The 72089-nt window shown below is 36.4% G+C and overlaps 1 protein-coding gene across 3 annotated transcripts; it reads left to right on the forward strand.

Moving 5' to 3' along the window:
* Positions 1 to 1979: 1979 nt before the first annotated feature.
* On the forward strand, positions 1980 to 27301 carry LOC117085087 (deleted in azoospermia protein 3-like). Of its 3 annotated transcripts, XM_033213630.1 has the most exons (12): positions 1980 to 2960; positions 3719 to 3769; positions 5569 to 5601; positions 8329 to 8367; positions 9115 to 9165; positions 10946 to 11017; positions 11765 to 11815; positions 13376 to 13447; positions 16679 to 16713; positions 18267 to 18338; positions 21416 to 21514; positions 25324 to 27301. In XM_033213630.1, exons 1-11 carry the CDS (start codon positions 2853 to 2855, stop codon positions 21477 to 21479), a joined length of 648 nt encoding a protein of 215 aa, XP_033069521.1. In that variant the 5' UTR covers positions 1980 to 2852; the 3' UTR covers positions 21480 to 21514; positions 25324 to 27301. The 3 variants fall into 3 exon arrangements, with proteins under 3 accessions (XP_033069521.1, XP_033069510.1, XP_033069533.1); XM_033213619.1 differs by lacking the exon at positions 8329 to 8367 and having other exon boundaries at positions 5569 to 5640; XM_033213642.1 differs by lacking the exons at positions 1980 to 2960; positions 3719 to 3769 and having other exon boundaries at positions 5408 to 6436; positions 8296 to 8367.
* The last annotated feature ends 44788 nt before the right edge of the window (positions 27302 to 72089 follow it).

Raw genomic sequence — 72089 nt, forward strand, 5'->3', positions numbered from 1 at the left:
CTCCCCTCCGAAAGGGTAGCAATTGACAGGGAACGTGTCTTTCTTCTTAAAGACATTCATTTAGAACCCTTCATTGTTGTATATCGAAAAATAATTAATATTGTAAAGTTTTTCATATTTTTGTTATATTGGGAATGACATTTCTTTCTAATTAAAAGAATGTTTTACCATGTTCATTCATTCTTTCTGTGAAATGTATTTTCAGGCATATCCTACTTACCGAAATTCACCATATCGGGTCATTACTGGATATCAGTTGCCTGTATATAATTATCAGGTAATTGAAGAGGGAGCAAAATGTTTTACTTTCCGATACTGTGTAGGCCTTTAAATTGTTTGTACAAATTGCCTGAATATTTTGTCAGTTTAAAGTAGTGAAATGTACGTAAAATTTAAGAAAACACTTAGAATTGGTCTAGAATGGAGACCTCTGTATGATTTTGAAGCAATGGAATAAATTTTGACTGGAATGTACGAAGCAATATCATTTCTGTAGAACAGTTTTCGGAGATTTGGTGTCCGCTTCTCTATGGCAGCATGTGTGTGTGTGTGTGTTTTTTTTTTTTTTTTTTTTTTCCTTTATCCTTGCCGTCAAAGAACCGTAACATCCAGACTGACTTCCAAGAATTTTGTAGAGGTATAGAGTGAAATAAAATTATTACCCTATTCTTAGATCACAGAATTCCAATTATATTTTAATTTTAGTTGGCTGTTTCATGATAGTAATTATTTAGGTGTCTTTTCATAGATATAACTGTATCTATATTCCATTACCATACCTATCATACTAAATTTAAGGAACTAGTATCTTTGAGATTTCCACCTCCAGAAAATTTGAGTAAAAGTTGACGTGTTATATGTAGAAAGAACAACAGGAATTTCGGGGATTGGAAACCTAAAGTACTTCTTTTGTCTATTGTGTTTCTTTTATTATAATAACAAAGGAGCCAGCATAAGTACCTCAATGTTGTGTGTACCATTGTTTTTCCAAATGTAGGGGAATATTTGAATAATTTTGTTTTCCTTTCTTTTTTTTCAAGATGCCACCACAGTGGCCTGTTCGGGAGCCCGGGAGTTATGCTGTACCTCTGGTAAAGTGAATGAGCCAAAGATACACTTCTTGTCCTTTCTTGATTTTTTCCATGTCATATATGCCCTGCAAATATTTTTAAATCATTCTTTAGGTGGGCAAATCACAAGGTCAGGAGATCGAGACCTTCCTGGCTAACACGATGAAATCCCGTCTCTACTAAAAATGTGAACACAAATTTAGCTGGGCGTTGTGGTGGGCACCTGTTAGTCCCAGCTACTAAGGAGGTTGAGGCCGGAGAATGGTGTGAACCCAGGAGGCACAGCTTGCAGTGAGCCAAGATGGCATGACTGCACTGCAGTCTGGGTGACAGAGTGAGACTCTGTCTCAAGAAACAACAACAACAACAAAAATCCTTCATTATGTTACTATATTATGTTTTGTTACTTTGTTTATAACCCAATTATAAACTCCCATGGGAGCAACAGTGCCTTTTCCTCTCTCTGGTTTTTGGGTGCTTCAGCAATGGTTGGTCCACATAATGATCAGTGTTGAGTTACTTGTTGATAGACTATATAATCCAGGAAAGGGAGTATTACTGTGGCTTTAGAATGACCATGTAGATCTGCCTGGAATCTGCCTCTGACTTTACCAGCCGTAAAAGAAATTTCTTGAAGAGAAACAGAAAAGTTTTGTGGTTAATTACTCTAAAAAAAGAATAGGAACAAAAAAGGGTATTACTTCTAATACATCTGAACTGCTTTTCCTCCATGTAGCTAGTTGTAAAAATATTTGAAGGCACTTGTCCTTATGTGTCTGCCTAGTTTATTCTCTGAGGTTAGCAATTCACCTAGCTATTCTTTACTTGAGATGATTTCCAGATGCCTCCTCATGTAGGTTGCTGAATTCTGGATATATTGTGGTTCTGGAATGGGTGGATTTCCGATGTGTTTTACTATATCTATAAATCCCATGAGTTTCTGGCATCTAATTTCACTCATCCTGGCACTTTGATATTTAAAGAAGGATTTGCCATACTCTATCACTTACTGGTGATAGATAACATTTATTTTCATCTTAGTACATTTTATCATGTCTTAGTTTAAAAGACATTTTCTTTGATGGACAATAAATAAAAAAATAGTAGTGAAATAGTTCCTCAGTGTCTCATTTGTTGACATTTTCCATGTGCTTGAAAAATGTAGGGGTATACCTCTGCTTTTCTTGCCTGCTCTGAACGATGACTAGTAGATGGCCCTAGTTGTTGCTAACATTCCGTGTGAACAATTACTGAATCTGGGTGTATTCAAGTATGCTGCTACCTATATGTTTTCAATCATGAAGTATTTATTGAAACATAGAAGGCATTATACTGTCTCTTTTCCAGTTTTGGATTATACACTGCCCTTAGTTTTTCAAAATGAAGTACAGAAAAAGCCATAACGTCTGTAGGAGAACTTCGTATTACCCTATAATATAAACTGTCTAGAAGTATTGTTGACAAAGAACTAGCAAATGTATTAATTTAACTTACACTGAAATCTGTCTTAATAGAGCCCTTTCAGCAGTATAAGAAATAACTCCTGGGTGGGCAGTATGTATAAGTTAAACTTTGCCTGGTGTAGTAGTCATCTCTTATGTCATTTGTTCTCCCTCCCCTCCGAAAGGGTAGCAATTGACAGGGAACGTGTCTTTCTTCTTAAAGACATTCATTTAGAACCCTTCATTGTTGTATATCGAAAAATAATTAATATTGTAAAGTTTTTCATATTTTTGTTATATTGGGAATGACATTTCTTTCTAATTAAAAGAATGTTTTACCATGTTCATTCATTCTTTCTGTGAAATGTATTTTCAGGCATATCCTACTTACCGAAATTCACCATATCGGGTCATCACTGGATATCAGTTGCCTGTATATAATTATCAGGTAATTGAAGAGGGAGCAAAATGTTTTACTTTCCGATACTATGTAGGCCTTTAAATTGTTTGTACAAATTGCCTGAATATTTTGTCAGTTTAAAGCAGTGAAATGTACGTAAAATTTAAGAAAATACTTAGAATTGGTCTAGAATGAAGACCTCTGTATGATTTTGAAGCAATGGAATAAATTTTGACTGGAATGTACGAAGCAATATCATTTCTGTAGAACAGTTTTCGGAGATTTGGTGTCCGCTTCTCTATGGCAGAATGTGTTTTATTTTTTATTTTTTATTTTTATTTTTCCTTTATCCTTGCCGTCAAAGAACCGTAACATCCAGACTGACTTCCAAGAATTTTGTAGAGGTATAGAGTGAAATAAAATTATTACCCTATTCTTAGATCACAGAATTCCAATTATATTTTAATTTTAGTTGGCTGTTTTATGATAGTAATTATTTAGTTGTCTTTTCATAGATATAACTGTATCTATGTTCCATTACCATACCTATCATAGTAAATTTAAGGAACTAGTATCTTTGAGATTTCCACCTCCAGAAAATTTGCTAAAAGGAGATGTATTATAGGTAGAAATAACAACAAGAACTTTGGGGATTGGAAACCTAAAGTCCTTCTTTTGTTTATTGTATTTCTTTTATTATAATAAGAAAGGAGCCGGCATGAGTACCTCAATATTGTGTATATCATCCGTTGTTGCCAGTGTATTGGAGTATTTGAATAATTTTGGTTTCCTTTCTGTTTTTCAAGATGCCACCACAGTGGCCTGTTGGGGAGCCCAGGAGTTATGCTGTACCTCTGGTAAAGTGAATGAGCCAAACATATACTCCCTGTTCTTTCTTGATTTTTCCCATGTCATATATGCCTACAAATATTTTAAAATCATTTTTTAGGTGGGCAGATCACAAGGTCAGGAGATTGAGACCTTCCTGGCTAATACTGTGAATCCCCATCTCTACTAAAAATATGAACACAAATTTAGCTGGGCTTTGAGGTGCGCACCTGTAGTCCCAGCTGCTCGGGAGGCTGAGACCGGAGAATGGTGTGAACCCAGGAGGCACAGCTTACAGTGAGCAAGATGGCACCACTGCACTCCAGCCTGGGTTGCAGAGTGAGACTGTCTCAAAAAAAAGAAAAAAAAACATCCTTCGTTATTTTAATGTGTTACGCTCTGTTATTTTGTTTTTAACCCAATTATAAACTCCCACGGGAACAACAGTGCCTTTTTGTCTCTCTGGCTTTTGGGTGCTTCAGGAATGGGTGGTCCACATAATGATCAGTGTTCATTTACTTGTTGATAGACTATATCATCCAAGAAAGGTAATACTAATCTGTCTTTAGAATGAGCATGTATCTGCCTGAACTCTGCCTCTGCCTTTACCAGCTGTAAAAAAAATTTCTTGAAGAGAATCGGAAATGTTTTGTTGTTAATTACTCTTAAATAAGAATAGGAACAATAAAAAGAGTATTACTTCTAAATATCTGTACTGCTTTGCGCCCATGTAGCTAGTTCCAAAAATATTTGAAAGCAGTTGTCCTTCTGTATGTGCCTAGTTTATTCTTCTGTGAGGTTAGCAATTCACCTAGCTGTTTTTTACTTGAGATGATTTCCAGATGCCTCCTCATATAGGTTGCTGAATTATGGATATATTCTGGTTCTGGAATGGGTAAATTTCTGATGTGTTTTACTGTATCTATAAATCCCATGAGTTTTTGGCATCTAATTTCTCTCATCCTGGCTACTTTGATATTTAAAGAAGGATTTGACATACTCTATCACTTACTGGTGGTAAATAACATATATTTTCTTCTTAGTTCATTTTATTTATGTCTTAGTTTAAAAGACATTTTCTTTGATGGAAAGTAAGTAACAAAATAGTAGTGAAATAATTCTTCAGTGTCTCATTGGTTGACATTTTCCATGTACTTGAATAATGTAGTGGTATACCTCTGCTTTTGTTGCCTTCTCTGAATAATGACTAGAAAAACAGCCCTACTTGTTGCTCACATTCCGTGTGAGCCATTAATGAATGTGGGTGTATTCAAGTATTCTGCTACCTGTATGTTTTCAATAATTAAATGTTTATTGAAGCACAGAGGACATGACACTGTCTCTTTGCAGTTTTGGATTATACACTACCCTTAGTTTTTCCAAATGAAGTACAGAAAGCACCATTACATCTGTAGAAGAACTTCATATTACCCTGCAATATTGTCAAATACAAAACAGTCTAGAAGTATTATGACAAAGAAATAGGAAATGTATTACTTTAACTTGCATTGAAATTGTCTTAATAAAGCCTTATCACCAGTGTAAGAAATAACTTCTGAGTGGGCAATGGTACACTGTATGAATAAGGTAAACTTTGCCTGGCATAGTAGTCACTTCTTATGTCAGTTGTCTCCCTCGTAATTGACAGAGAACGTTTCTTTCTTCTTTAAGACAGTCATTCATTTAGAATTCTTCATAGTTGTGTGTAGAAAAATAATTAAATATTTTAAAATTGTTCGTATTTTTGTTATAAGGGAATGATATTTCTTTGTAATTAAAAGAATGTTTTACCATATTCATTCATTCTTTCTGTGAAATTTATTTTCAGGCATATCCTACTTACCGAAATTCACCATATCAGGTCATCACTGGATATCACTTTCCTGTATATTATTATCCGGTAATTGAAGAGAGAGTCAAATCTTTTACTTTCAGATACTATGTAGGCCTTTAAATTGTTTATACAAATTGCCTGAATATTTTGTCATTTTAAACTAGTGAAATGTACATACATTTAAGAAAACACTTAGTATTGCTCTAGGATGAAGAGCTCTGCATTATTTTGAAGCAATGAAATGTATTTTGACAGGAATATACAAAGCAATATCGTTTCTGTAGAACAGTTTTTGGAGATTTGGTGCCCACTTCTGTACTGCAGCATGTATTTTTTTTTTATCGTTGCCATCAGAGAGCTGAAATATCCAGAGTGACTTCCATGAATTTTGTAGAGGTATAGCGTGAAATAAAATTATTACCCAATTCTTAGATCACAGAATTCCAATTATGTTTTTATTTTAGCTTGCTGCTTCATGATAGTATTTCTCTGAGTCTCTTTTCATAGATATGACTATATCTGTGACCCATTACCATATGTATTGTAATAAATTGAAATAACTAGTGTCTTTGAGATTTACACAATGCCATCTCCAGAAAATTTAGGTAAAATGTGAGGTATTAGATGTAGAAATAACAACAAGAACTTCGGGGATTTGAAACCTAAAGTACTTCTTTTTTCTATTGTGTTCCTTTTATTATGATAACAAACGATCTGGCATGATAAGTACCTCAATATTTTGTATCTCTTGTGTATTTAAAAATGTATAGGAATATTTGAATAACTTTGGTTTCCTTTTTATTTTTTCAAGATGCGACCACAGTGGCCTGTTGGGGAGCCCAGGAATTATGCTGTACCTCTGGTAAAGTGAATTAGCCAGAGATATTCTCCCTGTTCTTACTTGATTTTTTTTCTGTGTCATATATGCCTTACATATGTTTTAAAATCGTTAGGTGGGCAGATTACAAGGTCGGGAGATCGAGACCTTTGTGGCTAACACTGTGAATCCCCATCTCTACTAAAAATACAAACACCAATTAAGTGCTTGCGGTGGTGGGCTCCTGTAGTCCCAGCTACTCCAGAGGCTGAGGTGGGAGAATGGTATGAACCCAGGAGGCACAGCTTACAGTGAGCCAAGATGGCACCACTGCACTGCAGTCTGGGTTGCAGAGTGAGACTCTGTCTCAAAAAAAAAAAAAAAAAAAAAAAAAAACCTTCTTTATATTACTGTGTTATGTTTTGTTACTTTGTTTTTAACCCAGTTATAAACTCCCATGGGAGCGACAGTGCCTTTTTGTCTCTCTGGCTTTTGGGTGCTTCAGCAATGGCTGGTCCACATAATGATCAGTGTTGAGTTACTTGTTGATAGACTGTATAATCCAGGGAAGGCAGTATTAATGTGGCTTTAGAATGAATATGTATCTGCCTGGAATCTGTCTCTGACTTTACCAGCCTTAAAAAAAAATTTCTTGAAGAGAAACAGAAATGTTTTGTTAGTTACTCTTAAAGAATAGGAACAACAACAAAAAAAGGTACTACCTCTGGTACATCTGTACTGCTTTTCCCCCATGTAGCTAGTTTCAAAAATATTTTAAAGCAGCTGTCCTTATTCATCTGCCTAGTTTATTCTTTTCTGAGGTTACATGTTCATCTGGGTATTCTTTACTTGAAATGATGTCCAGATGCCTCCTCATATAGATTGCTGAATTCTGGATATATTCTGATTCTGGAATGGGTAGATTTCTGATGTGTTTTACTGTATCTATAAATCCCATGAATTTCTGGCATCTAATTTCTCTCATCCTGGCTACTTTGATATTTAAAGAAGGATTTGCCTTCCTTATATAGTTGATGGACTATATAATCCAAGAAAGTATCTATCACTTACGGGTGATAAATAACATTTATTTTCTTCTTAGTTCATTTTATTTATGTCTTAGTTTAAAAGACATTTTCTGTAATGGAAAATAAGTAACAAAATAGTAGTGAAATAGTTCCTCAGTATCTCATTTGTTGACATTGTCCATGTACTTGAATAATGCAGGGGTATACCTCTGCTTTTGTTGCCTTCTCTGAACGATGACTAGAAAAAAAGCCCTGCTTGTTGTTCACATTCCATGTGAGTCATTACTGATTCTGAGTGTATTCATGTATGCTGCTACCTATATGATAGCAATCAATAAGTAGTTATTGAAATGTAGAAGACATTGTACTGTCTCTTTTCAGTTTTGGATTACATATTGCCGTTAGTTTTTCAAAATGAATTACAGAAAATGCCGTAACATCTGTAGGAGAACTTCATATTACCCTATAATATTGTCAAATACAAAACAGTCTAGAAGTATTTTGACAAAGAAATAGCAAATGTATTAATGTAACTTACATTGAAATCTGTCTTAATAGAGCCTTATCACCAGTATAAGAAATAACTTCTGGGTGGGCAGAGGTACACAGTATGAATAAGGTAAACTCTGCCTGGTGTAGTAGTCACTTCTTTTTTCATTTGTTCTCCCTCTCTTCCCAAAGGATAGCAATTGAAAGAGAACGTTTCTTTCTTCTTAACCACAGTCATTCTTTTAGAATTCTTCATAGTTGTGTATAGAGAAATAATTAATATTTTAAAGTTGTTCATATTTTTGTTGTATTGGGAATGATATTTCTTTCTAATTATAAGAATGTTTTACCATGTTCATTCATTCTTTCTGTGAAATTTATTTTCAGACGTATCCTACTTACCAAAATTCACCATGGCAGGTCATCACTGGATATCAGTTGCCTGTATATAATTATCAGGTAATTGAAGAGGGAGCAAAATGTTTTACTTTCTGATACTATGTAGGCCTTTAACTTGTTTATACAAATTGCCTGAATATTTTGTCATTTTAAACTAGTGAAATGTACATAAATTTAAGAAAACGCTTAGAATTGGTCTTCAATGAAAACTTCTGTATTGTTTGAAGCAATGGAATGAATTTTGACATAAATACATGAAGCAGTATCATTTCTGTAGAACATTTTTTGGAAATTTAATGTCCGCTTCTGTACTACAGCATGTGTATTTCTTTTTCGTCTTTGCCGTCAAAGAGCTGAAACATCCAGAGTGACTTCAATGAATTTTGTGTAGATATAGAGTGAAATAAAATTATTACCCAATTCTTAGATCATAGAATTCCAATTATGTTTTTATTTTAGCTTGCTGCTTCGTGATAGTAGTTCCCTGAGTCTCTTTTCGTAGATATGACTATATCTGTGTCCCATTTCCATATCTATTATAATAAATTCAAAGAACTAGTATCCTTGAGATTTCCACAATGACATCTCCAGAAAATTTAGTTCAAAGGTGAAGTAGTGTATGTAGAAATAACAACAAGAACTTCGGGGATTCGAAACCCTAAAGTACTTCTTTTTTCTATTGTGTTCCTTTTATTATGATAACAAACGATCTAGCATGATAAGTACCTCAATATTGTGTATCTCGTGTGTTTTTGAAAATGTATAGAAATATTTGAATAATTTTGGTTTCTTTTTTGTTTTATCAAGATGCCACCACAGTGGCCTGTTGGGGAGCCCAGGAGTTACACTGTACCTCTGGTAAGGTGAATTAGCCAGACATATATCCCTATTTCTTCTTGATTTTTTTCCACATCATATATGCCCTACCAATGTTTATAAATCATTAGTTGGGTAGATCACAAGTTCAGAAAATCAAGACCTTCCTGGCTAACCCTGTGAATCCCTATCTGTACTAAGTGGGTGTGGTGGTGGGCACCTGTAGTCCCAGCTACTCCAGAAGCTGAAGTGGGAGTATGGTGTGAACCCAGGAGGCACAGCTTACAGTGAGCGGAGATGGCACCACTCCACTCCAGTCTGGGTGATAGAGTGAGAATCTGTCCAAAAAAAAAAAAAAAAAATCCTTCTTTATATTAATGTGTTATGTTTTGTTACTTTGTTTTTAACCCAATTATAAACTCCCATGGGAGCAACAGTGCCTTTTTCTCTCTCTGGCTTTGGGGTGCTTCAGCAATGGCTAGTCCGCATAATGATCAGTGTTCAGTTACTTGTTGATGGATTATATAATCCAAGAAAGATAGTATTAATGTGGCTTTAGAATGAGCACGTATCTGCCTGGGATCTCCCTCTGACTTTACGAGCTGTAAAAAAAATTTGTTGAAGTGAAACAGAAATGTTTGGTTGTTAATTACTCTTAAATAAGAATAAGAACAAAAAATAAGAGTATTACCGCTGAAACATCTGAACTGCTTTCCTTCCATGTAGCTAATTCCAAAAGTATTAGAAAGCAGCTGTCCTTATGCGTCTGCCTAGTTTATTCTTCTCTGAGGTTACAGTTCACCTAGCTATTCTTTACTTGAGATGATTTCCAGATGCCTCCTCATATAGGTTGCTGAATTCTGGATATATTCTGGTTCTGGAATGGGTAGATTTCTGATTTACTGTATCTATAAATCCCATGAATTTCTGGCATCTAATTTCTCTCATCCTGGCTACTTTGATACTTAAAGAAGGATTTGACATACTCTATCACTTACTGGTGGTAAATAACGTTTATTTTCTTCTTTATTTTATTATGTCTTAGTTTAAAAGACATTTTCTTTGATGGAAAATAAGTAACAAAATAGTAGTGAAATAGTTCTTCAGTGTCTTATTTGTTGACATTTTCCATGTACTTGAATAACGTAGGGGTATACCTCTGCTTTTCTTGCCTTCTCGGAACAGTGACTAGAAAAAAAGCCCTAATTGTTTCTCACATTCCACGTGAACGATTAATGAATCTGGGTGTATTCGTGTATGGTGCTACCTATATGTTTTCAATCAATAAGTATTTATTGAAACATAGGAGCCATTATACTGTCTCTTTTCAGTTTTGGATTATATACTGCCTTTAGTTTTTCAAAATGAAATACAGAAAACGCTGTAACATCTGTAGGAGAACTTCATATTACCCTATAATATTGTCAAATAGAAAACAGTCTAGAAGTATTTTGACAAAGAAGTAGCAAATGTATTAATGTAACTTACATTGAAATTGTGTTAATAGGGCCTTATCACCAGTATAAGAAATAACTTCTGAGTGGGCTGAGGTACACAGTATGAATAAGGTAAACTTTGCCTGGTGTAGTAGTCACTTCTGTATCATTTGTTCCACCTCGCCTCCCAAAGGGTAGCAATTGAGAGAGAGTGTTTCTTTCTTCTTAATGACATTCATTCATTTAGAATTCTTCGTAGTTGATAATAGAAAAATTAATTAATATTTTAAAGTTCATATTTTTGTTATATTGGGAATGATATATCTTTCTAATTAAAAGAATGTTTTACCATATTCATTCATTCTTTCTGTGAAATTTATTTTCAGGCATATCCTATTTACCGAAATTCATCATGGCAGGTCATCACTGGATATCAGTTGCCTGTATATAATTATCAGGTAATTGAAGAGGGTGCAAAATGTTTTACTTTAGATACTGTGTAGGCCTTCAAATTGTTTATACAAATTGCCTGAATATTTTGTCATTTTAAACTAGTGAAATGTACTTGAAATTTAAGAAAACACTTTTAATAAATGTAATGAAGACCTCTGTATTATTTAGAAGTAAAGAAATAATATTTTGACAGGAATATACTTGGCAATAACTTCTCCATAGAACAGTTTTCTGAGATTTGGTATTCCACTCTTTATTTCAGCATGTATTTTTTCATCTTTTCTGTCAAAGGGCTGAAACATTCAGACTGATTTTCTTCAGTTTTTTAGGGAGATACAGTGAAATCAAGTTTATTACCTAATTCTTATAGCACATAATTCTAATCATATTTTTATTTTAACTTACTGCTTCATGATAGTAGTTCTCTGGGTCTCTTTTCAATGGTAAAAATATATCTATGACGTACACTCATATATGTGGTAATAAATTCACAGAACTCATATCTTTGAGAGTTCCATAGTGTCGTCTCCAGAAAATTTGGAAAAACAGCGAGGTTTTATTTATAGAAGTGACAAGGATGTCAGGGTTAGAAACCTAAAGTACTTCTTTTTTCCATTCTATTTATTTTCTTTTAATAACAAAGGAGCCATCATGATAAGTACTTGAATATTATGTATCTCATGTGTTTTTGAAAATGTGTAGGAATATTTGAATAACTTTGGTTTCCTTTTTTTGTTTTTTTTTTTTTTGAGATTCCACTACATTGGCCTGTTGGGGAGCAAAGGAGTTACGTTGTACCTCTGGTAAAGCAAATTAGTGAAATGTATACTTCCTCTTCTTTTTTGATATTTTTTCCATATTATTTATGCCTATTAATTTTTTAAAATAGTTCTTTATATTAATGTGTTACAATTGTAACCCAACTGTAAACTCCCATGGGAGCAACAATGCCTTATTCTTTCTCAGGATTTTGGTGTGCTTAAGCAATGGCTTATCCGCATAATGATAAGTGTTCAGTTACTTGTTGATAGACTATATAATCAAAGAAAGGTAGACCTCATGTGGCTTTATCGAAGAAAGGTAGTATTAATTGGGCTTTAGAATAACATGTATCTGATTAGAATCTGCATCTGGATTTACCAGCCATAAAAAATTTGATAAAGAGAAACAGCAATGTTTTTCTGTTAATTACTCTTAAATAAGGATTAAAAAGTGTATTACATACTCTGTAACACCGGCGTTGCTTTCCCCCATATAACTAGTTCCTAAAGTATTTGAAAGCAGCTCTCCTTATGGTCTGCCTATCTTATTCTTCTCTAAGTTTAGCAGTTCATCTAGCTATTCTTTATGTGAAATGGTTTCCAGATGCTTCCTAATATAAATTGCTGACTTCTGGATATATTCTGATTCTGGAATGGGTAGATTTCTGATACGGTTTAATGTATCTATAAATTCCATGAGTTTCTGGCATCTAATTTCTCTGATTCCTATTACTTTGCTATTTAAAGAAGGATTTAACATATTCTTATCACTTACTGGTGATAAAGTTTATTTTCTTCTTAGTTCATTTTATTTATGTCCTAGTTTAGAAGACATTCTCTGTGATGGAAAATAAAGTAACACAATAGTAGTGAAACAGTTCTTTAGTGTGTCTCACTTGTTGACAGTTCATGTACTTGAAACGTGTAGGGTATACCTCTTCTTCTTTTTCTTTCTCTGAACAATGGATAGAAAAGAAGCCCTACTTGTTTCTGACATTTACTATGAGTCATTTTTGAATCTGGGTGTATTCATGTGTGCTGCTACCTATATGTTTTCAAACAGTAAGTATTTATTGAAACATAGAGGACATTATGCTGTCTCTTTTCCAGTATTAGATTGTATACTGCGCTTAGTTTTTCGAAATGAAGTACAGAAAAAGCTGTAACATCTCTAGAACTACATATTACCCTATAATATTTGTTAAATACAAAACAGTCTAGAAGTATTTTTACAGGCAAATAGCTAATGTATTAATTTAACTTAAACTGAAATCTGTCTTATTGCAGCCTCATCATCAGTGTAAGAAATAATTTCTGAGTAGACATAAGTACACAGCATAAGTAAAGTAAATTTACTCTGGTGAAATACTCAATTCTTTTGTCATTTGTCTGTTCTCCCTCCACATCCAAGGGTAGGACTTGACAGAAAATATTTCCTTCTTCATCAGTCAGTCATTTACCATTCTGCATTGTTGTACATAGGAAAATAATTAGTATTTCAAATTTTTCATATTTTTGTTATATTGGGATTGATATTTCTTTCTAATTTTTAAAAAATGGTTTACCATGTTAGTTCATTCTTTCTGTGTAATTTATTTTCAGGCATATTCTACTTATCCAGATTCACCAGTTCAGGTCATCACTGGACATCAGTTGCCTGTATATAATTTTCAGGTAATGTAAGAGGGAGTAAAATGATTTGCTTTCAGATATTATTGAGGCCTTTAACTTGTTTATACAAATTGCCTGAATAGTTGGTCATTTTAAACTAGTGAAGTGTGCATAAAATTTAAGAAACACTTGGAATTAGTCTGGAATGAAGACCGCTGTATTATTTAGAAGTGATGGAGTAATATTTTGACAGGAATATACTTGGCAATAACTTTTCTGTAGAACAGTTTTCTGAGATTTGGTGTCCCCTTCTTTATATCAGAATGTAGTTTTCAGCATTACTGTCAAATAGCTGGATGAAATATCCATACTGACTTTCATGAATTTTTTAGGGAGATAGAATGAAATGAAGTTACCACCCACTTTTTGGAGCACAGCATTCTAATTATATTTTTATTTTAGTTGGCTGTTTCATGACAGTAGTTCTCTGGATCTCTTTTCATAGATATGACTATCTATGACCCATAATTATATCTATGGTAATTAAGTGAAAGAACTAGTATCTTTGAGATTTCTACAACGCCAACTCCAGAAAATTGGGAAAAATGGGAGGTTTCATATATGTGAGTTACAAGAACGTCAGGGACTAGAAACATAAAGTACTTACGTTTTTCAATTCTGTTACTTTTTTAGAAAAAAGAGATAGCAGAATAAGTACTTCAATATTGTATGTCTCATGTGTTTTTGAAAATGTGTAGGAATACTTTAATAGTTTTGATTTCCCTTTTTTTTTAAAAAAAAAAATGCCACCACAGTGGCCTGTTGGGGAGCAAAGGGGTTACGTTGTACTTGAGGTTAAGTGAATTAGCCAAACACACTCCCTGTTCATTCTTGCTTTTTTTCCGTGTCATATATGCCTATAAATATTCTTAAGTGGTTCTTCCTATTATTGTTTTATTTTGTTTTATTTTTTTACTTTCTTGTTAACCCAATTATAAACTCTAGAGGGAGCAACGGTGCCTTTTTCTCTCTCAGGTTTTTGTGTAGTTAAGCAATGGCTGGTCCACATAATGATAGACTATGTAATCTAAGAAAGGTAGTATTAATGTGGCTTGAGAATTAGTATGTATCCCTCTAGAATCTCCCTCTGGCTTTACCAGCAATAGAAAATTTCTTGAAGAGAAACAGAAATGTTTTGCTGTTAACTACTTTTTTTATGTACAATAATATTTATTTATATTATCAAAACCTTTCAAATATCTAAAAGAATATCAATAAATGACTAGTTAATTAACTTATGGTAAATTTATACAAGAGAGCTAAGAGTAGGAATAAACAAGAGTATTACCTCTAAATCACCTGAGCTGCTTTCCCTCCGTATAACTAGTTCCTAAAGTGAATAAAAGCAGCTCCCCTTTTGTGTCTGCCTACTTTATTCTTCTCTAAGGTTAGCAATTCATCTAGATACCCATTATTTTAAGTGATTTCGAGATGCCTCCTCATATAAATTGCTGACTTCTGGGTATATTCTGGTTCTGGAATGAGTAGACTTCTGATGTGGTTTAGTATGTATCTGTAAATGCTGTAAGTTTCTGGCATCTAATTTCTCTGATCCTGGTTACATTGATACTTCAAGTAGGATTTGACATACTCTGTCACTTATTGGTGATGAATAACATTTATATTCTTCTTAGTTCATTTTATTTATGTCTTAGTTTAAAAGATACTTTCTTTGATGGAGAATACAGTCACCAAATAGTAGTGAAATAGTTCTTCGGTGTCTCTTATTTGTTGACGTTGTCCATGTACTTGAAATGTGTAGGGTATACGTATACTCTGCTGCGTTTTCGTTCTGTGAATGAAGGCTAGAAAAAAAAAGCCCTACTTGTTTCTAACATTTACTGTGAGCTATTACTGAATCTGGGTGTATTCATGTATGCTACTACCTACATATTTTCAAACAAGAAGTATCTATTGAAACATATACTATACTATGTCTGCTGTGGTTATGGATTATATACTGCACTTAGTTTTTCGAAATGAAGTACAGAAAAAGCTATAACATCTGTAAAACTACATATTACCCCATAGTATTGTCTAATAGAAAACAGTCTAGAAGTATCTTTACAGGGAAATAGCAAATGTATTACTCTAACTTACATTGAAATCTGTCTTAATGGAGCATTATTGCCAGTGAAAGAAATAACTGCTGGGTGTGAATTAGTACACAGTATAAATAAACTTGGCCTGGTGAAATAGTCACTACTTTATCATTTGTTCCCGCTTCACACCCAAAATGTAGCACTTGACAGAGAATATTTTTCTTCATGAAGTCAGTCACTCCTTTAGAATTCTGCATCACTGTATATAGAAAAACAATATTTTAAAGTTTTTCATATTTTTGTGATATTGGGAATGATATTTCTAATTTTAAAAAATAGTTTATCTTATTCATTCTTTCTATAAACTTTATTTTCAGACATTTCCTACTTATCCATATTCACCAGTGCAGGTCACCACTGGATATCAGTTACCTGTATATAATTATCAAGTAATATAGGAAGGAGTAAAGTGATTTGCTTTCAGATATTGTTGAGGCCTCTAACTTGTTTATGCAGATTTCCTGAATAGTTTGTCATTTTAAACTCACGAAATATACCTGTAATTTAGGAAAACATTTAGAATTAGTCTAGAGTGAAGACCTCTGTATTACTTAGCAGTAAATGGAGTATTTTGACAGGAATATACTTGGCAATAACTTTTCTGTAGAACAGTTTTTTTGAGATTTGGTGTCCTTCTATATCTCAGCATGTAGTTTTCACCTTTCCTGTCAAATAGCTGAATGAAACATCCAGCCCGACTTTCATGAAGTTTTTAGGGATATAGAGTGAATAAAATTATTACCCAATTCTTAGAGCACAGAATTCAAATTATATTTATTTTCATTTTAGCAGGCTGCTTCATGATAGTTGTTCTCTGGTTCTCTTTTCATAGATATGACTGTGTCTGTGACCAATAATCATATCCATCGTAATAAATTCAAAAAACTAACATATTTGAGATTTCCACAATGCCAAAATCAAAAAAATTGAGGAAATAGGTTTTATATGTGGAAATAGCAACAAGAATGTCAGAGATTAGAACCATAAAGTACTTCTTTTTTCCATTCTGTTTCTTTTATAATAATAATAATAAAGGAGTCAGCATAAGTACCTCAATATTATGTATCTCATGTGTTTTTGAAAATGTGTAGGAATATTTGAATAATTTTGGTTTCCTTTTTTTGTTTTTAAGATGCCACCACAGTGGCCTGTTGGAGGTCAAAGGAGGTAAGTTGCACCTCTAGTAAAGCGAAGTAGCCTACCGTATACTTCCTATTGTTTCTTGATTATCTTCCATAACATATATGCCTATAAATATTTTAAGTGGTGCTTTATATTAATGTTTTGTTACTTTCTTTTTAACCCAATTATAATCTCCCATGGGTACCACAGTGCCTTTTTCTCTCTCAGGTTTTTGTGTGCTTAAGCAGTGGCTGGTCCACGTAATAAGTGTTCAGTTACTTGTTGATAGAGTGAGTAATCTAAGAAAGATAGTATTAGTATTACTTTAGAATCAGCATGTATCTTTCTAGAATCTGCCTCTGGCTTTACCAGCCACAAAAAAAAAAAAAAATGTGGAAGAGAAATAGAAATGTTTTGCTGTTAATTGTTCTTAAATAAGAATACAAATAAAAGGAGTATTACCTCTAAAACACCCAAGCTTCTTTCCCCACTTATAACTAGTTGCAAAAATATTTGAAAGCAACTGTTCTTACGTTTCTGCCTAGTTTATTGTTCTCTAAGGTTAGCAGTTCATCTAGCTCTTCTTTACTTGCTGTGATTTCCAGATGACTGCTCATATAAACTGCTGGAAAAATTCTGGTTCTGAAATGTGTAGATTTCTGATGTGTTTTACTATACCTATAAATCCTGTGAATATCTGGCATCTGATTTCTCTGATCCTGGTAATTTTGATAATTAAAGTAGGATTTGACATACTCTATCACTTACTGCTGATAAATAATATTTATTTTCTTCTTAGTTCATTTTATTTATGTCTTAGTTTAAAAGATATTTTCCTTGATGGAAAATAAAGTAACAAAATAGTAGTGATTGTTCTTCAGTGTCTCTCATTTGTTGACATTTTCCATGTACTTGAAACATGTAGGGTATACCTCTTCTTCTTTTTCCTTCTCTGAGCAATGGCTAGAAAAACAGCCCTACTTTTTTCTAACATTCACGATGAGCCAATACATGGTGAATCTGGGTGTATTCATGTATGCTGCTACCTGTATGTTTTCAAACAATAAGTATTTATTGAAATATGTAAGACATTGTACTGCCTCTTCTGCAGTTTTGGATTATATACTCCCCTTAGTTTTTAAAAATGAAGTACAGAAAATACCATAATATCTGTAGGAGAACTACATATTAACCTATAATACTGTCAAACACAAAACTGTCTGGAAGTATATTGACAAATAAATAACAAATGTATTAACTTACACTGAAATCTGTCTTAATGGAGCCTTATCACCAGTGTAAGAAATAACTTTTGGGTGGGAATAAGTACCCAGTAAGGTAAACTTTGCCTGGTGAAATAGTCACTTCTTTGTAATTTGTCTGTTCCCCCGCGCCACACAAAGGGACTTAGCACTTGACAGAGAATATTTCTTTTTCCCTGAAGTCATTCATTTAGAATTCTGCATTGTTGTATATAGAAAAGTAAGAAATATTTTCAAGTTTTTCTTTTTTTTTTTATATTGGGAATAATATTTCTTTCTAATTAAAAAAAAATGTTTTGCCGTATTCATTCATTCTTTCTGTAAACTTACTTTTAGGCGTATCCTACTTATCCAAGTTCACCAGGTCAGGTCATCACTGGATATCAGTTGCCTGTATATAACCACCAGGTAATTGGAGGGGGAGTAAAATGTTTTACTTTCAGATATTATTGAGGCCTTTAACTTGTTTGTACAAATTGCCTGAATAGTCATTTTAATCTAGAGGGAATGTACCTAAAATTTAAGAAAACACTTAGAATTGGTCTGTAGTGAAGCCCTCTGTATTATTTAGAAGTAATAGAATAATATCTTGATAGTAATATACATAGCAATAGCTTTTCTGTAGAACAGTTTTCTGAGATTTGGTGTGTCCATCTGTATTTCAGCATATTTTTTTTTTTTTTTTTTTGCGTTTGCTATCAAATAGCTGGAACATCCAAACTGAGTTTCATAGTTTTTTTTTTTAGGCAGATAGAATGAAATAAAATTATTACCCCATTCTTAGAGCACAGAATTACAATTTTTTGTTATTTTAACTGGCTGCTTGAGGATAATAGTTCTCTGGGCCTCTTTTTATAGATATGAGTGTATCTGTGACCCATAATCATATCTATGGTAATAAATAATAAATTGAAAGAACTAGTATCTTTTGAGATTTCCACAGTGCCAACTCCAGAAAATTGAGAAAGCAGTGAGGTTTTGTATATAGAAGTAACAACAAAAACGTCAGGGAATAGAAACATAAAGTACTTCGTTTTCCTACTCTTCGCTTCTTTCATTTTAATAACAAAGGAGCCAACATGATGAGTGCTTCAGTATTGTATATCTCATGTGTTTTTGAAAACGTGTAGGAATATATGAATAATTTTGTTTTCCTTTTTTTTTTTTTTTTTTTTTAAGATGCCTTCACAGTGGCCTGTTGAATAGCGAAAGGGGTTATTGAGTAAAGTGAATTAGTGAAACATACTTCATCTTTCTTGATTTTTTTTTCCATTTCATATATGCCTATAGATATTTTTAAATGGTGCCTTATATTAATGTTTACATTTTGTTACCTTGTTTTTAACCCAGTTGTAAACTCCCATGGAGCAACAGTGCCTTTTTCTCTCTCAGGTTTTTGTGTGCTGAAACAATGGCTGGTCCACATATCTGATAAGTGTTCAGTTACTTGTTGATAGATGATATAATCCAGGAATAGTAGTGTTAATGTGGCTTTAGAATTGGCATGTATCTGCCTAGAATATGCCTCTGGCTTTACCAGCCATAAAAAAATTTGTTGAAGAGAAACAGAAATGTTTTGCTGCTAATTACCCATAAGAATAGTAATAAAACCAAAAGTATTACCTCTAACACACCAGAGCTGCTGTCTTGCATCACAATTGGATATTTGAAGGATATAATAAGTGCTAAAGTTCTCAAACACTCCCTTACTGCATTCGTTTCTTAGAGTCCTTCTACTTCTGATTATGTTGATTTCTGGAAGCCATTTTAAAACAAAAAGGCTGTCTTAATGTATTTCAACTTTTCATTTAAAACAAGATTTCTGAAGTAATACAATTGAATTTCAACACAGCCTACATTGAAACTTTTGATACCAGCTCACCTTTTTGAAGAAAAAATAAAGTGGCTTTTAAAAGTATCGTGTATCTGTTTAATTATATTTCATTATTTTAAATATAGGCTTATTCAGCTGTTTATTACCACTGTGTTAAAGTTGATACAGGAGGTGATGTTGTGCCAAATGAGTGCTCAATTCATGAAACTACTACAACTTCTGGAAATGGCCCACAAAAGGCAAACATCTAATTTTGTTTTTCTTAAATATATAGTTTGTATTTTTTTCTAGTTTTAATAATTTTTTTTTTGAGAAGCAAACATTTTTGCCCAAAGTTAAAGATGTTAGCCATAAATCATGGAGCTTAAATAATAGACTGTTATTCAGAAGTTAATGTAAAGGTTGTTGAAATTGGATACCCCAATTTTTTAATATATACATAAAAGTTTCTGATTCAGCAGTTCTTTCCTATATTTCAGTTCCACTAATTTTGAAAAACCATTCTTTAATAAATACTTATGATTTTGCAGAATTCTGTGGGAGGGCTTCCTCTAGAATTCTACTCCTCAAACTAGAATTAGTATGAATTATATTTCCCTTTTCTTTTACAACAATTTTCGTCTTAAGCAGTAGAAAATATTTATGGCATTCTCTCCATAACATGTGGCAGAAGTTCCCAACAGTGAAGTCAGTAGTAATTATTCAAATATTGAAATACACAGGGTTGTTTTTTCATTTTATCATTACTGCAAATTTCTGTAGTAACAATACTGTCACTCTTGCATCACATAAGTTCTGTTAAATAGGTGAGAGTGTGGAAGTAGTTGATGTACTGGTAATATGTGTAATACTGAAGAAGTCCCAATGGAATGTAATACCCGATTTATATACCTTGTAATATAAATATAAAAAAAAATGTAAAAAAATATATAATATACCTTGTAATGTAATACCTTGATTTGATACCCGATTTAAACATGCAAATAAATATTAAAACATAATGTTACAGTATAATTGTCAGGTTTTGTCCTGAGTATTTTTTCTTGAAGCATTGGAGTTCAATTAGGGATTTAACAAATTGAGCTTTTTAAACCAGTGTTCTGTCACTAAAGTTCTAAGATAATTCTTTAATTTGTCAGAAAACTACACACTGAGTGATATGTGGTAAGAACTGTGAATCTCATTTTTATGAATTTCTTTCTTTCTTTTTTTTTTTTTTTTTTTGAGATGGAGTCTCACAGTGTTTCCCAGGCTGAAAGTGCAGTGGTGTGATCTCGGATCACTGCGACTTCTGTCTCCTGGGTTCAAGCAGTTCTCCCTGCCTCAGCCTCCTGAGTAGGTGGGATTACAGATGTCTGCCACCACACCCAGCTGATTTTTAGTAGAGATGGGGTTTAGTAGAGACAGAGTTTCGCCATGTTGGCCAGGCTGGTCTTGAACTCCTGATCTCAAGTGATCAGTCCTCCTCGACCTCACAAAGTTCTGGGATTACAGGCATGAGCCACTGCTCAGAGCCTCTTAGCCTTTTTTTTTTTTTTTTTTTTTTGCATTTCTTTAGAAATAAACTAATATGTTCATTAAACCATCAAAAAAATAAAAGTGAGTGAAAGAAAGAGTTGTCCTTATGTTACTGAAAACTTCTGTGTTTCAGAAATCTGTGGACCGAAGCATACAAACGGTGGTGTCTTGTCTGTTTAATCAAGAGAACAGACTGATAAATTCTGTTGTTACTCAAGATGACTACTTCAAGGTATGAAGGGAATGGTATGCATAATTTAAAAGCACTTGTTAGCTTTAAACTGTTTTCCTGTGGTGTATGTATTTTGAGATTTCTTAAGAGCATTTATTTGAACTGTTGGCATTTGACTGTAACCCAGTAAACCAGAGTGGGTTTTACCTGGAGTGTATTTTCTGCTGCCGAACCTTGTGACATTTAGGGAAGAATCTTGCAGCAGAAATACGTAGCTGCAAGGGTTTACTAGAGAAGAGAGTTAATTGACTGCCTTGACCAAATAGTAAAAGAAAATTTTAGATGCAGAAAGCAGATCTCGTCCACGTGCAGCCTGTAATCCCAGCACTTTTGGGGGCTGAGGTGGGTGGATTGCCTGAGCTGAGGAGTTCAAGACCACCCTGGGTAACATGGCAAAACCCCATCTCTACAAAAAAATACAAAAATTAGCCAGGTGTGATGATACATACCTGTAGTCCCAACTACTCCAGGGGAGGCTGAGATAGGAGGATCACTTGAGCTTGGGAAGTTGAGGCTGCTTTGAGCCATGATTGTGCTGTTGTACTCCAACCTGGGCAACAGAGTGCGAGACTTTGTCTCAAAAAAAAAAGAAGAAGAAGAAGAAGAAAAAGTAGAACTTAATGCATTCATATTAAACTAAAGAGAAGAAAAGAAATGGTTTACTCAGATGATACACCTGAACAGCGTGAAAGGGTAAAGTGAAGCAGTAAAAAGTTGAGTAAAAAGAAGTACAGGTTGATTCAGAGTTGGTAAAGTGGAAGAGAATGTGGCTAGTTGAATTCCAGAAAGATCTGATTTCTGATCCCACTTTCTATGTTGGATAGATAAATCTTATTAAACCTCCAGTTTTTACAAGTCTAAAATGAGAAGGTACAGGACTAAAGGTTTCTGGGTACTTGTAGTTCTAAGTCTATGAATATGAAAAGGAACTAACTTTGTCAGTCCAATGGGAGAGAAATATTCTGGTTAATAAAGGGAAGGTGTTTTTTAAATAATAGGTGTATTGAAATAATACGAGTAATACAGTTTACCTAAAGTGTGCCCTTCACTGTTTTTTCATATATTCAAAGTTGTGCAGCCATGACCACAATCATTTTCAGAATATTTAAATCACCCCAAAAATCACACCCCTACCTTAGCAGTCACCTGCCACTTTCCTGGAACTCGTGTATCCCTAGGCAATCACTAATTTACTTTCTTTCTCTAAGGATTATCCTCTCCTGGACATTCATGTATATGGAATCATATATAATGTGGCCTTTTGTGACTGGATTTTTTCACTCAGCATAATGTTTTCAGTGTTCACCAATATTCTAGCATGTATCAGAACTTCACTTTTTTATTTCTAGATACTTCCTCATTCTGTTCATCCATTCATCTGTTAAAGACATTTGGATTATTTCCACTTTTTAGCTGTTATATATAATGCTGTGAACATTCATGTACAAGTTATTGTGTGGACATCTGTTCTTGTTTCTCTTGCATATACACTTGGGAATGGAATTGCTAAGTCATGCTTAACCTTTAGGGGAACTGCCAGATTTGTCAAAACTGGCTACACACTTTACATTCAAAAGGAAATGTTTAACCATTACTTTGTGGCTTAAAACAGAACTAGCGCACTTTGGGAGGCCGAGACGGGTGGATCACGAGGTCAGGAGATCGAGACCATCCTGGCTAACATGGTGAAACCCCGTCTCTACTAAAAAATACAAAAAACTAGCCGGGCGAGGTGGCGGGCGCCTATAGTCCCAGCTACTCGGGAGGCTGAGGCAGGAGAATGGCGTGAACCCGGGAGGCGGAGCTTGCAGTGAGCCGAGATTGCGCCACTGCACTCCAGTCTGGGCGACAGAGCGAGACTCTGCCTCAAAAAAAAAAAACAGAACTAGCTTTTGTTTTTTTTTCATCTGTGACTGGATATAGGATGACGCTAAGCCTTTTTAAAGGGTTACATTATTGATCTCCTGTATAATGTAGAAGAGTAGAGCCATATGGCAGCATTAAGTTCTTAACATCATTGCAACAGGGAGTAAACTTATTTAAAGTTGACATTTGTTCTCTTGTTGCTTAATTCGACATAGATAGTACAATTTAGAAAAGAAAGAACTGGAATTGTACATCAGCTTATCTTGCCCAAAGTTCTGATGATTACATTGGTGTCTACAGTAGTACTTAAATGATTTTCAAAGCAGAAGATAATCTTTTTTTTTTTTTTTTGAGGTGACCTCGTTTGGTCACCTTGGCTGGAGTGCAGTGTCACAATCACGGCTTACTACAACCTCAGTCTCCTTCACTTAGGGATCCTTCTGCCTCAGCCTCCGAAACAGTTAGGACTACAGACATGCACCACCACAATTGGCTAGTAAATTTTTTCTTTTTTTGAGACGGCACCATCTTGGCTCACTGCAAGCTCCACCTCCTGGGTTCATACCTTTCTCCTGCCTCCACCTGCCGGGTAGCTGGGACTACCAGCACGTGACAGCACACCTGGCTAATTTTTTGTATTTTTATTAGAGACAGGGTTTCACCTTGTTAGCCAGGATGGTCTCGATCTCCTGACCTTGTAATCCTCCTGCCTCGGCCTCCCAAAATGCTGGGATTACAGGCATGAGCCACCACGCCCAGCCAAAAGATTTTTTTTTTTTAAGAGAGAGCATCTTACTGTATTTCCCTGGCTTGTCATGAACTCCAGGACTCAAGTGATCCTCCTGCCTCAGCCGCCCAAAGTGCTGGGATTATAGGTGTGAGCCACCATGCCTAGTCCAGAAAATATTTTTAAACTTGAGTTCTCACCTGGTGTTAGACAGAAGACTCCCTTTAAAACTTCAGCATTTTCTGCTCATTTGGGAGAGGAATCAGAAGTTAGCATCCTGCAGTTGTCTGACATCTAGACCTACTTTGACTACATGTTGTTGCACTGAATTAGAATGCCCGAGGTATTTTTTAATGTACTTACAATTTCCATAGCTAATTTCACTCTTAGTTTTCTTAATTCTCTAGCCCCTTCACAATCTTGTTTCCTACGTGACCGCTGAAATACATGTTGGTGACCAGTTTTCTAGATTTTAATCTAAATAAGATATCAGTGTTTTGTCAGATGAGGTAACTTCCAGAAGCCACTTTTATTTATATGACAGTGAAACTGAAGTCTTAGAAAAAGGGCACAGTTAGTGGTAGAAAAGGAAATACAATTATGTTATTACTCGTTCACTCATTCCCATTCCTCCATGTGAGGCCTCTCACGTCTCTCTGCACTGTAGGCAGCATAGAGTGAAAAGAAAGTTTTGCATGTATTTTAATTTTTATCTTCGTTTCTAAAGAATGATATACCTTCATAGGTTAATGATATGTCTTTAAATGCCAAAAACGTACATATTTTAACCTAAAGACATGAAATTTCAGATTGAGAGCTGTTTGCAAGCTGTGGTTCCTATTAGATTAGCAGTTTAGTTAGTGAAAACAGTATTTTTTACATTTTCATTTTCTACAGCTGTCTTTGGGACATTACTGCAAAATTATTAACTAAGAAGTACAAAAAAATGATATTGAGTCTAAGTAGTGTTATTCCTGAGTTTACTGGGATTTATTATTGTTTTCTTTTTTAACTAAACTGTTTAATAAAATTAGCCATCTCGGTACATTTGTTATCCCAGTGTTCAAAAATCCTTCTCAAAAAGTATCATCTTTTTGTCTCGTTATTTATAATGTTTAAACCCAAAACAAATGGTTTAAGTTTTGACAACTTTCAGATCCATGGTAGTCATCATAAATTTTCGGTAAAATAAAATTACTATTTCTGTGTTTTCCAGGTTAACAGAGTGCATCGTTTTAGAAGAAGTTGGGCAGTATTTAAATCTGTTTGATCTTCTCGGCTATCTAGTTTCATGAGAAGTTGCTGGTTTTGAATATTAAGCTAAAAGTTTTCCACTATTATAGATGTTCTGAATTTTGGTAAATCACACTGAAACTTTCTGTATAAGTTGTATTATTCAAATCTAGTTTTATCTTACATTGAAACTGATCTTCATTAGATATTTATTTAGAACCTGGTTCTGTGTTGAATATATTGCAGAAAGGAAAACAATTGAGACTGAAAGTAAGTTAAGATTTATCTGCAAAGATTTTTAAAAAGTTGAAATTTGCATTTTAAGTTTTAAAAAGGAAATACTAATTTTCAAAAAAAAATTTTTTTAATCAGATTTGAAAGACAAGAATTTTGATAGTCTGAATACAAGCATTTCATTTCTCCGAGTACCTGTGAACAGTACAGTATTTACAATATTGAGTTATGCATTTATGATTTATCTAGAAATTTACCACAAAAGCAGAATTTTTAAAATAGTATTTTTAATCAGTGGAACTCAATATATAGTTAGCTTTATTGAAGTTTTCTTATCTAAACCCAGTAAAACAGACTCCAAGCAAACAGTCCAATCAGTGAGTCATACATATGTTTATTAAAAATATTTTGTCTTTTATCTAGAATCTACACATATGTATCCAATTTGATTGAGATAGTAATTAAGATAACTAAAATTCTGGGCCCAATTTTTTAAAGAATCCAAGACAAACTAAACTTTACTAACAAACTAAACTCTTTCTCAAGGAGTTACCATTCTTTTTTGTAAAAACATTGTTCTTTGAAATGCTAAACTTAATGACTGTATGTCAAATTGTGCAAAAACAGGTATTAAAGAATGCTGTAACTTTTTTATGTCACTCAAAGGTTAATTAGAGTATCCGAAAGGAATTGTTTTTATAAAAACATTGAAGTATTAGTTACTTGCTATAGATTTTTATTTTTATTTTTTAACCTGTTATATTTCCTTTTGTAAAGTAAAATATGTCCAGAAGAGTCAAAGTAGGTAGTTTTAATATTTCTAAACCACGCAAGTTGTTTAGTTATATATAACTGTAACTGTATATGAGGTTGTTTAGTAAGTATATCTTAAGAACGTGCTAGAATTCTTAACTGAGTAAGTTAACGTTGTTTCTAGATTAGCAGGTGTCCTCATTTTACATTGTGACACACAGCTGGAGCCCCAGAGCTCTTTTGCTATACCCACAGTCTTTTTTCCCCACCTCTTTTACTAATCTTTTGGGAGGTGTGCTCTTAGAACTGGTAATCTAAAGAATAGAAGTAGCTGTATGAGCAGTTCAAGGGCCAAGCCCTGGAACGGTAGCAATGGGATGTAATACCTTTCTAAGGGAAACAGTTGTGTCTGTATCATTTGATCTGCCATGGACATGAGTTGTAAGTGGCTTTCTGGCCCTTCTTTCAATGGCTTCATCCCTAAAACATGGAGACTCTAAATTAATGTAGTTACTATGGGCCATGTTACTAGTGCCCACTGGGGTCTATGATTTCTCAAAATTTTCATTCTGAATCTGAAGGAAAGAGTCTTTTAACTTTAGAATTCCCAAGAGGGCTTTATTACACCTGAGAAATTGAAAGCACTATTTGTCTATTAAAAAATTACCTGTCGCTTTTTAGTGCTTTGACATTCTGACATATATCATTCTGTGATTGTCTCCAGATTTCTATAAATGATACCTATATTGTAAAGAGCTAGTTGTAATTATTCCAATACGACCTTAAGGAAAAGTTAGGGAATAAATGTTTGCCTTTGTTGGAGTGAGGTATTTAAAAGAGTAAGGTAAAAGTGATAAAGTCCTGAACCTTTAAAAATGGAAAATTAATTCTAAACTTAGATATTTCTTACATATTTGTTTCTGTTACCTATTGCTGATACTGTCTTTGCATAAATGAATAAAAATAAACTTTTTTTTTTCGAAAGTATTTTTAACTTTCTTATGTAATAATCAGAAATGGTGGGGAGTTGGGTGGGAACTGTAACAGGGTTTAGATTTGTGTAACAAGGTTTAGATTCTTAAAATGCAAAAGGGTAAAAGTTCAGTTTACTAATCTGGCAGAGTTAGCTTGTAAAAGCAAATTTAGGTACAAAGATAAATTTAAGAGGTTCCTCAATAGCAGTGCGGAGTAGGAATGTTGACACATACATCTGACTCTGCTATCTCACAGCTGTGGTCCCTCTCATTTTCGACCCTGTGAAACACGTTGTGTTTTTGTGCACTTAGGGCCTAGTCACTGTATTTGCTTAATAGAGCTGAAATGTTTTATATTGCATGTACTTCACGTGGATACAATCAAAAAAATCAATACCACCTCTTATAACTCTAGTTCTAATACTCAGTTCTGTAAGCTGAGTCCAGTGGAGAGGAAACTCTCCTCAGACATTCCTGTATTTCATTAGTTCGTAAGCTTACTGATTCATAACCATAAATTTGACTCCAAAGTGCTGCAGGATACCAACCAGTGCTTTCTCCATAACCAAAGGTTAAACTGTGAAGTTTAGTGTCCAATAATAGGCTAAAAGTTTGTAATTCTTTTATGTGAATACGTGTATATATTTATATATGTGTGTGTCTGTATATGCATGTGTCTGTGGTTACATATATAATCATTATTCAGAATATTTGATTCTAGCTCATCAAGCTGAATAAGTTTATAGTAATTTCAGACCCCCAAACTAGACTACATACAGGTTAAGATAGTTGCTTTACACCAGTTTGTTATCTCAAGCATGTTTGTATAGTTTAGTATTAAATTATTAACATGAAATCAAATCTTTGGAATTGAAAAATACAATTCAACACTTTTTTGTAAAAAGTTCAAGTTACAGCAAAATCGAGCAACTCTAAAAAGGTTGGTCACTTCTGTAAGTGTATTCTACATGTTGGTTTTTTCTTTTTCTAAAATCAGATTACCTTTAATTCAAAATAACTTCAAAATTGATAGTAACTATCTTGCAAGGAAGTCATTGACTTTTAAAAATAAATACTCCACAGCACTTCCCTCTCATGATAAAGTACCTCTAGCCCCTCTTCACTGAAATTTTCTTGGCTTTAAACATAAACTAATAAAAATGTGTTGTCACATTGCTTAATCACCTTGCCTGCATTCATTACTGTCAATTGAGGGTAATTAGAGAACAGGAATGATAAGACAGCATGCCACTCTGCTTTCACAAAGATGGCAATAGAGAAGGTGGGGAAACATATGGGAGAGAAAAGGAGCAGTATTTTCCATTGACCAAGTCTTGCAAGTGGGGCCAGCTGTTGAGTATGATCATTTGGAATTCCTAGATGAGGATTGTTACTGGACATATTTTGATAACTGTAATATATCACTTCCCAATGTTATTTGTAGTATGTCTCTGTATGTAACTGATGGTTCTGAGCAATTCCTTACCACTTATCAAAGACAGAATTTTCCATCTGTAAACAGTACATTTTGTAGTAGAAAACAATAGACAGAAGAAGTTCAAACTATAAATGGGTGTTTTTGAATGCTCGTGAAAATATTCAATCTGCATAGCAAAGAAATGATAGGTAATTCTACATTGCATTTAGAGTTAAAAACATCTGTCCAATATGGCTGTAGCTGTGGGCCAATCACAAAAAAGTGAAAAAAAAAAATTATCTCTTGATACAGAAGTTGAAACTACCAGTGTACAATTAAACTCTATGGTAGCATATATTTTACATTTTAACCAGTCTGAAACAAAATTATCTAGTTAAGTCTCTAGTTCATTTTTCCAAGAGAAGGCTTTGTATCTTATGTACACCTTCATTAAGGCCGCATGCCAGGAATGTGCCTTTTTCCACGTGTAAAACTTCCAGATACCAGTTCACTAGATACTTAACAATAGAACAAATGCTTGCATAACTGGGATATTCAGGTCATGCACAGTCTTTATAAATGTGAAGCAGTAGTAACATTTTAAGCACTTTGGAAAGTTTTATAATCCTTAATTACCTCTTTTTTATGGAAAATCTAGCAAAATTACACGAAGGTTCTAATTATATCTATTGTATTTATCAAAATAAAATGGATAGAGACACCCTCTATTCTGGCTCAATCTTAGGATGAAACTCTACTGTAGGATAAAGGCAGTTGATACTGATACAACCAGTCCAGCTGTTTAAATGGACATGTTTCCTCTCCCCTTCTACATTTGTTTAAAATTTTTGATGTGACTCTTCGCGCCTCCACACACTCCATAAATCTGACCGGGCCAATAAAATGGAGAGAGGTAATTTAAAAGGCAGAGGACACTTTCTCTTTGTTTTTACTCTCTCTATGCTGATCCGCTACCTAGTGTTGGAGCAGCATCACTGTGTGAGTAAAATCTGAACAGTGTTTAAGCAGTAAACCCGCTATATGAGAAAAGCTTGACCTTGCACTTTTTTTTTTCCCCTGGACATAACTTGGTTACTGCTCATCATTCTAGTTGGTGATGTGTCTTCTTTCTTTGACAAACCTATATGCTCACCATCCAATGTTGTGTCCATGATTAGATCAGCACCGTATTTCGTAGGGCAGGTTTCCTCGATACCAATTTTACAGGGAAATTAAGCAGCATCAGAACTATCATCAGGGATGTTTTTCAGAGAGGTCAATTCCTGGGCCCCATTCTCAGATGCTCCTATTTTAATGCTCTGTATGGGCCCAGTAATCGGCATTTTTAACATGTGCCCCAGGTGATTCTGATGATTGTAACACATACTTTGAGAAATATGGCCTCAGTTGGGGAGCTCTCATACCATCTCAAGCCACCCCTGAATTTAGGATAGAAACAGCCCTGTCAGGTCCATTATGACTTTCATAAAGGATTTCATTGGCTTAATTTATCGAATTCATCTTTCCCTGCCTAGCTTGTGCCTGGAAATGCCAGCTATCCACAGGCAAGAGTGACTCATGAATGGGCCAAACCAGATTGAATAAAAAGGCTGAAAACCAAGACTTGTGGCCAGAAATCAGTTACAGGAGGGAGTGACTACAGAGGCAACGCTGGATTCCAAGGCCAAGAGCAGGCAAGCCAAGGGTGAGAGACTAGGCTCAAATGGGAGGGGCAGAGTGGATATCATGGGATTAGACACTGCTTGCCTCCTGGAGTGAAGAACTGTGCCTTTGACCCATTTGACGGATTTTGCAAACAGTATTACCAATGGTTTTTTAGAAAAGTATGGCCTGTCATTGCTCCTTTTCCTGCTGTGGAATTAACTAACACCTCTTACATCTTTAGGCAAGAATGATAACAAATCAATATCAAAAATATGTTGAGATTCAAGTTCCAGAGACAGCCTTAGTATCTGATATCCATATTCTTTTCATATGTGTGTGTGTGTTTTAAAAATTATAAAAATATTTATGTAAAGAATAATAAACACCCAAGTTAACTTGAGAAATAGAACATTTGATTGATTAAAACAAGGCCCTCCCTGATCACACCTTCTTCCTCCCCAAGAAGAAACCACTAAATTGAATTTTGGTTTAATCATCTGCTGAATAAAATGTTTCTTTTCACATGATTTTGAACTTTAAAGGAACATATACTGAAACTTTTTTTTTTTTTTTAAATGAAGTCTCGCTGTGTTGCCCAGGCTGGAGTGCAGTGGTGTGATCTCAGCTCACTGCGAGCTCCACCTCCTGGGTTCATGCCATTCTCCTGCCTCAGCCTCCCAAGTGGCTGGGACTACAAGCTCGTACCACCACACCTGAATAATTTTTTGTATTTTTGGTAGGGATAGAGTTTCACCGTGTTAGCCAAGATGGTCTCCATCTCCTGACCTTGTGATCCACCCTCCTTGGCCTCCCAAAGTGTTGCGATTATAGGCATGAGCCACCATGCCAGGCCAACTTTTTTTTTTTTTCTTTTTTCTTTTTGGCACATTGTTAGACTCATGCATGTTGACTGGGAGATTGTATTTATTTTCACTGCTTTTTAGTTGTATCAGTTGAAAATTGTATGGTTTATTATTTCCCTTGCTGGGAGGGACAGTTGGATTTTCTGTTTCATTTTAAAATTTTAAATGTTTAAATTGTATTGATTGGTTGATTGCTGTTACAAACCATGCTACTACAAACATTCTTAAATGCCTCTGATCACTTAGATACTATAATGTCATAAAAAACAGTGAACTTTACATCTTAGCCCCAAGTACTTCCTGGGTAAGCTTAGACAAGTTTCTCACTGACTCTGTTTCCTCCTTTGTAAAACAACAGTACTAATATCTACTTTATAATTTACTGCGAGATTAAATTGGGCAACACATCAATGCGGTTAGCTTCCCATCCACCAGTCTGCCCACATGCCTCCCTCTCAAACCCACCTAAGTTTTATCTAGCCTTTACATTTCAGTAACTAGAACTTCACAAGTGGTCTGTGTACAGAGCAGCCATGGTTTGGTAAATGACTGTATCCCGAAATGTAGTATTTTGTGTATGTTCTTTGGTAATAGGAAGTAGCTCATTATGCTAGGCTCTTCAAGATATGTTCTAGAATGATTCCCTTTTTCCAAAAGGACCTTGAATGAGTAGAACACTAATAAATGAGTGAAATAATTGTACATAGTCCAGCATTCCCTGAGCGTAATTTTTGTTTTTCCTTCATGAAATGCTGGAGGTGGCAGGGAGGATTTCATATCCCATTCTTACTACATTAGCCTACTCCCTGATATTTGTATAGAATTTTAGGGTTTTCAGAGCTACTTCATATTCATGATTTTTTTTAAAATTATACTTTTAAGTTCTAGGGTACATGTGCACAACATGCAGGTTTGTTACATGTGTATACATGTGCCATGTTGGTGTGCTGCACCCATTAACTGGTCATTTATGTTAGGTATATCGCCTAATGATGTCCTTCCCCACTGCCCCCACCCCACAACAGGCCCTGATCTGTGATGTTCCCCTTCCTGTGTCCAGGTGATCTCATTATTGAATTCCCACCTATGAGTGAGAACATGCAGTGTTTGTTTTTTTTTGTCCTTGCAATAGTTTGCTCAGAATGATGTTTTCCAGCTTCATCCATGTTCCTGCAAAGGACATGAACTCATCCTTTTTTATGGCTGCATCGTGTTCCATGGTGTATATGTGCCACATTTTATTAATCCAGTCTATCACTGATGGACATTTGGGTTGGTTCCAAGTCTTTGCCATTGTGAATAGGGCCACAATAAACATACGTGTGCATGTGTCTTTATAGCAGCATGATTTATAATCCTTTGGGTATATACCCAGTAATGGGGATGGCTGGGTCAAATGTTATTTCTAGTTCTAGATCCTTGAGAAATTGCCACACTTTTTCCCACAATGGTTGAACTAGTTTACAGTCCCACCAACAGTGTAAAAGTGCTCCTATTTCTCCACATCCTCTCTGGCACCTATTGTTTCCTGACTTTTTAATGATGGCCATTCTAACTGGTGTGAGATGGTATCTCATTGTGGTTTTGATTTGCATTTCTCTGATGGCCACTGATAATGAGCATTTTTCATGTGTCTATTGGCTACATAAATGTCTTCTTTTGAGAAGTGTCTGCTTATATACTTTGCCCACTTTTTGATGAGGTTGTTTGTTTTTATCTTGTAAATTTGTTTGAATTCTTTGTAGATTCTGGATATTAGCCCTTTGTCAGATGAGCAGATTGCAAAAATTTTCTCCCATTCTGTAGGTTGTCTGTTCACTCTGATGGTAGTTTCTTTTGCTGTGCACAAGCTCTTTGTTTTAATTAGATCCCATTTGTCAATTTTGGCTTTTGTTGCCATTGCTTTTGGTGTTTTAGTTATGAAGTCCTTGCCCATTCCTATGTCCTAACTAGTATTGCTTAGGTTTTCTTTTAGGGTTTTTATGGTTTTAGGTCTAACATTTAAGTCTTTCATCCATCTTGAATTGTTTTCTGTATAAGGTGTAAGGAAGGGATCCAGTTTCAGCTTCCTACATATGGGTAGCCAGTTTTCCCTCCACCACTTATTAAATAGGGAATCCTTTCCCCATTTCTTGTTTTTGTCAGGTTTATCAAAGATCAGATGGTTGTACATGTGTGGAATTATTTCTTAGGGCTCTGTTCTCAATATATCTGTATTGTTACCAGTACCATGCTGTTTTGCTTTCTGTAGCCTGGTAGTATAGTTTGAAGTCAAGTAGCGTGATGCCTCCAGGTTTGTTCTTTTGGCTTAAGATTGACTTGGCAATTTGGGCTCTTTTTTGGTTCCATGTGAACTTTAGTGCTTTTTCGAATTCTGTAAAGAAAGTCATTGGTAGCTTGATGGGGGTGGCATTGAATCTGTAAATTACCTTGGGCAGTATGGCCATTTTCACGATTTTGGTTCTTCTTATCCATGAGCACGGACTATTCTTCCATTTGTTTGTGTCCTCTTTTATTTCATTGAGCAGTGGTTTGTGGCTTCTCCTTGAAGAGGTACTTTGCATCTGTTGTAAGATAATTCCTAGGTATCTTATTCTCTCTGAAGCAGTTGTGAATGGGATTTCACTCATGATTTGGCTCTCTGTTTGTCTGTTATTGGTGTATAAGAATGCTTGTGATTTTTGCACATTGATTTTTGCACATTTGCACATTGCTGAAGTTGCTTATCAGATTAAGGAGATTTGGGGGCTGAGATGATGGGATTTTTCTAGATATACAATCATGTCATCTGCAAACAGGGACAGTTTGACTTCCTCATTTCCTTTTTTTTTTTTTTTTGAGACGGAGTCTCGCTCTGTAGCCCGGGCTGGAGTGCAGTGGCCTGATCTCAGCTCACTGCAAGCTCCGCCTCCCGGGTTTACGCCATTCTCCTGCCTCAGCCTCCTAAGTAGCTGGGACTACAGGCGCCCGCCACCTCGCCCGGCTAGTTTTTTGTATTTTTTTTTAGTAGAGACGGGGTTTCACCATATTAGCCAGGATGGTCTCGATCTCCTGACCTCGTGATCCGCCCGTCTCAGCCTCCCAAAGTGCTGGGATTACAGGCTTGAGCCACCGTGCCCGGCTACTTCCTCATTTCCTAATTGAATAGCCCTTATTTCTTTCTCCTGCCTGATTGCCTGGCCAGAACTTCCAACACTATGTTGAATAGCAGTGGTGAGAGAGGGCATTCCTGTCTTGTGCTAGTTTTCAAAGGGAATGCTTCCAGTTTTTGCCCATTCAGTATGATATTGGCTGTGGATTTGTCATATATATGATTTCATTTGGTCTTCATCAACTCCTTTTGAAGGTGCTAGGCTTGTCTACGTTTTAGGTGTAACTTTCTTAAATTTATACACCTTGAGATTCAGATAAATGAGAAGCAGACTTTACATCTGGGCCATTGCTCTTTGTACTATCTCATAGATAGCAGACTCTACAAATCAAAATACAGAAATTTTTTTACTGATACATAATAATACATATTTATGGGATACATGTGAGAATTTGATACTTCTCTACAATGTGTGGCAATCAAAACGGAGTAATTGGGATATCCATCACCTCAAACATTTATCATTGTTTGTGTGGGGAGCATTCCTAATTTTCTACCTATTTGGAACTGCACAATACATTATTGTTAATTACTGTCACGCTACTGTGCCATCAATCACTAGAACTTACTCCTTCTAACTATATTTTTGTATCCAGTAAACAACCTCCCTTAATCCCCATCCCCAGCCCCAACACTCACTCTCTATAGCCTCAGTTAACTACTGTTCTACTCTTTACCTCCATGAGATCAATTATTTTGGCTCTCACATATAAGTGAGAATAAAAGCATTTGTCTTTCTGTGCCTGGTTCATTTCATTTAATATAACGTCCTTGGTTCCATCCATGTTTTTGCAAAAGACAGGATCTCATCCTTTTTAATGGCTCAGTAGTACTCCATTGTATAGATGTATCACATTTTCTTTATCCAATCATCTGTTGATGGATACTTAGGTTGGTTCCAAATCTTGAATATTGTGAATAGTACTGCAATAAACATGAGAGTGCAGAGATCAGTCCAATATGCCATGCTGTTTTGGTTACTGTTGCTTTGCAGTTTGAAATTCACTAGTGTGATGCCTTCAGCTTTATTCTTTTTGCTCAGGATTGCTTTCACTACTTGGGAGTCTTTAGTGGTTTCACAGAATTTTAGGATTTTTTTTTTTTCTAATTTCTATGAAGATGTCTTTGGCATTTCACAGGGACTGCAAGAAATCTGTAGATAACTTTTGGCAGAATAGTAATTTTAACAATATTAGTTCTTCCAATCCTTGAACATGGGGTGTCTTTCTGCTTCTTTGTGTCCTCTTTAATTTATTTCATAAGTTTTTTAATAGTTTTCCTTCTGGAAGTCCTTTACCTCATTGGTTAAATTTATTCCTGGATACTTCGTCTTAGTTTTTGTACATATTGTAAATGGGATTGCTTTCTTGATTATTTTTTCCTGCTGGCTGCTTGTTGGTACACAGAAATTCTACTGGTTTTCATATATTAATCTTGTGTACTGCAAATTTACTGCATTCATTTTACTTCTAAAAGTTTTTTGGTGGCAATTTTAGGGATATGTATATATATATATATATATATATATATGATAATGTCATCTGCAAACAGGGTCAATTTGCATTCTTCCTTTCCAGTGTGGATGCTCTTTACTTTTTTATCTTGCCCAATTGTGACTAGGGCTTCGGGTACTATGCTGAATAAAAGTTGTGAAAGTGGGTATCATTGTCTATTCCAGATCTTACAGGAAAAGTTTTGAAACTTTCCTTGTTCGGTATGATGTTGCCTGTGGGTTTGTTATGTATGGCCTTTATTGTGTTCAGATATGTTCCTTTTACATGACTTATAGAGAGTTTTTATCATGAAACCCTATTGCATTTTATCGAATGTTTTTTCTGTATCTATTGAGATGATCAAATAGTTTTTGTTCTTCACTCTGTCAATGTGATGCATTGTATTTAAGTTGGTTTGCTTTGTTGAACCATCCTGTCATTTTGTTAATTATTTTCTGGTTGTTTTGTATAACCTTTGTTGATTTTTTTCTGTCGTAGTGTTTCTCATTGCCATTTAGTATTTTCTTATAGTGATGAAGTTTGATTCTTTTTCCTTTCTCCATTGTATATCTGCTCTAGCAAGATGAATCCCTTGCATCCCACTTGGTCATGGGGAATCATCTTTTTAATGTGCTGTTGGTTTTAGTTTCTTAGTATTTGATTGAGGTTTTTTGTGTTTATGTTCATCAGAGATACTGTTGTTTAGTTTTCTTTCTTTCTTGTGTCATTGTCTGGATTTGTTATCAGAGTAATGCTGATCTCAAAGAGTGAACTTTGTAGAATTCTCACTTCTTCAATTTTCTGAAAGAGTGTGAGAATAATTGCTGTTATTTATTTAAACTTGTGGTATAATTCAGCATTGAAGCCCACAGTTCCTCAGTTCTTTGATGGGTGGCTTTTTATTGCAGATTCAGTCTTGTTACTGATAATTGGTCTGTTCAGTTGTCTATTTCTTATTGGTTCAATCCTGGTAAGTTTTATGTGTCCAGGGATTTATCTGTTTCTTTCTGCGAGGTTTTCCAATTTTTCGGTGTATGGTTGTTCAGAATAATAGCTAATGATCCTTTATCTTTCTGTAGTAGGAGTTATAATGTCTCCTATTTGATTTCTGATTTTATTTATTTGGACCATTTTCTCTTTTATTCTTGGTTTTTGTAGCTAACCGTTTGCCAGTTTTATTTATCTTTTCACAAAACCAACATTATCTTTTGTTGATCTTCTGTATTTTTGTCATATCCATTTTATTTCTGCTCTGATCTTTATTATTTTTTTCTTTTACTAATTTTGGTCCTGGTTTGCTCTTACTTTCTTAGTTCCTTGAGATGCATTGTTAGGTTTTTAATTTTCTTTTCACTTTTCAGATAGAAGTATTTATATCTATAAGTTTCCTTTATAATATGGCTTTTGTTGTATCCCATGGGTTTTCAAATGTTGCTGTTTTCATTTGTTTCCAGATATTTTTGAATTCTTAATTTTTTCATCGATCTACTTTTCATTAAGGAGCATGTTGTTTAATTTCCATGTATTTGTGTAATTTCAAAAGTTACTCTTTTACTGATTTCTGGTTTTATTCCACTGTGGTAGGAGAAGATGCTTATCAAGATTTCAGCTCATTTAAGTTTGTTGAAACTTATTTTGTGGATAAACATGTGGTCTCTTCTCAAGAACGTTCCATGTACTGAATGTACTGATGAAAAGAATGTGTATTCTGCAGTTGTTGGATGAAATGTTCCAGAAATGTCTTTTAGGTCTGTCTGGTCTCAGATTCATTTCCTATTTAATGTTTCTTTATTAATTTCTGTGTATATATCTGTCCAAGGCAGAGAAAGAGTGTTGAAGTCCCCAACAATTACTGTATTGAAGTCTCTCTCTGCCTTTAGATTTAATAACATTTGGTTTTTATGTATCTGGGTGCTCTGATGTTGGGTGAATATGTATTCACAATTGTTATATCCTCTGGCTCAGTTGGACCCTTTGTCATTACTTAATGACGTTTTTGGTGTCTTTTCACAGTTTTTGATTTTAAGTTTGTTTCATTTGATATGTATAGCTACTTCAACTCACTTTTGGTTTTTGTTCACAAGGAATATCTTTTTGTATTCCTTCAGTTCCAGTCTATATAATCACACAAGTGTCCTTACAGGTGAAGTCAGTTACTTGTAGGCAACATACAGTTGGGTCATTTTTGTTTGTTTTTTTTTTTTTTCAATCCATTCTGCTAGCCTAAGTCTTTTATGTGAGGAATTTAATCTGTTTACATTCAAGGTATTATTGATAGGTGAGGACGTACTCCTGTCATTTTGTTAATTATTTCTCGTTGTATTGTGTGTCCTTTGTTCATTTATTTCCGTCTTACTGTTTATCATTGCAGTTTGGTAGTTTTCTATGGTGATAAGTTTTGATTATTTTTCCTTTCTTTGTATATCTGCTCCACCAGTGATCTTTATATTTGTACGTGTCTTTATAGTAGTGATGATCACCTTTTTACTTCCAGATGTAGGACTTCCTTAAGCATTTCTTGTAAGGCCAGTCTAGTAGTGATGAATTTCCTCAGTTTTTGCTTGCCTTAGAAAGACTTGATTTCTCCCTCATTTATGAAAGATTGCTTTGCTGGGAATAGTATTCTTGACTGAATTTTGTTTTTAGTACTTTGAATTATATCATCTCATTTTGTCCTGGCCTGTAAGATTTCTGAAGAGAAATCCACTGCGAGTCTAATGGAGATTCCCTTATATGTGACTTATACTTTATCTTGCTTTTGTAGAGGAAGACTTTCATGTGCATCTGAGTTTTAATGTACCAGTTGAGAAGGGTATAGTGACTGTGTTTCAAGACAGGTGCAGTGATGTGACCTCATGTAGCTTCTTTGGCTGCATTCAATGTCAGCAGTAGCTGTGGGTACCTCAGTTGCCTAGGCCATAAAAGTTTGTGGTAGTCTTGGTGGCATAGGTTAATATCCTCTGTGTCAAAGGTATTGAGGGGTTTCTTCATTCTCATTTTCCACACATTGGGGAGATTTAGGCTAGAGTATCCCTTTAGGAGACAGATCTGACATGGCCTGTAAGTAGCTATAGCTGGGTTCCAAGTTTAGATGCTCTGAATGGTGCTAGCATCCTAGGCTCAAGGTCTCATGAACTTTCTGTGGCACTTGGGTCTTGAGGTGTTTGTTTGTTCTCTGTGGTGAGGCTGAATGCAAGTTGCCCAAAGAGCCAGGATCTGTGACTCTGAGGTACTCCCTAGAAGCTTGGGTCCAAGGATTTGGGTTGTAGCTGAGATTCTATCCCTAGTGGTCAGGGAATGGCACTGGACCAGCTCTGGGGAAGAAGTGTTGCTCTGCATGTTTGGGCCTAGGTAGCAGGGTAATGCTGCAATTCACTAACCCAAGCCAATAGGGATCAATGTCAATGTTGAGCAGGTTGGGGGCTGTGGAGGTGGCTCCTCCTCCTCCTCTAAAGACTTTGTGATAGTGGAGTCAGCAGTATTTCAGACTCTCTGAGACCAGGTATAGCAGTAGCAAGTACCCTGAATAGTGGAGCACAGCTGTCCTTTGGGCCCTGTTAGGCAGAAAACAGCACCATGGTGATTTTACTTTACAGAAAGAGGGGTGTCTCAGCAGCTCAAGCTCTAAATGTCTAGTCCAGCTCTCCAGGGACTTAGGGAACTAAAGTTGTTTGGCCTGTAAGCCACATTGTCTCATTTCAGCCACTGTTTTGTTTCTCTGGGACGCAGGGTACTGCAGCAGTTTAGCCGTGAGATATACAGCTGCTCAGCTTGGCCAGGGCACTGATTCCCCACTTGGCCTGGACACCATTTTCTGGGATACAGGGCACTGCTAAAACTTAGACACAGGGAGGCATGATTGCTCAAAATATCTAAGGTATTGTTTTCTAGAAGTCAGGGTACTGTTTTATATCTGGCCTGAGGGGTCAGGGGAAGAGTAGGTGGATCAACTCCACCTCCACTTGGCCCCATGAGGAAAGGTGTAACAGCTGCTTACAGCTCACCTTGGGGATGTTCAGTCACTAGGCTGGGGTTGTTTTGGTGGCAGTTTAGCCTCAGGGATGAAGGGGACCTGTGCCTACTTGCACCCTGTGCAAGCCGTAGGTCTAGCTGCAAGATGGTATAGCACAGTAACCATATGGGCCACAGAGGGTTTCGAAAGTAGTGTTAACTGCTTCTCTGGAGAGCCCACAGTTTTGTGGACTCTAGACAGTTACTTCAACTGGGCTTAGATAGTGCCTGTGACGACTGCAGGGCACCTCTACCATAGTGAGGTCTGTGCGTGTCCAAGGTGTTGATGGAGGTTGCTGGGGTTCTCTTGCTTACCTCCTCACTGTGTGGAGAAGTTCCTCTTTGTTCCCAGCTTATCTCAATTTGGGGAGGGAGTGGTGAAGGCCTGACATTTCCTTCCATTCTCTTTGTAGCTATTCTGTTTCTGTGCTCATCAGGTTCCTGCTCTTCTCTGATTTTCTCTGGAACTCTCCTTCAGTTATTCTTATTAAAAAGTAGGGTTTTTTTAGTCATTCTCGTTTCTGTTGGAAACAAGCACCAGGGACTTCTCGTCAGCTTTGCTCTTAATTAATCAAAGAGATAGAAATATTTTTGACTGAGCTTTATAAAAGCTATAACTAGGACTATAATGTGAAATGGACAACTTAAAATTTGAGGGAAAAAAAAATTCACCTAGAATAGGTTGAGCTAAAATTTACCATATGTCAGGCTCTCTTAAATACAAAATTGTATTTAAGTAACTCACCTCATTTAATCCTTACAACATCCTAGTGAAGTTAGATACTGTTATTTTTTTTATATGTGAGAACACAAATACTTATAAAATATCTTACCTAGTGTCACAGAGCTAATTAGCTACAAAGCCAGGGGTCTGACTGCAGAGCCCCCCAGTTTACCACCCTAAATTCTTCTGTCACTTAAACTTCAATCCCATCTCACTCCATGCTGTCTTCTTAGAATGCAGTGGTTTACACAGAATAAATGTGGTATGTTTAGAATATGGAGAACCTTTTTAAAAAATAATTTGTTGAGGTGAAATTAAAATAATAAAATTAACCATTTTAAAGTAGTACTAAGTACATACATAATGTCATACAAACAGGACCTCTATCTAGTTCTAAAATGTTTTCGTCATGCCAAAGTAAAAATACCATTAAGTAATTTTCCTCATCCCACTACACCTGAAATCCCTGGAAACCACCAATGTGCTCCCTTACGTTTTCTGGATATTTCATATAAATGGAATCATACAGTATGTGACATTTTGTCTGCTTTCACTTAGTATATTTTGTTCACTTAGCATACATTGTAGCATGTATCAAATACTTAATTCCTTTTTATGGTTGAGTAAATATTCCATTCTATGAATATACCACATTATGTTTATCCATTCTCCCTGCTAGAAATTTGGACTGTTTCCACCTTTGGTTATTATAAATGGTGTTGCTATAAAAATGTGTGCATGTGTACTTATTTGAGTCCCTATTTTCTTTTTTTTATACTTTTATTTTAGGTTTGGGTTCACATGTGAAGGTATGTTGCATAGATAAGCTCATGTCATGGGGTGTGTGTTGTACAGATTATTACGTCAGCCTGGAATTAAGCTCAATACCCAACAGTTACCTTTTCTGCTCCTCTCTCCAACAGTTACCTTTTCTGCTCCTCTCTCTTCTGTCAAGTTCTCCCCAGTGCCTATTGTTTCCTTCTCTGTATTCATAAGCTCTCATCATTTAGCTCCCACTCATAAGTGAGAGAACATGCAGTATTTGGTTTTCTGTTCCTGTACTAGTTTGCTGAGAATAATGGCCTCCAGACACTTCCATCCACGTTCCTGCAAAAGACATCATCTTGTTCCTTTTTTATGGCTACATAGTATTTGATAGTGTATATATACCACATTTGCTTTATCCAGTTTGCCATTGATGGACATTTAGATTGATTTCTTGTTTTTGCTATTGTGAATATTGCTGCAGTGAACATTTGTGTGCATTTTTCTTTATGGTAGAATTATTTATATTTCTTTGGGTATTTACCCAGTATAGCATTGTTGGGTCACATGGTGGTTCTGCTTTTAGCTCTTTGAGAAATTGCCATACTGCTTTTCGTAAGGGTTGAACGAATTTACACTCCCACCAATGGAGTATAAGCGTTCCCTTTTCTCCACAACCTCACCAGCATCTATTATTTTTTGTTGAATTCTTATTTTTAATTCTCTTCAGTATATACACAGAGATGAACTTAAGGGTCATATGGTAATTCTCTGTTTAATCATTTGAGAAATTTCCAAATTGTTTTCCACAGCAGTTTAACCACATTACATTACAATAAGCAATGTTCAAGTTCTAATTTCTCACCAGCACTTGTTATTTTCCATTTTAAAAAAGTATACCCATCCTAGGGGCTGTGAAGTGATACTTAATTGTGGCTTTTATTTGCATTTCCCTGACGACTAATGATATTGACCACTTTTAAAACATATTTGTTTGCCATTTGTATATATTATTTATAGAAATATCTATTCAGTCTTTTGCTCATTTTTAAATTGGATTGTTAGGTTTGTTATGGTTGTTGAAAGTTGTTTATATATATGCTCTCAATACTGGATCTTTATCAAAAATATGATTCAAAACTATTTTCATCCATTTTGTAGACTGGATTTTTACTTTCTTGGTAATGTCCTTCCTTTGATGCATAAAATTTTTAAATTTTGACAAAATATAATTTATCTATTTTTGCTTTTCATGCCTTTGGTGTCATGTGTAATGATCTGTTGCCAAATCCACTTTCATGAATATTTACACCTATGTTTTCTTCTAAGAGATACAGTTTTAGCTTTATATTATCTTTAGGTTATTGATTCATCTTGAGTTAACTTTTTATATAGTAGGGTCTCAACTTCCTTCTTTTGCATTTGGATATTCAGTTGTCCCAGCACCACTAAAGACAATTATTTCCCCCACTAAAAGGTCTTAGTATCTTTTTGTTTGTTGAGTAAGTGATTGAAATTACTAACTTAATCCAAAGAATCAGTGAGAACCGGAAGTGCTGGGACTCTGCTGCGTGTTTTCTTGATATGTCTGTCATACAAACAGGTTCTTCTCATGTTCAGAGAAGGCCCATCCCAGGTGTACTCCTGTCCACTGGCTGCTTCTCCTGTTAGTAACAGACTCTAAAAACTAGGAAGACACCAGATTCGTCTCCCTAGCTCAGACCCACAAAGTGATTCTCTATTATTCGCAAAGATACAAATTGATTGACATGGGTCTCATTCAGGCCCATTCACAGCCTTGTTGGTTTCACTTTTTCTTCCTTCCCTCCTTTTAATTGTGACAGCTTCGTTGCAACATAATTGCTATACATAAACTGCAAATATTTAAATTGTACAACTTGCTGAGTTTTGACATATGTATACAACTGTGAAACCATCACAACAGTGAAGATAATTTCTTGTCATTCATTCACCACCTCACCCTCAACTAATGATGTTTTCTGTCACTATAAATTAGTTCCAGCTTTCTAGAAGTTTATATGAATGGAATCATACAATATATACTCTTTGATCTGTGACTTTTTTATTTCAGTTTTTAGATTCATCCATGTTGTTGCATGTATCAGTTTCTACCTTTTTATTGCTGAGTAGTATTTCATAATAAGGATTTTCCACAATTTGCATTTCCATTCTTCTACTGATGGGCATTTGGGCTATTTCAAGTTTGGGGCTATTGCAAATAAAGTTACTATTAACATTAGTGTATAAGTCTTTGTGTAGATGTATGCTGTTATTTATTTTGGGCAAACACCCAGGAATTGAACATCAAGGTCCTATGTTAGGTGCATTTTAAGCTTTTAAAGACATTTTCACACCATTTTCTGGAAACACAAAAGAATAAATTAACATAATTTTATCTCGTGTCATCTTTATGCTACTACAATATTTGGAGATTCTTTTAAATATAAATGTGTGCATCTGTGTCACCTATGCCTTTGATTGCCTGGAGTAGATTTATTTGTTATTTTTGCACCTTCAGTTCCTAAAACAGTCCTTTGCATAGGAGGATGATTAATCAGCTTTGGATGAATGAATGTCAGATAATGGCTTATCTGAACATATGTGATTTTGAACCAAAATGAATGATAGGACAAAACTGGAGAGGATGAGAGGAATAGAATAGATAAATAAAATAACACTGTCTTTTAAAATTATGCATGTAATTCATGATGGAAAAAATCCAAAAATAAAGAGTAGCTTAAAGAAGAAAATGAAAATCATCCATGATCCTTCATGTCACTCTTTAAAAAATTATTTTGTTGTTTTATTTTCTCCTGATATTCTCTTAAATTAAGGACACTGGTTCTCACCCCTTCCTACACATCAGACAACTCAGAGAGCTCTGTTAAATAGGTGTAATGTCTGGATTCCATTAGAGATTCTAATTTAATAGGTCTGAGGTGGAGTCTCAGTGTCAGTTTTTTTTTTTTTTTTAATCCATCCTTCCAAGGTAGTGATCTATATACAACAAAATGCATTTAAGTATACAGTTCAATGAATTTTGGTAAGTATCCTCCCTATAAACACCATTCTAATCAAGTATAGAATGTTTCTATCATCCTCAAATACTGTACATTTAATCCAAGGCAACCCCTGATCTGGTACTATAGATTAATGGTGATTATTTGATAATTTCATATAAACAGAATCTAACAGTCTGACTTCTTTCACTAACAATAAACAGCATGTTTATGAGAGTCATCATATTGTTACATATATCCATAGTTTATTCTTTTTTACTACTGATTAGTATTTCATTGTATGCAGGTACCACATTTTGTTTAACCATTTACCTGTTGATGGGTATCTGGACTGTGTCCACGCATTGACTTAGGAGTAGAGTTTCCATGTACATTCCTGTAAGTCTTTGTGTGGAGATATGTTTTCATTTCTCTTGGGAAAATGCATAGAAGTGGAATTGCTGGGTCATATGGTAAGTGTCTGTTTAACTTTATAAGAAATTTCCAAATTTTTTTTTTTTTCCAAGACGGAGTCGCTCTGTCTCCCAGACTGAAGTGCAGTGACGCCATCTTGGTTCACTGCAAGTTCCGCCTCCTGGGTTTACCCTATTCTCTTGCCTCAGCCTCCTGAGCAGCTGGGACTGCAGGCACCCACCACCACGCCTGCCTAATTTTTTGTGTTTTTAGTAGAGACGGGGTTTCACTGTGTTAGCCAGGGTGGTCTTCACCTCCCTAGCTGGTGATCCGCCCACCTCAGCCTCCCAAAGTACTGGGATCACAGGAGTGAGCCACCACGCTTGGCCTGAGGGTCATTACCAGTTTCTAAAAGCTCCCCTAGAAATGTGTCCTTTTCTGTATATAATACATATAATACATCAGTAAAAAGTGAAGAAAAAATAACTCTCTAAATGATTCTAATGTGCAATCAAAGTTGAGAACCACTGAGCAAGACTAGACAGACAAGTCCCACGTTTGTAAATCATGACGTATTTTCATTTGTGCATTATTTTTTTCCTCACCCATTCATTTATTCAAAAAGAACTACGCTAGATGCTACAACAATATTTCTGCCCTCAAGAAGCTAACAAGTTTGTTTTTTCTCTTAAGAAAATTTCCCGTGTGACCACAGTCATTTCAGACAGTTTAGTTTTTAATTGATCTTTCTCTGTATTTTGCAGTCCTGTCCTTGAGTCAGCCCTGATGAGAGGAAATAAATAACAGGATCATTCATGGTGCTTGAGATGTCGCTTTATTGATTTTGCTCTTTTCCTTTCCTGCTTCCTGTCTCCCGTATTTGCTTTCATACATAATTCGACTTTGGGGACAGTGTCTTTAAATGAAGTCACCATGTGAGCCATACCAATAAAAATAAAACAAAAATAATTTACTTCTGGTATTTGCACATCGGTGACAGCACTCCATAGAGGCCATGACTAATTTCTGATTTTTGTATTTTATTTTTCTCCTTTGTTTCTCTGATATAGGAAATCTTCAATAAACAGCATATTCTAATAAAAATAAGACAAGCTAGCATAACATTATAAAATCCTCACCAAAAGCCCATTAAAAAATACAGTAGATGGGTAAAAAATAATATGGCTTATAAACCCAACAAAACTCACATGTAAATTTATGTAATCAAATCAAAATCTTACTTGCTATCAAATGTACACTATAAAAAGACTTTGAAATGTTACAGTAATGTTTGCCTCCCCAAAATTGTTAGAAATAAGTACATAATAATTTCTGTGCAGAATTTTTTAAAATATTCTAAGAAACGATAAGGTCAGTGTGAGAAGAGTTAAAAGCTGGCTGTCACTTGCTTACAAAAGAGGTTCTGCATACAAAAACTGATGGGAGATTCCATTTTCCTTTTTACTGGGGCTTTAGTGATTTCAGAGACCCCAAAATTCTTGTGAAAAATTGACCAATAATGAGTAGAAAGTTATTTATCTAGCTCTTGGTTTAAAGAAAAGTCCAATAATGCATAGAAAGATATTTGTCTAGCTCTTGGTTTAAAGAAATTTCATCCCCAACATAGGTGACTTTCATGAAGAAAATATTTTCCAGCATAATCTCAAGCCAACTTAATCCCTTGACTGTATGTTGTACCATATCGCGAAGCCACTTTCCATGTTTGCTGTGTTTATTTTTATTTCACTGAAATTTCTTTTCACTGGAATTATTTCCTTATTTTCACTATTTTTACACAAATTAGATTCATTGGTCAGTTTTTTTTGTATCACATTAATTTTTCCTTACTTACTTTCAACCACTACCATTTTTGCTTTTGTTTTCCAAACCCAAATCTCCCTGACATCAAATTTTGCAAGTCTAAATTTTTTCAAGAAAATGTCTTTTGCAGCAACTTGGATGGAACTGAAGGCCATTATTCTAAATGAAGTGACTTAAGAATTGAAATCCAAATATTGTGTGTTCTCAGTTATTAAGTGAGAGCTAAGCTAGAAGGACACAAAGACATTTCAGAGTTATACAGTGGACATCGGAGAATCAAAAGGGGAGAAGGTGGGTGAGGCATGAAGACTGAAAAACTATATATTGTGTATAATATACACTACTCAGGTCATGGTTGCACTCAAGTTTCAGACTTCACCACTATACGAATCATCCATGTAACAAAAAACCACTTGAACCCCTCAAGTTATTGAAATAAAAAATAAAACAAAAATAAAATTTGAATACATTTTACTAAAAGGATGTGGGTCTTCAGTCCATTTTTAATTAATAGCAATGTTGCCATGTATTTTATCATGTTGTCAGTTTTATTTTATGCTGATTATTCCCACCAGTCATAACAATTGGGAAATAGACAAAAAGTTGGTTGCAACAAAGTTCAGAGACACAGTTACAGGCGCACGGAAGGAGAAGAAAAGCTACAGCGGTGTGGAGCATGGATGGCTAAACTCTTGATATCTGGATGGGGTCGAAAGGACAGATGTGGCCCAGAGTTCAGATCTTTTGGCATGGTCAAAGGATCCTGCATCATCCCTGGCTGCTCAGAAATCTAAGTTTTTAGCCTCTGCCTTTCTCCATTCCTCAACAGATCCCTGGCCTCTTTGGAGCTGCAGGATCTCTCTTGGCCTCTGGCAAAGTACTGGCTGGATTGTGGATGGAAATTCCTGATACCCTTAGTTGAGTTCACACAAACTCTAATTTTACTTGAGTCAATTAAACAAAACCGAACTACACAAAGAAAATACAAAAGTCCAGAAATAGATGAGGGTTCCATGCTGTGGGCATTCTAATCATGTGAATCAAGAACGTTTACAGAGTTCATGTCTGGCCCAGCCAATCCACTTTTAGGAAGTTGTCCTAAAGCAATATACTGGACCTAAGTCAAAATATGTATATACAACCTATTCATCAAAAAAATTGGAACAAGGTAAATATGTTCTAATAGAGGAATAATTGAAATAGAGTGTTTTCATACCACTTAATACTCAGCTTTGAAGCAGGGCTGGCAAACATTCCTGGAAAAGAGTAGATAGTAAGTATTGTAGATTTGTGGATGGCTTCTGTCAGAAATAATCAATTCTGCCATAGTAGCACAGAAGCAGCCATAGGTAGTACAGAAAGGAATCAGCACGTTCGTGTTCCAATAAAACTTTCTTTACAAAAAAAGATGGATTTGGCTTATGAGCCTTAATTTGCAGACCCCTTGTTTAAAGAGAGGATATGGATTTATATTTACTGACACAGAGAGCTCACTGTAGTATAATATTGGGTAAAAATAAAAGCAGATGTTAGTATAGCATTTATGATATGATGTCACATGCAAAATGAAGATTTGTATGTATAAATATCAATGCAGAAGTGTCTAGAAGGATGTTCAGCAAATATTAATGAAGGTATTATCACTAGATGGAAGAATTTGAGATGATTGTTTTCCATATATATATATTTCATTACTAGAAAAAAATATTTTTGTTTAATTCTTACTCTCACAAAGTACTTCCATAGTTGCTGTTAGGGTTGCCACACAGCTGTGAAGCCTGTGCAGTTACACAATTCCAGGAGATGCCATCATATGAACTACCATGTGAAGGGTGCCACCAGAGTTGTGTGATGAGGCAGTCTTCCCACCTTCCATTCTCTGTTCAACTCTGTCCAATTCAACAAACATTTGTTTGGCATCTACTACACTAGACATCATTTAAGACAGAAGCATCAGGAAACAAAGCATACAAAAATGTTTGCCCTTGTAGTGCTTGTGTATCTAGTCAAGGAGAAAGATAATAAGGAGAATAAGGAGTGACACATATGGAAGGTTAGGAAGTAGTACTAGAGCAAGGTAGCAAGGGAGATCCAGATGGCTTCAGCAGAGTGGGGTTTCCATTTTAAATAGAATGGTCACAGCTGGCCTTACTCAGAAAGTTACAAATAAGCAAAGACTTGAAAGAGGATAAGTAGGAAATCATACTGATATCTTGGGGAAGAGCATTGCAGACAATGGAGACAGCCAGTGGAAAGGGTCTGAGGAAAAAGTGTGCCTAGCAGTCTTGAGGAACAGCAAGGTTGTCTGTGTGGCTGAGGTAGGGTGAGGGAGGAACACAGTGGCAGGAGTGAGGACAGATTGGTAATGGGTGGCCAGATCACAAATGCCCTCAGAGATCATAGTGAGTACATTGGATTTCACTCTGAATGAGTTCATAGCCACTGAAATATTTTTGAGTAGAGCAGTTGGCTGTATCCCTACTGAAATCTCATCTTGAAATGTAGCTTCCATAATCCTTATGTATCAGGAGAGGGACCTGGTGGGAGGTAATTGAATCCTGGAGACAGGTTGTTCCCATGCTATTCTCGTGATGGTGAATGAGTTTCATGAGATATGATGGTTTTATAAAGGGCAGTTCCCGTGAACACACTGTCTTGCCTGACACCATGTAAGACATACCTTTGCTCCTCCTTTGCCTTCTGCCATGATTGTGAGGCCTCCCCAGCCAGGTGGAACTGAGTCCATTAAACCTCTTTTTCTTTTTCTTTATAAATTACCCAGTCTTTATTAGCATTGTGAGAACAGACTAATACAAGTGGCAAGATTTGATTAATGCATTTAAAGAGTCACTCTAGATACTAATTTGAGAACAAACTGTTAGGATTTTACAGTAGAGGTAGCCCTTGACAGTGTTTTGGAATTTCATTTTTTCTTACCTGTCTCCGCTACTGGCCTGTAGATTCCTGGAGGTCAAGCAGCCCAGTTTTTGGTAGAGGGAATAGCCAGAGGGAAGAAGACTACCAGTGCAAATATTTACAACCCTCATTTTACAGAAGAGAACATTGGAACTTAGAGAGGTTTAAGGGATGGCCGAGGGTCAGAACATCGTCAGCACCAGAAGCAAGGCCTTTTAATTGTAAGGTCAAGGTTCCTTGCACACTGGGATAAGAGGCAGCACCTGCAAGATAAGGTGGAGGTGAATGAACATAGATGGCTTGAGTTAGATTCTGCAAACTTTTATTACAGGCCAATCCATATAAATGATAATAGATGACATCACTTTAAAATAAGATGCAGTGTCTCATGAGATCTATTACATGCTGCTGCTTAGGAAAGGGAATGTTGAAAAACAGTGCTGAGTTTATAAAAATAGCATTTAGAATATACTTCTCATGTGTTTAATACACGAATGCTTAAGAAAGATGTTCACCAAATGTTAGTGATGCTTGTTTCTTGATGGTAGGATTTCAGAGAGTTTTAAATAATCTTGTTTATTCTTTTCTGAATTGAGTTGCTTTTTTTTTTTTTTTTTTGCAATGACAATGTGAAAACAGAAGACATAAAATAAAAAAGGTTTTATGTTAGATACCATTAAGCTAACATTTACGTGCTCTTTGCAGTTCTTCAGCACCTGTAGAACCACTATTTCTTTGTAAATTCTTCCAGGGCAGAGACTGTGTTTTATTCATTCTTGTATGCCCAGCATGGGGAACCAGCTACAAAACAGGTGTTCAATAGGGCTTATGGAACAAATGCAACATAATTTTGTGAACTGTAGCTTATATAATCTTCAGTAGACACCTAGGGGCCTCATGAATGACATGAACACAGTTTCTAGCCAAAGGTAATTTCATTTATTTTTCTAGTTGGAGTTGTCATGGCACCCAGAGGACCAGGGACCCTGGTAATAAAGTTTTAAAAAGCTTAAGTGGTACATTTGTAAATTTGTGATACCTCGTCTCAGGTCCTCCTTCAGCAATAGAAAAAAATTGGGCATTTTGAATAGAAGTGTTTCAGTGAATAATCAGTGATGTGGCAACTTAGTCTGATAATATTTCAATCTAGCTTTTTGGTTTTAATGGCAGTTGCTATTACTATTGGGCCACATCATTCCCGGGAAAGCCTTCTTTTAAAATCAGTACAGGTTGAACATCCCTAATTCAAAAATCCCAAATCCAACAATGCCCCTGAATCTGAAAGTGTTTGAGTTGCTAACATGATATAGTGAAAGTTTACTTTCAGATGATTCAGTGTACACATTGTTTCATACACAAAATTATTTAAAATGTTGTATAAAATTACCTTCAGACTATGTGTCTAAGATATATATGAAACATAAATGAATTTCATGTTTAGACTTGGGTTTCACTCCCAGATACGCCATTATGTATACGCAAATATTTTTTAAAATGCCAAATCCAAAACACTTCTGGTTTCAAGCATTTTAGAGGAGGGATTTTCAATGTCTACCTAGAGATCAATTTGTTTGATGTGGTCAGTTGCCTGTTATTCAAACTTAAAAAGTGCTGGGTTTTCCTCCATACCACCTGTTTAGGTTTTGAATCATTTAGAAAAAAATAAGTGACTGTCTTTAAGTCATTGATTAAAAATTAATAGCCTTGAAATATTTCCATTCCTATTTTATTACTAATTATTGCTCAAAACAAGTTTTAATAGTAAGAAGGAAAGTTGTCACCCATTAGTTTAGGCACAATCTTTCAATCTCCTTTACTCAGCATTAGACTGTAAACATTCTCACAATGTTTTTTTAAATATTTGTGTAGCATTTGAACATGTAGATTACCACACTGTACAAAACCATTGCACAATTAGCATACATTCACATTAGTGTTTTAAATGATTTTTAATTGAACAAGGACATTTTACGTATTTGGCTCTATTTATTCTCTAACTACAAACAAAATCTTAACTGACTCTTTCTTCTTTCTTACTCTTAATTATTAAACTCATCTGACCATTTTTATTTTTATTTAATCGGTGAAGATTGTAATATTCAAGGTGTACAATGTAATTATTTGATATACATATATTAGGCCAGTGCAGTTAGCTTGTACCAACCTAATACATTGTATAATGATTACTACAATCATGTTAATATATACATTATCACCCATGCTATACATTAGATTCTCAGAAATTGCTCATCTTATGACTGAAAGTTTGTTCCCTTAGGTCAAAATCTACCCATTTCCCCCACCCCCATTCTTTGGCAACTGCCATTGTACTCTATGTTTTGATGACTTCAAGTCTCTCTTAGATTCTGCATATAATATCTTGTTGACCCTTGAATAACGTGAAGTTGGAGCACTGACCACTTCATAGTCACAAATCAGCATATAACTTTCTCTCAAGACATGGGGTCTCATTATGTTGCCCAGATTGGCCTTGAATTACTGGGTTTTAGGGATCCTCTTACCTCAGGCTCCTGAGTAGTTGGGACTACAGGTGTGTGCCACTGTGGCCAGCTCTTGCATAAACTTTTGAATCCCTGAAAACTTAACTACTAATAGCCTACTATTGACCAGAAGCCTTACCAATAGCAAAGAGTTGATTAACGTGTATTTTATATGTTACATGCATTATATACTGTATTCTTACACTAAAGTAAACTATAGAAAAGATGATGTTTTTAAGAAAATCGTAAGGAAAAGAAAATGTATTTACTATTTTTTAAGTCAAAGTGGAGAGATCTTCATCCTCCTTGACTTCCTGTTGGGTAAACTGAGGAAGAGAAGAAAGAGGAGGATTGGTCTTGCTGCCTCAAGTGTGGCAGAAACAGAAGAATATTCACATATAAATGTACTTCTACTGCTCAAATTTACATTGTTCTTTTAGTTTGTGTGTTTGTTTTTATGCCAGTACCATACTGTTTAGAGTAATATAGCCTTGTAACATAGTTTGAAATCAGGAAATGTGATGCCTCCAGCTTTGCTCTTGTTTCTCAAGATTTCTTCTGTTATCCAGGGCTTTTTGTGGTTCCATATGAATTTTATTTTTTATTTACTTATTTATTTAACAACATCCTTTCAGCTGTTTTTTAAATTATTATTATACTTTAAGTTCTAGGGTATCTGCTCACAACATACAGGTATGTTACGTATGTATACATGTGCGCTGTTGCTGTACTGTACTCATTAACTCATCATTTACATTAGGTATATCTCCTAATGATATCCCTCCCCACGTCCCCTCCCCACAATAGGCCCCAGTGTATGATGTTTCCCTTCCTGGGTCCAAGTGATCTCACTGCTCAATTTCCACCTATGAGTGGGAACAAGAGGTGTTGGTTTTCTCTTCTTGTGATAGTTTGCTGAGAATGATGGTTTCCAGCTGCATCCATGTCCCTACAAAGGACACAAACTCATCCTTTTTTATGGCTGCATAGTGTTCCATGGTGTAAATGTGCCACATTTTCTTAATCCAGTCAGTCACTGATGGACATTTGGGTTGATTCCCAGTGTTTGCCATTGTGAATAGGGCCACAATAAACATACGTGTGCATGTGTCTTTATAGCAGCATGAGTTTTAATCCTTTGGGTATATACCCAGTAATGGAATGGCTGGGTTAAATGGTATTTCTAGTTCTAGTTCCTTGAGGAATCGCCACACTGTTTTCCACAATGGTTGAACTAGTTTACAGTCCCAACAACAGTGTAAAAGTGCTCCTAATTCTCCACATCCTCTCCAGCACCTGTTGTTTCCTGATTTTTTAATCATGGCCGTTCTAACTGGTGTGAGATGGTATCTCATGGTTTTGATTTGCATTTCTCTGATGGCGAGTGATAAGCATTTTTTCATGTGTCTGTTGGTTGCAGGAATGTCTTCTTTTGAGAAGTGTCTGTTCATATTCTTTGCCCACTTCTTGATGGGGTTGTTTGTTTTTTTCTTCTAAATTTGTTTGAGTTCTTTGTAGGTTCTGGATATTAGCCCTTTGTCTGATGAGTAGATTGCAAAAATTTTCTCCCATTCTGTAGGTTGTCTGTTCACTCTGATGGTAGTTTCTTTTGCTGTGCAGGAGCTCTTTAGTGTAATTAGATCCCATTTGTCAGTTTTGGCTTTTGTTGCTGTTGCTTTTGGTATTTTAGACATGAAGTCCTTGCCCATGCCTATGTCCTGAAGTATTACCTGGGTTTTCTTCTGGGTTTTTTATGGTTTTAGGTCTAATAGTTAAGTCTCTAATCCATCTTGAATTAATTTTCACATAAGGAGTAAGGAAAGATCCAGTTTCAGCTTTCTACTTATGGCTAGTCAATTTTCCCAGCACTATTTATTAAACAGGGAATCCTTTCCCCCTTTCTTGTTTTGTCGAATTTGTCAAAGATCAGATGGCTGTAGATGTGTGGTATTATTTCTGAGGACTCTGCTCTGTTCCATTGGTCTATATCTCGGTTTTGGTACCAGTACCATGCTGTTTTGGTTACTGTAGCCTTGTAGTATAGTTTGAAGTCAGATAGCGTGATGCCTCCAGCTTTGCTCTTTTGGCTTGCATGCTATGTTCTTCCATTTGTTTGTGTTCTCTTTTATTTCACTGAGCAGTGGGTTGTAGTTCTCCTTGAAGAGGTCCTTTACATCCCTTCTAAGTTGGATTCCTAGGTATTTTATTCTCTTTGAAGCTATTGTGAATGGGAGTTCATTCATGATTTGGCTCTCTGTTTGTCTGTTACTGGTGTACAAGAATGCTTTTGATTTTTGCACATTGATTTTGTATCCTGAGACTTTGCTGAAGTTGCTTATCAAGCTTAAGGAGCTTTTGGGCTGAGACAATGGGGTTTTCTAAATATACAATCATGTCATCTGCAAACAGGGACAATTTGACTTCCTCTTTTCCTAATGAATACCCTTTATTTCTTTCTATTGCCTGATGGCCCTGGCCAGAACTTCCAACACTATGTGGAATAGGAGTGGTGAGAGAGGGTATCCCTGTCTTGTGCCAGTTTTCAAAGGGAATGCTTGCAATTTTTGCCCATTCATTATGATATCGGCTGTGAGCTTGTCATAAATAGTACTTATTATTTTGAGATACATTCCGTGAATACTGAATTTATTGAGAGTTTTTAGCATGACGGGCAGTTGAATTTTGTCAGAGGTGTTTTCTGCATCTATGGAGATAATCATGTGGTTTTTGTCTTTAGTTCTGTTTATATGCTGGATTACATTTACTGATTTGCGTATGTTGAACCAGCCTTACATCCCAGGGATGAAGGCCAGTTAATCGTGGTGGATAAGTTTTTTGATATGTTGCTGGATTCGGTTTGCCAGTCTTTTATTTAGGATTATTGCATTGATGTTCATCAGGGATATTGGTCTAAAATTCTCTTTTTTTGTTGTGTCTCTACCAGGCTTTGGTATCAGGATGATGTTTGCCTTATAAAATGAGTTAGGGAGGATTCCCTCTTTTTCGATTGATTGGAATAGTTTCAAAAGGAATGGTACCAACTCCTCCTTGTACCTCTGGTAGAATTCGACTGTGAATCCATCTGGTCTTGGACTTTTTTTGGTTGGTAGGCTATTCGTTATTGCTTCAGTTTCAGAGCCTGCTATTGGTCTATTCAGGGATTCAACTTCTTCCTGGTTTAGTCTTGGGAGAGTGTAAGTGTCCAGGAAAGTATCCATTTCTTCTAGGTTTTCTAGTTTATTTGTGTAGGGGTGTTGATAGTATTCTCTGATGGTAGTTAGTATTTCTGTGGGGTCAGTGGTGATATCCCCTTTATCATTTTTTATTGAATCTATTTGATTCTTCTCTCTTCTTTATTAGTCTTGCTAGCGGTCTATCAATTTTGTTGTTCTTTTCAAAAAACCAGCTCCTGGGTTCATTGATTTTTGGAGGGTTTTTTGTGTCTCTATCTCCTTCAGTTCTGCTCTGATCTTTGTTATTTTTTGTCTTCTGCTAGCTTTTGAATGTGGTTATTCTTGCTTCTCTAGTTCTTTTAATTGTGATGTTAGGGTGTCAATTTTAGATCTTTCCTGCTTTCTCTTGTGGGCATTTAGTGCTATACGTTTCCCTCTACACGCTACTTTAAATGTGTCCCAGAGATTCTACTATGTTGTATCTTTGTTCTCATTGGTTTCAAAGAATATATTTATTTCTGCCTTCATTTCATTATGTACCCAGTAGTCATTCAGGAGCAAGTGGTTCAGTTTCCATGTAGTTGAGCTGTTTTGACCGAGTTTCTCAGTTCTGAGTTCCAGTTTAATTACACTGTGGTCTGAGAGACAGTTTGTTATAACTTCTGTTCTTTTACATTTGCTGAGGAGTGCTTTACTTCCAACTATGTGGTCAATTTTGGAAAAAGTGTGATGTGGTGCTGAGAAGAATGTATATTCTCTTGATTTGGGGTGGAGAGTTCTGTAGATGTCTATTAGGTCCGCTTGGTGCAGAGTTGAGTTCAATTCCTGGATATCCTTGTTCATTTTCTGTCACATTGATCTGTCTAATATTGACAGTAGGGTATTCAAGTCTCCTGTTATTATTGTATGGGAGTCTAAGTCTCTTTGCTAGTCTCTAAGGACTTGCTTTATGAATCTGGGTACTCTCGTATTGCGTGTGTATATATTTATGATAGTTAGCTCTTCCTGATGAATTGATCCCTTTACCATTATGTAATGGCCTTCTTTGTCTCTTTTGATCTTTGATGGTTTAAAGTCTGTTTTATCAGAGACTAGGTTTGCAACCCCAGCTTTTTTGTTTTCCATTTGCTTGGTAGATCTTCCACCATCCCTTTATTTTGAGCCTATGTATGTCTCTGCACGTGAGATGGGTCTCCTGAATACAACAAACGGATGGGTCTTGACTCTTTATCCAATTTGCCAGTCTGTGTCTTTTGATTGGACCATTTAGTCCATTTACATTTAAGGTTAATATTGTTATGTGTGAACTTGATTCTGTCATTATGATACTAGCTGGTTATTTTGCTGGTTAGTTGATACACTTTCTTCCTAGCATCAATGGACTTTATGTTTTGTCATGTTTTTGCAATGGCTGGTACTGGTTGTTCCTTTCCATGTTTAGTGCTTCCTTCAGGATCTCTTTTAGGGCAGGCTTGATGGTGACAAAATCTCTAAGCATTTGCTTGTCTGTAAAAGATTTTATTTCTCCTTCACTGATGAAACTTAGTTTGGCTGGATATGAAATTCTGGGTTGAAAATTCTTTTCTTTAAGAATGTTGAATATTGGCCCCCACTCTCTTCTGGCTTGGAGAGTTTCTGCTGAGAGATCTGCTGTTAGTCTGATGGGCTTCCCTTTGTGGGTAACCTGACCTTTCTCTCTGGCTGCCCTTAACATTTTTTCCTTCATTTCAGCTTTGGTGAATCTGACAATTATGCGTCTTGGAGTTGCTCTTCTCAAGGATTATCTTTGTGGTGTTCTTTGTATTTCCTAAATTTGAATGTTGGCCTGCCGTAATAGGTTGGGTAAGTTCTCCTGGATGATATCCTGCAGAGTGTTTTCCAACTGGTTCCACTTTCCCCCTCCCCTTTAGGCACCCCAATCAGACGTAGATTTGGTCTTTTCACATAATCCCGTATTTCTTGGAGGCTTTGTTCATTTCTTTTAAGGCCTTCTCTGCATTGATTATTGTAGCTATCCATTCATCCATTTTGTTTTTCAAATTTTTTAGTTTCTTTGTGCTGTTTACATAGTTCCTTCTTTAGCTCTGAGAAATTTGATTAACTGAAGCCTTCTTCTCTGAACTCATCAGTCATTCTCCATCCAACTTTGTTCCGTTCCTGGCGATGAGCTGTGTTCCTTTGGAGGGTGAGATGCACTCCAATTTTTTGAATTTCTGGCTTTTCTGCACTGCTTTTTTCCCATCTTTGTGATTTTTTCTGCCTTGGTCTTAGATGATGGTGATGTGCTGATGGGGTTTTGGTGTGGGTGTCCTTTCTGTTTGTTCGTTTTCCTTCTAACAGTCAGGACCCTCAACTACAGGTCTGTTGGAGTTTGCTTGAGGTCCACTCCAGACCCTGTTTGCCTGGGTATCAGCAGCGGAGGCTGCAGAAGTTAGAATATTGGTGAATAGCGAGTGTTGCTGTCTGATTCTTGCTCTGGAAGCTTCGTCTCAGGGTGTACCCCACCATGTGAGGTGTGATGTGTCAGTCTGCACCTCAGTTGAAAGTGCAGAAATCACCCATCTTCTGTGTCACTCACACTAGGAGCTAGAGGCTGGAGCTGTTCCTATTCGACCATCTTGGGTGCCACTTCCATATGAATTTTAGAATCATTTTTTCTCTACCTGTGAAGAATGCAGTCATTAGAATTTTGATAGAGATTGCATTGAACATATAGATCACCTTGGGTCCTATGGACATTTTAATAATATTCATTCTGATATAAGAACATGTGATACCTTTCTTTTTATTTGTGTCATCTTCAATTTATTTTCTCAGTGTTTTATAGTTGTCAATATATCAATCCTGAGTATTTTTATTGTGTTTGATGCTATTGTAAGACGCTATTCTTTCTTTCTTTTTCAGATAGTTTGTTGTTGGTGTATAGAAATGCAATTCATTTTTTATGGTGATTTTGGTATCCTGCATCTTTACTGAATTCCTTTTTTAGGTCTAACAGTTTTTTGGTGGAGTTTCTATATACAAGGTCATGTCACCTACAGAGACAATTTTACTGTTTCCTTTCTGATTGGGACACCTTATATTTCTTTTTCTTTTTCTTGCCTAACTGTTCTAGCTAGCATCTCTAGTACTATGCATGATAGAAGTGGTGAGTGTGGACACCCTTGTTCCAGATCATAGAGGAAACGTGTTCTGTTTTTTACCTCTGAGTATGATGTTGGCTGTGGGCTTGTCAAATGTGGTCTTTATTATGTTGAGGAACATTCCTACCATACCTAATTTGTGGAGAATTTTAACAACATTTTGAATTATAAGTGACATAAAATAAACTGCAAATATATCTAGTGTATGGTTTGATGAGCTTTGACATGTGTATGTACCCATGAAGCCAGTCAATATAGTGAACAATATGCATCACCCCAAAAGGTACCCTTGTGCCATTCTGTAATCTTTCCTTGTCTCTCTCTGTGTACCCTCTTCTCAGGCAACCACTGATCTCTTTTCTGTCATATAGATTAGTTTTAATTTTCTAGAGGCTAATAAAAATGTAATAATACAGTAAGTACTTTTTTGGGTCTGGCTTATTTTACTCAGCATAATTACTTTAACATTCATTCGTATTGCCATATGTATACATAGGCCTTTCTTTTGATTGCTGAATAGTATTCATTTTATGAATATACCAAAGTTTCTTTATCTAGTTACATGTTAAGGACATTTGAGTTGTTTCCAGTTTGGAACTTTTACAAATAAAGCTGCTATAAACATTTATATATGAGTCTTTTTATGATATGCTTTTAGTTCTCTTCGATAAATACATACAAGTGGTGGATCATATTGCAGGTATACATTTGACTCTTTAAGAAGTAGCCACACATTGTTTTCAATGTTTCTTTTCCAACAGTGTATGAGTTCCAATTCCTCCACCTCCTTGATAACATGTGGTATTGTCAATCTTTTTAAATTTAGCTATTGTTGTAGGCCTATAGTGCCTTTCATTTGCATTTTCCTAATGACTAATGATTTGGAACATCTTTTCTTTTTTATTTATTTATTTATTTTATTATTATTATACTTTAAGTTCTAGGGTACATGTGCATAACGTGCAGGTTTGTTACATAGTATACTTTTGCCATGTTGGTGTGCTGCACCCGTCAACTCGTCAGCACCCATCAACTCGTCAGCACCCATCAACTCGTCATTTACATCAGGTATAACTCCCAATGCAATTTCTCTCCCTTCCCTCCTCCCCATGATAGGCCCCCGTGTGTGATGTCCTCCTTCCTGAGTCTAAGTGATGTCATTGTTCCGTTCCCACGTATAAGTGAGAACATGCAGTGTTTGGTTTTCTGTTTTTGTGATAGTTTGCTGAGAATGATGGTTTCCAGCTGAATCCATGTCCCTACAAAGGACACAAACTCATCCTTTTTTATGGCTGCATAGTATTCCATGGTGTATATGTGCCACATTTTCTTAATCCAGTCTGTCACTGATGGACATTTGGGTTGATTCCAAGTCTTTGCTAATGTGAATAGCGCTGCAATAAACATACGTGTCCATGTGTCTTTATAGCAGCATGATTTATAATCCTTTGGGTATATACCCAGTAATGGGATGGTTGGGTCATATGGTACTTCTAGTTCTAGATCCTTGAGGAATCACCATAGTGTTTTCCATAATGGTTGAACCAGTTTACAATCCCACCAACAGTGTAAAAGTGTTCCTATTTCTCCACATCCTCTCCAGCACCTGTTGTTTCCTGATTTTTTTTAATGATTGCCATTCTAACTGTTGTGAGATGGTATCTCATTGTGGTTTTTGATTTGCATTTCTCTGATGGTGAGTGATGATGAGCATTTTTTCATGTGCCTGTTGGCTGTATGAATGTCTTCTTTTGAGAAGTGTCTGTTCATATCCTTTGCACACTTTTTGATGGGGTTGCTTGTTTTTTGCTTGTAAATTTGTTTGTGTTCTTTGTAGGTTCTGGATATTAGCCCTTTGTCAGATGAGTAGACTGCAAAAATTTTCTCCCATTCTATGGGTTGCCTGTGGAACATCTTTTCATGTGGTTATTTCCCATCTTTGTGGAAGTGTCTGTTCAAATCTTTTTCCCATTGTTTTATTATTTTTCTACCTGAGTTTTGAGGGTTCTTTATAACTCTGAATGAAGACTCTTATCAGACAAATATTTTCTCCCAGTCTGGCTTGTTTTCACATTTTCTTGATAGTATCATCTGAAGAATAGAAGTTTTAAATTTTGATAAAATCCAGTTTATCAGTTTCTTCTTTTATGGATCATGCTTTTGGTGTCATAGTTAAGAAATCTTTGCCAGTGCAAAGTCACAAAGATTTTCTTCTAGAAATGTTATAATTTTTGGTTTCTAACTAAGGCCTGTGACCCATTTTTCAGTTCATTTTTATGTATAGTGTGAAGTATGGATTTTGCCTATGGTAACCAATTATTCTAGCACCATTTGTTGAAAATACTATCCTTTCTCAACTTAATTGTATTTGCACATTTGTGTACACACACACACACACCACACACACACACACACACACACAGAGTCCATATATGTGTAGGTCACTTTCTGGGCTCTCTATATTTTTAATGATATCCCTTATCTATTGTGATGTCAGTACCCACTATTTTGGTTACTGTAGCTTAATAATAAGTCTTGAAATGAGATACTGTTAATCCATTTAGTTCTTCTTTTCCCAAATTGTTTCATCTATGATAGGTCTTTTTTATTTCCATATTAATCTTAGAATCATCATGTCAATTTCTATAGAGTGTCTGTTATGGTTTTGATTGTGATTCCATTGAATCCATAATTTGGAGATAATTGGCATATTAACAATAATGAGTTTTTTAATCCATAAACATGGTATATCTCTCCATTTATATAGGTCTTTAATTTCTCTTGGCAATGTATATAGTGTACAAGTCTTTCACATCTTATGTCAGATTTATCCCTAAGTATTTTATATTTTTATGTTATTCAAAATATTTTTAAAATTTCAACTTGATTGTTCTTTTCTAGTCTGTAGAAACACAATTGATTTTTATATTGATATATTATCATAAACATTAGCTAATATCAAATTATTACTTGTAACTTTTTTGTGGTTTCTGTTAGATTTTCTACATCGATGGTCATGTTGACTATTTATAAAGACAGTTTTATTTCTTCCATTCTGGATGCATTTTTTTTAAATGTCTGATAATATGTTCCAGAATCTCCAGCACAAGGTTGAACACAACTGGTGAAAGCAGACATCCTTGTCTTAGTCCTGATTACAGAGGAAATGCATTCAGTCTTTTATCATTAAGTATGTTGTTAGCTATAGATTTTTCATAGATGCTGTATTATTCAGGGGTCTCCAGAGGGACAGAACTATTAGGATAGATGTATATATGAAAGAGAGTTTATTAAAGGGTATTGACTCACATGATCACAAAGTGAAGTCCCATCATAGGCCGTCTACAAACTGATGAGCAAGAAAGCCAGTCTGAGCCCCAAAACCTCAAAAGTAGGGAAGCCAACAGTGCAGCCTTTAGTCTGTGGCTGAAAGCCTGAGAGCCCTTAGCAAACCACTGATGTTAAGCCCGAGGTTCAAAAGCTGAAAAATCCAGAGTCCAGTGTTTGAGGACAAGAAACATCCAGCATAGGAGAAAGATGAAAACCGGAAAACTCAACAAGTCTAGTTCTTCCATGTTCTTCTACCTGCTTTATTCTAGCTCCGCTGGCAGCTGATTAGATTGTGTTCACTCAGAATGAGGGCCAGTCTGCCTCTCCCAGCCTACTGACTCAAATGTTAATCTCCTTTGGCAACACCCTTACTGATGGTAGGGTCCAACCCCACGGTGTCAGTGGGTTTTCTCCCCATGTGTGGAGATGAGAGATTGTGGGAATAAAGACACAAGACAAAGAGTTAACAGAAAAGACAGCTGGGCCCATGGGACCACTACCACCAAGACATGGAGACTGGTAGTGGCCCTAAATGCCTGGCTGTGCTGTTATTTATTGGACACAAGGCAAAATGTGAAGGGTAAGGAGTTTGACTCATCTCCAAAGGTTGACAAGGTCACATGAGTCACGTGTCCACTGGACAGGGGGACCTTTCCCTGTCTGGCAGCTGAGGCAGAGAGAAAGAGAGGAGAGAGAGACAGCTTATGCCATTATTTCTGCATATCAGAGACTTTTAGTACTTTCACTAATTTGCTACTATTATCTAAAAGTCAGAGCCAGGTGTACAGGATGGAACATGAAAGCAGAGTAGAAGTGTAATCACTGAAGCACAGCATCAAAGGGAGACGCTTAGGCCTCTGGATAACTGTGGGCAGGCCTGACTGATGTCAGGCCTTCCACAAGAGATGGAGAAATAGAGTCTTCTCTGAACTACTCTGGGGAAAGCTAGGCTTCCTTTACCAGTCTGCTAAATAGTGGGTGTTTTTCCTTGACACTGACGCTACCACTAGACCAAGGTCCACTTGACAATGGGAGTTGTCAATTCTGCTCTCTTGCAAGTATTCTCACCTTTTAAATTCTCTGGGATAGTTTGTATAGAATTGGTATTATTTCTTCATTAAATGTTTGGTAGAATTCACTGGCAAAGCTATCTGGGTCTTGAATTTTCTTTATGGGAAGATTTCTAACTACAAATTGAAATTTTTAAAATTTATTTTCATTTATATATTTATTTATTTTCTGAAGTGAAGTCTCTCTCTGTCACCCGGGCTGGAGCCCAGTGGTGCGATCTTGGCTCACTGTAACCTCCATCTCCTGGGTTCAAACGATACTCCTGCCTCAGTCTCCCTTGTAGCTGGGATTATATGTGTGTACCACCATGCCCAGCTAATTTTTTTGAATTTTTAGTAGAGACGGGTTTTTGCCATGTTAGTCAGGCTGGTCTCAAACTCCTGATCCCATGCGATCCACCCATTTCAACCTCCCAAAATGTTGGGATTACAGGCGTAAGCCACCGTGTGCAGCCTATATTGAATTTTTCTAAAACATATAAAACTATTGAATGTTTGTTTGTGACTGAGCTTTGAAATTTAAGTGTTTTAGGAAATGTGTTAATTTCATTTCCATTGTAAAATTTATATGCATAATTTTTTAAATGATATTCCTTTTTATCCTTTTAATGTCTTAGAAACTTGTGATACCCTTTCTCTCATTCCTGATATGAAAACTTTTTATCTCTCTTTTTTACTAATCAGTCTCTCTCAAGAATTATCCATTTTCTTTTTCTTTTTCTTTTTTCTTTCTGAGATGGAGATTCACTCTTGTTGCCCACGCTGGAGTGCAATGAAGTTATCTCGGCTCAATGGGACAACCTTCTCCACCTCTCAGGTTCAGATTATTCTCCTGCCTCAGCATCCTGAGTAGCTGCGATTACAGGTGTGTGCTCCCACATCCAGCTAATTTTTGCAATTTTCAGTAGATATAGTGTGTCACCACATTGGTCAGGTTCGTCTCGATCTCCTGACCTCGGGTGATCTACCTGCACCAACCTTCCAAAGTGCTGAGATTACAGGCGTGAGTCACTGCGCCCTGCTCTGTTTTTTCTTTTCCTTTTTTTTTTCTTGTCAAGGTACCAGCTTTATTTTTGTTGATTTTCTGTATTGTTTTTCTGTCTTATATTTTATTGAGTTCTCTTTTGATCTTTATTATCTCCTACTGTTTGCTTCCTTTGAGTTTAATGTTACTCTTCTTTTTATTATTTATTTCTTGAGATGGATCCTGAGGTCATTGCCATGAGTCATTTCTTTTTTTGTAAAATAGTTATTTGGTGCTTTACAGTTCCATTACTGGCATCCCAGATATTCTGATGTGCTGTATTTTCATTTTCATTCAGTTGAGAATATTTTGGAATTTCCCTTTTGATTTCTTCTTTGTACTATGAGTTATTTAGAAGCATGTTATGTAGTTTGCAGATATTTGGGTATTTTCCAGTTATCCCTCTTCTACTAATTTCTAATTTGATTTCATTGTGTCAAAGAACATATTTGTATGACTTGAATCTTTTTACAAATTCTGAGAATTGTTTTATGGCTCAGAATATAGTTGGTCTTAATAAATGGCCCATGTGTACTTGAAAATAATATGTAGTCTTCTGCTGTTGGGTGGAGTGTTGTGAAAATATCAGTTAGGAGTTGTTTGATAGTGTCATTCAAATCTGTTATATCCTTGCTGATTTTCTGTCCACTTGTTCAATTAATTATTGAGAAAGGGTTGTTGAAATTCCCAACTACAATTATGGATGTATTTATTTCTCCTTGCACTCTATCAGTTTTTGCCTCACGTATTTGAAAACTCTATTATGAAGTACATAACCACTTAGGATTGTCACATATTCATTAATTGACTAATTTGTCATTATGAAATGACTGTGTCTATGGTAACATTTTTCACTTTCAGATTTACTTTCATTATATTAATACAGCCTCTGTCAAGAGCTGAGCTGTAGAGAGAGCTGAGCTGCCAGGTTTTAAGGTGGTCAGTAAGGAAAGCAATCAAACTAAGAAAAAAAAATCAAGATTTTATTCATTTGTACAATAATATAAGCAAGAAGCAAAACAGAAAGAAGTGCCAGCTCCCAGAATGTTCCATGTTTTCCCCCGTGGAGCAGCTCAGAGGAGGGGAGTTTGGGGTATGAGGGTGATCATTTCCCTGCTTCAATAGGGGCTGCCAAACATGAGGCTCCTGCTATTTCGCTTTTGGTGGGAATTTATGGACCCTGCTGTGAAGGGTGGGAGTTTGGGGAAGGCTAGGAGTGGAAGATACTGAATATTGAGTTATAATGGAGAAAAGCAGCTGGGCACAGTGGCTCACACCTGTAATCCCAGCACTTCGGGAGGCCAATGTGGGTGGATCATGAGGTCTGGAGTTCAAGACCATCCTGGCCAAAGTGGTGAAACCATATATCTACTAAAAATAAAAAATAAAAAAATAAGCTGGGTGTGGTGGCACGTGCTGTAGTTACAGCTACTCAGGAGGCTAAAGCAGGAGAATCACTGGAACTGTAGATGCGGAGATTGTTGCAGTGAATCGAGATCACCCATTGCACTCCATCCCACCTGACAGAGCAAGACTCCATTTCAAGAAAAAAAAGGAAGAAGAAGAAGAAGGAGAAGAAGAAGGAGAAGGAGAAGGAGAAGGAGAAGGAGGAGAAAGAGAAGGAGAAGAAGAAGAAGAAGAAGAAGAAGGAGGAGGAGGAGGAGGAGGAGGAGAGGAAGAGGAGGAGGAAGAGGTGGAGGAGGAAGAGGAAGAAGAGAAGAAGAAGAAGAAGAAGAAGAAGAAGAAGAAGAAGAAGAAGAAGAAGAAGAAGAAGAAGAAGAAGAAAGAAGAGAAGAAGAAGAAGAAGAAGAAGAAGAAGAAGAAGAAGAAGAAGAAGAAGAAGAAGAAGAAGAAAGAATGGAGAAAAGCATGTCATATTCAGCAACCCCCAAAAAGATGGCCTCAGTAGAGGAAGCCAAGAAAGACCTCTGCCAGGGACTCCCTGATCGGGGGACCTCTGCATGAAAGTATCTGGGCTGGGAATGCAAGTATGTGTAAGAACATGAGTGTGGGGGAAATGAGTCTTTGATACAACTCTCCTAGGAGCCTATAGAGCTCAGACTGTGCACTGAGGCTGGGTGGACAGGACCCATGGAACAAAACCCGTGGTAAGGCCTTTGTAATGGCTGAAAACTCTCAACTCTCACACACAGTTAGGTTTTGGCTCTCAGGGAACTGCTCAGCCACTCCAGCTTCCTCTTGACTAGTGTCATCAATGGCATACCGTTGTCAAAACTCAGACTATTTGGTCAGGCCCCATGGCTCACACTTGTCATCCCAGCAATTTGGGAGACCAAGGCAGATGGATCACCTGAGCCCAGGAGTTTGAGAACAGCCTGACCTTAAGAAAAAAAAAAATCTTTTTTAACCTATTTGTGTTTATGTTTTTAAATGCATCTCTTGCAGGCAGCACAAAGTTGTCTTGCATTTTTAATCCAATCTGACAGAGTCTGCCTTTTAATGGGGCTATTTGAACTATTCTTATTTATCTGTAATGGTTAACTTTCATTCTGTCACATTGGCATTTGTTTCTTATTTGTTCCACCTGTTCTTTGTTCCTTTTTTCCTCCTTGTCCTTTTTTCTTTTTAATTAATTGGTTTAATTTAGATTAAGTGGATTGATTTGAATTAGTTGAGTATTTTTATGATCTATTTTTATCTTCTTTATAGACTTATTAGCTTTAACTCTTTTATTGTTTTAATGGTAGCATACATCTTTTCTTATCACAATATGCTTTTGAGTGATACTACACTTCTTCATGTGTTGTATGACATACTTAAATTAGTATACTTCTATTTCTCATCACCAGCCTTTATATTAATGTTTTTATGTTTTCCAATTTATATAGGTGATACTCCCTATAATACATGGTTATTTGTGTTTAAATAGCCAATTCTCTCTTATTTGGTAATTTTTATTGTGATAAAATATACATAACATAAAATTTACCATTTTAACTGTTAGTAGGGAAGAGTCATAAATACCTTGTTATAGATTGGAGTGTACATGGAGATTTTGAGACTAAATTCAGCCATGTGAACCTGCGTTGACATAAAGGTAATCACAGCATTTCTGCAGGTGGAAATGAAACTATTATTTGGCATGATGGTGGTCTATCACTCCCTATGCCACATTTGGCTAATACCTCACAAATACAAAGTCATATTTGGAAGTTGCTAGCTGCTGGTAAACCAATGTTCACTTTCACAGGAAACATGTCCTTAAATCTTACTAATATTGCTAACCCTTTCCATGTATCTTTGCATCAAAATATTTCTAAATACGTTATTGCATGTGTAAGAAAGCCTTACTTGTTGTTGACAGGAATTTTTAAATGGGATAATAATACAGGGGTAGTTATCTGTACAAACAATTGTACATTCTTAAGTTGTATAAACACTACTTGGTGGAATAATAATTGGAATGAGTCTCATTCTGACTTATATATACCAAGAGCCAGAAAAGAAACCTGACTACCTGTAAACTTAACATGTACTTGGAGTGAATCTGCTGGGGTTACTCAAATTTACAAGGTTATGCAAGATCTTGTCCACCGCAGTCGGAGGATGGTTGAAATCATCGTGACCGTGGTGATAGGACTTGTAGCAATTGCTTCCACCACTGCTGTTGCTGGATTAGCTCTACACCAGAGTATACAAAATGCAGAATTTGTGCAACAATGGCATGAACAATCACATTTGTTGTGGCAGCAGCAACGAGACATAGATGCTGATTTGACTGAATGAGTGGATAATCTGGAGCAAGTGGTTTCTTGGTTAGGAGAACAGCTAACTGTGTTGAATACCCAAGCTTTGTTGAAATATGATTGGAATACTACCCAATTTTGTATTACTCCTATTCCTTTTAACAGCACTGTACATAATTGGACTGAGATAAAGAGACTTTTAAATGGTCATAATAATCTTTCCCTAGAAATACAAGAATTAACACAGAACACTTCTGAAACATTTCACAATCAGTTACCATTGCTGACTGGTGCAGATTTGATGACTGGTATTGCACAAAGTTTGACGTCTTTGAACCCTATGAGCCCTGGAAAAACTTTGCTGACCTCTGTTTCTAGTAATGTATTGATTGTTGTTCTTGCCTTTGTCATTTTCACAGTCTGCTGGAGAAGGTGCCAAAGGGCAAACACCAAATCCCAGCGAGCCCAACATGTAATGATGGTTTTAAAAGAAATTCAAATTTGTAAATAAAGAAAGGAGAAATGTAGAGGACTACATGCTCGCAAATGAGATGTTCCCGATAAGTCCTGATCTTGCAAATGAAGCAGGGCATTCCCCATAAGTCCTGCTCTTGCAAACAAAGCAGGGCGTTCCTTCCCTGCAAACAGGGAGGACAAAGGAGCCAGCTGCAAACAGCAGACCCTGAGGGCTTGTTTATGTGTAAACATCTTGAAAATCCAGAAAGTCAGGGAAAGGTCAGAAAAACAACAATGTGTCTTGTGACTTGGCACCATTCCACAAAGGACTGTATAAAATAAAGCAGAGCATGCCATTTGGGGCAGCCACCATGTTTGCCTTGTCTTGTGTTGTCTTGGGTGCTCATTCCTTTGTTTAGGAAACACACGATCCCCAACAAATGGGAATGTGATAGATTGATGCTGGGTGGAATGTGGTCTCCACAGTAGCCTCTTCACTTTCTGACTTCTATGTCCTTCATCAAATTAGGGTCTCCTTGGTCTGGCTCACTGTCTTCCACACAAAATGTTTCCCAGTTCAAGAAGGATTACCCTCTTGGGAATCTATTGCATGAGTGTTTTCTTCTAAACATTGTCAGGTTTTAATTGCTGGACAGCTTTGATAGTTTTAAAATCGTAAATTCCCACACAGCCACCAACAGGGAAACTCTTGTTCTCTCACTTCTATCAGAGGGTAGCATGATTCCTGTAAGAGGAGAGGCAGACAACAGTGTCTAATATTTGCCTGGTAATCTAGGCTCCGTTTCGTTTCATCTGCAAGCCCTTTCTCATTGTGACATGGCTCTTTCACTGGGCTGTTGCTGAATGTGACTGCCTCTCACCACAGATCTTTTAGCTTCCAGGGATTTCAGAGAGTACAAGGGACTTCAGATATACTGACTGAACTCCAGGTTGTGGGTCTTGGACACGTGGGGTCTGAGGCAGTTCGCACTTTGCAGGAGGATTTTTGGGCCCTCTGATAAGGGTCATTGAACATTGCTTGGACTCCAGCACAAGGCAGCTCATTCTCTCAGGCAAGCATTGATTTTCCTTTGTTTTCCTGGGGATTCCACATTGCCTGTCAACAGGACTGCTGGACACCATTTTAAGGGTTGCCATCACCACAGATGGCTTCTGAGCCACTGTCACAAGCTCATCTTCCCACAAGTGAGGCCAGATCGAGGTGAGAGAACACTGCTCAACCTTGGAGTTGCCTTTGCCATGGTTACTGCCTTTCCCAGAGAGCCCTGAGTGGCCCAGGATGAAGGGAGGCAGTGAGGTCAAGAGCCCAGCCATCTTTTGTGGACACCAGCCTCTGGGGTCTTAGGTATGATTCCATCACATGAACAACCCTCAACAACTCACCCAGACTCTATTCCAACCCCATGGGATCTGATTCTTTCACACAGTATCTTTCAGAAATGGAGATAGAAGAGCAGTTTCTAGCAGCAGACTCACAGTCTCACAATATCTCCTTCTCCACAGGGACCTGGCAAATGAGGCAACACAAAGGGGTAATAAAGTCAAGACTTTTAGGGTACTGCAGTAGGTTATTGCAGGCAGCATTTTCCCCTATATATGGCCAGTTCTGTCTGTACCATCTTTCTTGCTTATGCAGGCTGACAGCTCTGACAATCAGGCGCCTGAGACTGCCTCACGAATGCGCAAGTGCTAGTCTCAAAGCACCAGGCCTGAGCAGGGAGCTCTTGCCAGAGTCACAATGAACACCCTTGTTGCCTAGCGACAAGTCTCTGTGACTTAGTGGAGAAGTACACCTCCAGGTGGAGGTGCATGTGCAGTGGAATCTCTCCTGCCTTCTCTCTGGGATCCACGGGACAGTCCCATGGTTCCACCAAAGGGTTGCATGCATTGGACACCCATGAGCTTCTACCACAGTTGTTTTAGGGAAATCCAGAGCTGACTCAGAGGCTTTAAATGCAGCCTCTACCTGCTACCAGGCGTCAGTCTCAGCCTCCCCTGCTTCCTCAGACATCTGACCTTGTACCTACTTATTCTAAAGAAGAGAAAGACTTTTTTTCAGGCAGAAGGAGGTCAAACAGCAAAAGAGGGATGGATACAGTTACCAGAGAGAAGAATAGCCATGTCACAGCTGCTAAGAGGTGCAGTTGTTCTGACTGTGCATGAAACCACCCCTCTAGTTCAGGAAGCACTTGAAAAGTTGTTAGACTGGTACTTCTACATCTCATATTTGTCAGCCCTTGCCAAAATGGTGGCACAGCTATGTATTACCTGCAGACAGTACAATGCAAAGCATGGTCCAGCGTTTCCACCCAACATACAAGCTTATAGAACAGCCCCTTTTGAGGATCTCCAGGTGAAATTCATAGAAATGTCAAAGTGTGGAGGTAACACATCTTTACTAGTTCTTGGGTTTACCTACTCTGGGCGGGTAGAGGCTTACCCAACACAAACGGAAAAAGCTCGGGAAATAACCCATGTACTTATTTGAGACCTTAGTGCTAGATTTGGGCTGCCCCTAAGAATCAGTTCAGACAACTGTCAGGCGTTTGTGACTGACTTGGTGCAGAAGACAGCAAAGGTATTGCAGATCACAAGGAAACTACATGCAGCCTACTGACCTCAGAGTTCCAGAAAGGTGTAGTGAATTAATCCAACTATCATAACTTAGGGACAGCATGCCAGGAAGCAGGATTAAAATGGTTACAGGCTCTCCCTATGGTATTTTTTAAGATAAGATGTACTCCTTCTAAAGGAACAGGATATTTCCCTCACGAAATATTACATCATAGGTCCCCTCCCATATTATGGGAACTCCCAGGCATTGTTCAAGAGTTAGATGAAGTAGAGTTAGAGCAACAACTACAGGATCTGGTAAAAATTACACTAACAGTTTCAATCTGGGAAAATGAAAGTGGCCCTATTAGTTTATTACCCTCAGTTCACCCCTTCTCCCCAGGTGATCATGTGTGCATTGAGGACTGGAGTGTAGTGCACTATGACCATGGTGGAAAGCACCCCAGACCATCATTTTGACCACTTCCACCACTGGGAAGAAAGAAGGAATCTCAGTCTGGATCCATCACAGTCGTATAGTGCCTGCAGTGCCTGAGACTTGGGAGGTGAAACTGAGCTCTGACAACCCCTGCAAAGTGACACAGAAAGACGACAAGACTTACTCCAGTCACACCTAAAGCTGACTGGTCTATACATGGTCAAAGCATAAGAAAACTCATCATGGGACTTATTCTCCTTAAAATTTGCACTTGTATAATAAAGACTGTTTTTCCCCACTTGAAGGATTCTTCCCAGTGTTTTCATCATGTTACTGAAGTAGGCAAGAAGTTAAAACAGTCTTTCTGTTTTATAGCTATGGTAAATGCCTAGAAAATTTCAAAGAATCTTGCCTGTATAACTCCACTTGGTATGCAGTGTGCAGCCCAGGAAACAAATCACCTGATGTGTGCTATAACACACCTGAATCTCCTATGACCACAGTCTTTGAAATAAGATTAATAACTGGTCCTTTTCTAAGTGCTAGAAGTAAAATAATAGCTAAAACAGAAGAAAAAGGAACCCCAAACACATAATCTTAAATTTTGATGATTGTGTTGTCATTAATAGTAGTCAGCAAGGATTAGCATGCGACTCTCTAGATCTGGGGAAAAAGTTACCCAGCAGAGAATAAGTATATTTGCCGCGAGTTAGGCCTATGTGATAAAGCATGTAATTACTGGTCTTGTGTCATTTGGGCTACCTGGGAAAAGAATAAAAAATATGCAGCATGACTTCAGAAAGGAAAGGGTGATTCCTCTTGCATGAGTGGCCACTCTAACCACTTAGAACTAATAATCACCAGTCCCATAGACCTCAGGTGGAAAAAGGGAAAACATGTTACTCTAGGGATCAACATAGCTCAACTGGATCCTCGAGTAAGTATTTTAGTCAGAGGAGAGGACAAAATGTGCTCTCGCAAACCAGTATTTCACACTCTCCATGATGAACTAAATGTGCCAATACTAGAGCTCTCATGGAAGACAAAAAATTTGTTCCTGCAGTTAGCAGAAAACGTAGTCCATTTCCTCAATGTTTCTTCTTTTTATTTA

This window comes from Trachypithecus francoisi, unplaced genomic scaffold (genome assembly GCF_009764315.1).
Source record: "Trachypithecus francoisi isolate TF-2019V2 unplaced genomic scaffold, Tfra_2.0 Contig00524, whole genome shotgun sequence".
Lineage (NCBI taxonomy): Eukaryota > Metazoa > Chordata > Mammalia > Primates > Cercopithecidae > Trachypithecus > Trachypithecus francoisi.

Coding starts and splice junctions, on each gene's coding strand:
- LOC117085087 (XM_033213619.1), top strand. CDS start 2,853: ATGTTCATTCATTCTTTCTGTGAAATGTATTTTCAGGCATATCCTACT. Junction 11,816..13,375: donor GGAGTTACGTTGTACCTCTG/GTAAAGCAAATT, acceptor ATTTATTTTCAG/GCATATTCTACTTATCCAGA. Junction 18,339..21,415: donor TGCCTGTATATAACCACCAG/GTAATTGGAGGG, acceptor TCTGTGTTTCAG/AAATCTGTGGACCGAAGCAT.